This window comes from Chiloscyllium plagiosum, unplaced genomic scaffold (genome assembly GCF_037043375.1).
Source record: "Chiloscyllium plagiosum isolate Xiang-an unplaced genomic scaffold, Cpla_swu_hap1 HiC_scaffold_29, whole genome shotgun sequence".
NCBI lineage: Eukaryota > Metazoa > Chordata > Chondrichthyes > Orectolobiformes > Hemiscylliidae > Chiloscyllium > Chiloscyllium plagiosum.
The window spans coordinates 89,815,736-89,887,824 of NW_028270167.1; the positions used below are offsets into that span (position 1 = coordinate 89,815,736).

Genomic DNA, 72,089 nt, shown 5'->3' on the forward strand with positions numbered 1-72,089 from the left:
ACATGGAGTGTGTGTAGGTGCTGTCGAATGTTGAAAGGAGAGGAAGGGGTATAGAGGCTGGGGAATACCGACAGGGATTGGGAGTCAGTGCTGGAGAATGTTGCAGCGATATGAAGGGGTGTAGGTGCTGGAGAATAACAAAGGGATGAGGAGTGATTGTCAGTGTTGGAGAATGATGCAAGGACAAGGAATGGGTGCAGTTGCTGGAGAATACTATACGAATGCAGAGGGTTATAGGTGCTGGAGAACGTTACAGGGATAGGGAGCGTTGGAGATCCTGTAGAATATCACAGGGAAAGTGAATCTGGTAGATTTTGGGAAATATATGGGAGAGGGGGTGGGTGTTAATGCCGGAAAATGTTACAGGAAGAAGGAGGGTGTCGGTGCTGCAGCCATGTACAGGATAGAGCGTGTATGTCGATGCTGAAGAATTGTTTAGTGATAGAGAGTGTGCGTAGGTGCTGGAGAATGTTACAGCAATAGTGAGTGGGCGTAAGTTCTCGAGAATGTTACAGGGATAGGAAGGCGTGTGGGTGCTAGAGAACACCAACAGGAATGGGAAGTGGGTGTCGGTGTTGGAGAATGTTGCTGGGATAGGGTTTGAGTGTCGCTGCTAGAGAATCTTGCAGGGATAGGGAGTGGGTGACAATACTGGAGGTCACTACAGTAACTCAGAGGGCTTTAGGTGCTGGGGAATGTTAAAGGGATAGGGAGGTTTGGAGCTTCGGGAGAATGTCACAGAGAAAGTGATGAGTGTATGTTTTGTGGAATGTTGCAGGAATAGGGAGTGGGTGTAAATGCTGGAAAATGTTACAGGGGCAGGTTGCTGCAGAAATGTTTAAGGAAAGCGAGGTATGTAGGAACTGGAGACTGTTACAGAATAGTGAGTTGTTCAGGTGGTATAGTAGGTTACAGGTGTAGGGAAGCGTACAGAGGCTGGAGAATATTACAAGTGGATGGAAGGGTAAAGATGCTGCCAAATATTACAGGGATCATTAGCGGGGTAGGTGGTGGAGAATGTAACAGGGAAAGGGTGTGTGTGTGTGGCGATGGAGAATGTGACAGGGACATAGAGGAAGTGTAGGTTTTGGAAAATGTGACAAGGCGAGGGAGAACGATACAGAGATAGAGAGTACAGCCATTGGCACAGATGGGTACAGGCATGGGGAATTCTGTTAGCGCTGTTACTCATATAGGCAGTTTGTATAGGCGCAACAGAATGTTACTTGGAAAGCGTTCAGAATCATGCAACACCAGGTTATAGTCCAACAGGTTTAATTGGAAGCACACGAGCTTTCGGAGCGACACTCCTTCATCATGTGATGAAGGAGGGTCGCTCTGAAAGCTAGTGTGCTTCCAATTAAACCTGTTGGACTATAACCTGGGGTCGTGTGATTTTTCACTTTGTACACCCCAGTCCAACACCGGCATCTCCAAATCATTGCGTGGATAGCGTGTGTGTAGAGTCTGGCGAATGTTACAGGAATCGGAGATGGGTGCAAGTGCTGGGGAATGTAGCAGAGGTAAACAGGTAAGCAGGTGCTCGTGGAAGTTGCAGGGATATTGAGCGTGAGGGTGTTAGAGAGTGTCACTGGTGCAGGGAGGGAATTATGCGCTGGAGAACTTTAGAGGTATGGAGAGGGGTGTAGCCGCTTTAGAATGTCATGGTATCGGGAGTAGGTGCAGGGACTGGAGAATGTTACAGGGATAGGGAGCTGTGTAGATGCTGGAGAAAGTCAAAGCGTTAGGGAGTGCGTGTATGTCCTGGAGCAATACCGGGATAGGCAGTGGGTGTATGTGTTGGAGAAAACTACAGGGATACGGAGGATTGCAGTTGCTGGAAAATGGTTGAGAGAGTTGGTATAAGTAGTAGATAATGTTACAGGGATAAGCAGAGGTACCGTTTCCAGGGAATCATAAAGCGGTATGGAGGTCTGCAGATGCTGGGAAATGTTAAACGAATAGGGAGGTGTGTAGGTACATGGGAATGTTTCATGATTAGCGAATGGGTTTAGGGCTCTGAGATGTTTCATAGCTTGTGAGTGATGAGGGTCCTGGTGAATGTGGCAGGGATCAGGAGTGGTGCAGGTGCTGTAGAATGTTACAGGGCGAGGGTGAGGGTGCAGGGGCCGGAGAAACTTACAGATATGGGGAGTGGGTGTAGGTACTGGAGAATGTTACAGAGATAGGGAATGGTATAAGTGCCAGAGAATGGTAAAGTAGTAAGGAAGGGTGTCGGTGGTTGGCAATGGTAAATGATTGGGAGGTGCGCCGGTCCTGGCGAATGTGGCAGGAATAGTGAGTGTCAGGCTCCGAGATGTTACATATATTGGGGGTGGTGAGGTTCTTGGTGAATGTGACAGCGATCAGGAGGGGAGTACATGCCGGAGAATGTTGCGAAGATAGCGAATGGATGAAGGTGCTGGACAATTTTACAGGATGAGGTTAAAGTCGTACTGGTTGGAGCATTTACAGAGGGAGGAAGGGGGGTTAGTTTCTCGAGGATGTCACATGGTGAGGCAGTGGTTGTCGGTGCTAAGGAATGTGTGTGGAGATGTTACAGTGATATGGAAAAGGGTGGGCCCTGAGGGAATGATGCGGGCATATGGAGTGGTGGAGGTGCTGGACAGTTTTACAGGGCAAGTAAAAATGTCGAGATACTGGTGAATGTTACTTAGGCAGTGAGGTGTGTAGATGCAGCAGTATGTTACTGAGATAGCAACGTGTGAAGGTGCTGGATAGAGTGGTACAGTTGATGAAGAAGTCTACAGGGATCGGGCGGGGGTAGGTGTTGGAGAATGTTTCAGTGACGGGGAGTATTTGAAAGAGTTGGAAAATGTTAAAGCAATAAGGAGTACGTGGACAGTTTGGAGGTCTTACAGGAACATGGAGTGGTGCAGGTGTTGAAGAAGTTTACAGGGATCGGAAGGGGAGGAGGACCTGAAGAACGTGATCAGAATAGGGTGGTGTGTAGATACTGGAAAATGTTACAGCGATTGTGAGGGGTGTTCGTGGTGAATAATGTTACAGGGACAGGGAGCGGTGTCGGTGTAGAACTGCAGTGACAGGGATAGGGATTGAGTCACAGAGTCATAGAGATGTACAGCATGGAAACAGATCCTTCGGACCAATCCGTCCATTCCGACCAGATATCCCAACCCAATCTTGTGCCACGTGCCATAACCCTGCCCATATCTCTCCAAACCCTTCCAATTCATATACCCATCCAAATGCCTTTTAAATGTTGCAATCATACCAGCGTCCAGCACTTCCTCTGGCAGCTCATTCCATACACGTACCATCCTCTGTGTGAAAAAGTTGCCCTCTCTTTTACATGTTTCTCCTCTCACCCTAATGCTGTGCCCTCTAGTTCGGGACTCCACGATCCAGGGGAAAGACTTTGTCTATTTATCCTAACCATGCCACTCATGATTTTGTAAACCTCTATAAGGTCACTCCTCAACCTCCGACGCTCCAGGGAAAACAGCCCTGGATGTTTAACCCCTCCCTTTAGCTGAAATCCTCCAATCCTGGCAACAACCTTCTACATCTTTTCTGAACACTTTTAAGTTTCACAACATATCTTCGATGTGAAGGAGAACAGAATTGCATGCAATATTCCAACAGTGGCCTAACCAATATCCTGTACAACCGCAACATGACCACCCAACTCCTGGAATCAGCACTCGATCCAAAAAAAGAAAACCTACCAAACGCTTTCTTCATTATCCTATCTACCTGCGATTCCACTTTCACGGAGCTAAGAACATACACTCCAAAGTCGCTTTGTTCAGTAACATTCCCTTGGACCTTACTATTAAGTGTATAAGTCCTGCTAAGATTTCCTTTCCCAAAATGTAGCACCTCGCATTTGTCTGAATTAAACTCCATCTGCCACTTCTCAGCCCATTGGCCCATCTGGTCAACATCCTGTTGTAACCTGAGTTAACATTCTTCGCTGTGCATGACACCTCCAATTGCTCCTCTTCTGCTTGCATCCAAATTATTTATGTAAATGACAAAAAGTAGGATCCAGCACCGATCCTTGCGGCAGTCCATTGGTAACATGTCTCCAGTCTGATAAACAACCGTCCACCACCACATTCTCTCTTCTATCTTTGACCCAGTTATGTACCAAGTGGCTGGTTCTCCCTGTATTCTGTGAGATCTAACTTTGTTAACCACTCTCCCAGAGGAACCTTGTCGAACGCCTTGCTGAAGTCCATCTCGATCACATCTACCGCTCTGACGTCATCTATCCTCTATGTTACTTCTTCAAAAAGTTAAATCAAGTTTGTTAGACATGATTCCTCACGCACAAAGCCATGTTGACTATCCCTAATTAGTCCTTGCCTTTCCAAATACATGTACATCCTGTCCCTCAGGATTCTTGCCCACGAACGACGTCAGGTTCACTGGCCGAGAGTTCTCTGGATTGTCCTTACTATACGTCTTAAACAGTGGCACCACGTTAGCCAACCTCCCGTCTTCCGGCACCTCACCTGTGACTATCGATGATACACATATCTCAGCAAGTGGCGCAGCAATGACTTCTCTACATTCCCACAGGGCTCTAGGGTACACCTGATCTGGTCCTGGAGATTTATCCACCGTTTTGCGATTCAAGACATCCAGCACTTCCTCATCTTTAATCTCGACATTTTGCAAGGTGTCGCCATTTATTTTCCTACATTGTACATTTTCCCTATCCTTTCCCAACATAAATGCTGAAGCAATGTACTCGTTTAGTATCTCCCCCATTTTCTGAGGCTACACACAATGGCCGCATTGCTGATCTTTGAGGTGCTCTATTCTCTCCCTAGTTACCCTTTCGTCCTTGATATATTTGTAAAATCCCCTTTAATACTCCTTAATTCTATTTGCCAAAGCTGTGTCATGTCCCCTTTTGCCCTCCGGATTTCCCTCTTAAGGATACTCCTACTGCGTTTATGCTCTTCTAAGAATTCATTTGATCTATTCTGTCTAAATCTTACAAATGCTTCCTTCTTTTTCTGAACTAAACCATCAATTTCTTTAGTTATCCAGCATTCCTTATACCTACCAACCTTTCCTTTCACCGTAACAGGAATATACTTTATCAGTATTCTCGTTATCACGTTCCTGACGGCTTCCCATTTTGCAGCCAGCCCTTGGATGTATTTCCAGGAATATCCTCCCACAGCACAGCTGTAATCCGATCTCTTATCAAAAACGACTCTACGCTTCCTCTCTTGCATCACTTTCTATCCTTCCTGTAGCATTTGTAACCGGGAACGTTAAGCTGCAAGTCCTGCTCATTCCTGAGCTATGTTTCTGTAATTGCTGTGATCTCCCAGTCCCATGTTCTTAACCATACCCTGAGTTCATCTGCCTTCCCCGTTAGGTCCCGTGCATTGATATAAATGCAATTTAATTTATTAGTCCTAACTTATCCCTGCCTGCCCTGACTCTTTGAATCGCTTCTGTGCTTAACAGTCTCAGATTGATCTCTGTTTCCTCACTATCTCCCTGGATCCACCCCGCCCCCCACTATCCTTACTAGTTTAAATCCTCCCGAGCAGGTCTCGCGAATTTCCTTGCCAGTATATTAGACGTCTTCCAATTTAGGTGCAATCCATCCTTCTTGTACAGGTCACTTCTACCCCAAAAGAGATTCCAATGACCCAAAAATGTGAATCCTTCTCGTATACTCCAGCTTCTCAGCCATGCATTCATCTGCTCTATCCTCCTATTCCTGTCCTCACAAGCTCGGAAGTAGGTACTGAATAATATTGTACGGATAGGGAGTGATATCGGTTCTGGAGAATTTAACAGGGAAATCGTGGTGTGTATTTCTGGAACAATGTGACAGGGATTGGGAGTTGCTGTAGTTGATGAAACATTTTACAGAGACAAGATTTACCTGAAAGTGCTGGACACATTTTACAGGGATAAGGATTGCGCGAAGACGCTGGAGATGTTTCAGGGATCGGATCATGTATGACTGTTGGAGGGATGTGGAGTTGTTCTGGAGCTGGAGAGTGTTAATGAGATAGGGAATGCATGTAAGGGATGGATGGAGAAGGTTACACGAATAGGGACTGCGTGGTAGTGCTGGAGAAGGATACCGGAAAAGCCAGGGTTTTAGGGTCTGGAGAAGTTTCCGGGGATAGGGATGGTTGCAAGTGATGGAGAATGTCACAGGATAGGGAGGACGTGTCAGTTTTGCAGAATGTTGCACCAATAATTAATGGAGTCGTTGCTGCAGAATTTTACAGAAATAAATAGGTGTGTTGGAACATGAGACGATTGAAGCTCTAAGGACAAGTGAAGGTGCTGGACAATGTTACAAGGTTAGGGACTGGTATAGGTGCTGGAGAATGTTACAGGAACATGGATTTGGTTTAGTTATTTAGATTGAGTATTGTGCATTTTCTGGCGAATGTTACTGGGATAGGCATGAGAGTAGGTGCTGGCAAATGTTACAGGAATACGGAGTGGATAAACGAGATGACCAATGTGACAGGATAAGCAAGTAGTTGTACTGGTTGGAAATTTAATGGGGTAGGGAGGCAATTAGTTGTTCGATTACGTTACATGGATAAGCAGTGGGTGAAGGCCTGGAGAAGGTTACGCTAACAGAGTGTGATGTAGGTGCTGAAGATTATTACTGTGATAGGGAGGGGTGCAGGTGCTTCAGAGAGTTACAGGAATACGGAGGGACGTAGGTGCTGGAAAAAACTGCAGGGATCGAGAGTGGTGCAGGTGGTGTGTCGACGTGTACAAGGGACCGAGAGGGGTGTTGGTGTTGGAGCATATTACAGTGACAGGGAGTGGGTGAAGGTGCTGGACAATTTACATCAGTAATGAATGATTGCACAGTTTGGCGATCTTACTCTTACAGGGACTGTTAGAGACGTTTACAGGGATCCGTAGGCCTCGAGGAGTTGGATAAAGTAACCGTGGGGAACAATGCAGCGATAGGCAGATGGGTAAGTGCGGGAATTGGTCTTGGTGCTTGACAATTTTACACGTACAGAGAGGTTAGTTGTTGCTGGAGAACTTTCGAGGGATAGGGACGTTTGTTGGTGCTGCAGAATGTTCCACCGACTGCGAGAGGTTCAGAAGCTGGAGAGTCTGACCAAAAGAGAGATGATTGTCATGGCTGGAGGAGGTTACAACGTTAGGGAGTGAGTGGAAGTGCTGGAGAATGTTTTTGGCATAGAGACCGCTCAGGTGTCAGAGAATGATCACGGATAGAGGATGAGATTTGTCGGATTGGACAGGATGACGAGAATAGTCAGCGGATGTAGGTGCTAGTGATTGTTACTGGGATAGAAAGGGGTATAGGTGCTGGAAAAGTTTACAGGAACAGGGGTGGGTGCCGGTGCTGGGGACTGTTACATGACGAGGGAGGGGTGTAGGTGCTGGAGAATGTTAAAAGAATAGGGAGGTGTGTAGATGCTGCAGAGTGTGGCAGGGATATTGAGTGTGTGCGGGGTGCGGCTCGAGATGGTAAAGGGATTGGGAGAGATTTCGGCCCTGGAGAATGTCACAGGGATGGGGACGGGTTTAGGCTTGTAAGAATGTTACAGGGACAGGGAAGATTGCAGGTGCTGGAGGATGTCACAGCGCAAGGGTGGGTTTTGAAGCTCGAGAATGTTACAGGAATACAGAGTGGGGCAGGTGCTGGGAAATATAACCGGGATAGTGAGGGGTGTAGGTGCTGGCGATGTAAACAGGAATAAGGAGGGGTGTTCTTGCTGGAGAATGTTAAAGGGATAGGGATGCGAGCAGGTGCTGGAAAAATTATCAGGGACAGCGAGTTCGTGGCGATGCTGGAGATTGTTATTGTGATTGAGAGTGTGCTTAGAGGCTGGAAAATGTTGCAGGAGTACGAAAACGTGGGCGTGATTGTGAATTCCCAGGTATAGGGATTATGTGCCAGGGCTGAAGAAGTTTATAGGAATACGGAGCGCATGTAGGGGCTAGTAAATTTGGAAATAAGGAGTGGGTGCAGTTGCTTGCCAGAGATAGTGAGGGTTGACAGATCTGGAGAAGCTCACATAGATAGTGAGGGTGTAGGTGCTGGAGAGTTCGCATTATAGGGCGGATGTGAAGGGGCTGGAGAATATCTCGAGCTAGGCATTGGGTGTAGGTGCCCCAGAGTTTTATAGAACTGTCGAGTGAGTATAGACTTTGGAGATGTTAAATGTACACGGAATGGTGTAGGTACTGGTGAATATTCCAGGTAAGGGGAAATGTAGATGCTCGAGAGTGTCACAGTGACAGGGAGGAGGTGAAGGTTATACCAATAGTGAGGGGTACTGTTTGGAAATCGAACATGAATATTGAATGGTTCAGGTGGGGCTGTGCACAGGTTTTGAAGTATGTGACCGGGAAAAGTTGAGATCACGGGGCTGGAGAAGGTTACACGGATATTAAGGGGTGGAGGTGCCAGAGAATGTTACATGGGTCGGAAGTTGCATAGATGCCGAACAATGTAAAAGGGACAAGGGACAAGCGGTGTGTTGGTACAGCGATAGGGAGATTTGTAGGTTGTAGAAAACTTGACAGGGATCTGGCATGAGAGTAGGTGTTTGACATAGTTACACGGGTAGGCCGGAATCAGTTTCCCTGTATTGTAGAAATAGGGAGTGTGTGTACGTTCAGGATAATGTTATCGAGACAGTGATAGAATTGTTGCTGGAGACTGCACGAGTGATAGGGACGTTTGTCGCTGTTGCAGAATGTTTTAGGGAGAAGAAATGGGCGAGAATGATCAAAACGATAAGAGGAATTGTGCGTACTTAAAGGGACTGGAGATGTTACATGGATAGGGCATGGTGCAAGTCCTGGGGAAGTTGAAGGAATGGGGTGTGGTGTAGTTGCTGAAGAAGGTTACAGGGAATTGGAGAGGTGCAGGTACAAGAAAATGTGACCGGAGGAGGGAGGGTCTCGTGGTTGGAGAAGGTTACAAGGATAGGGAGTGGGTGTGGCTGCTGGAGAATGCTTATGTGTAGAATACGGGGTGCGTCGACGCTGGACAGAATAACATGAATAGGCTATGACTATCTGCGCTAGAGAATGTGACATGGATGTGGTGTTAGCACAGGTGCTGGAGAACATTACAGGGATAGGAAGTGGGGAATTGGTACTTTGGAATGTTACAGGAATAGGGAGTGAGTGCAGTGCTAGAGAAGTTTGGAGAGATAGGACATGTGTGAAGGTCCTGGCAATGTGACAGGACGAGGGCGTCTGTTTCGATGCTGGTGATAGCGAGTTCGTGTTTGAGCTTGAGAATTTTACAAGGATAGGGAGTGTGCGCAGTTACTGCGGAATGTTACAGGTTTAGCGAGTTGCTTGAGATGCTGAGGAATCTGGCAGGGATAGGGAGTGGGTGTAGGTTCTGCAAAAAGGTTACAGGGATAGTGAGTGGGCATACGTGCTGAAGAATGTTACATTGATGGGGAGTGGTTGTAGGTGCTCGATATCGTGACGGGGCAATACATGTGTGTGGTATTTAAGATGTTACAGAAATCGGAAGTCGGTGATGGTGCTGGAGAAAGTTATAAGAATAGGGAGTGGGTGCAGGTGCTGGAGATTGTGACTGGAATGGGAGTGGGTGTTGTGCTTGAGAATGTTGCAGGGATAGGGAGTGTCGTGTGGGATGCAGAATAGTACAGGGATGAGGAGTGGTCTAAGTGCTGGAGGATCGTACTGTAACATGGAAGGGTGAAGGTGCTGCAGAATGTGACATGGATAGGGAATGGGTGTCTGTGTTGGAGAATGTTACAGGAATACGGGGGTGCGAAAGGGCTGGAGAATGTTATTGGAAGTGGGAGTGTTTGTCCGTGCTGGACATAACTACAGGGATGCAGAGCGCTGCAGGTGCTAGAGATGTTTACAGGGATAGGAATGATTGTAGATGCAGGAGAATTTTACAGAGAAATGGAGCAGGTTAAGTTCTGGATAATATTACAGTGAAAGGGACGGACGGTAGTGCATAACAATAATATCGGGGTAAGGAGTGGGTGTAACTGCTGGAGAATGTTACATTTACAGCGAGAGGGTGAAGGTTTTGGGCAATAGTATAAGAAGATGGCATGGTTGTAGGGGCTGGAGTTGTTCCAGGGATATCGAGGGTTTTAGGTGCTCGACAATATTGCAGGGATTGGGAGGTGTGTAGATGCATGAGAAGGTTGGAAAGACTGTGAGCCGGTGCAGGTGCTAGAGAATGTTGCAGGAAGAGTGAGTGGGTGTAGGTGATGGACAGTGCGGCCGTGACAGGGATTGGACGTAGGTGCTTGAGAATGTTATAAGAATAGATCGTGTGTACAGATGCTGGAGATGGTTGCAGTTAAAACGAGTGGGTGTGTGTGCTGGAGAATGTTACACGGATTGCGCGGCGTATAGTTTCTGAAACATGTGACAGGGATAGGGATGGTGTGGATGCTGGAGAATGCTACAAAAATAAAGAGTGGGTGTAGTTGCTGGACAATCTTTATCGCGATGGGGAGCGGGTGAAGGCGCTGGACAATGTTACAGGAATAAGGAGTGGGTCTAGAGGCTGGATATGTTATCGGGATAAGGAGGGACGTAGGTGCTGGAAAATGTTACAGAGCTGGGGATGCTGGTGTTTGAGAAGGACACCGGAATAGGGAATGTGTGTATGTGCATGATAGTGTTACGAGGTCGTGATTGGGTGTACGTGCTGGAGAATGTGATACGAATAGGAGTGGGTGTCGGTGCTGGAGAATGTAACAGGGTCGTGGATGGGCATGTTGTTGAATGTGTTTACACGGATAAGCAGTGGATGCTGTTCCTGTATATCGATATGAAGTGGGCCTGTGCTGGAGTAGCTTTCAGGGAAAGAGAGGCTTTCCAGGGCTGGAAAAGGTTACACGGATTGTGAGAGCCTTTAAATGCTAAAGAAAGTGACATACGGAGGTCAGACTGCAGGAGCTCGGGAATGTATCAGAGACAGGGAGTGACGGAGGTGCAGGAGGATTTTAAAGGGGTAGCTGGAGAATGTTCGAGGTATCGGAAATGGATTAGGTATTGCGACATTTTGCATGCTTAAGGAGGGGTGTCGGTGTTGGAGATTGCTACAGGGACAGAGAGTGGTGTTGGTACTGGACAATAATACAAGGATAGGGAGAAGTGTAGATACTGGAGAATGATACAGCGTTGGGAGGGGTGCATGTGCAATAGAATATTCTATGGATTGTAGGATTTAAGTGCTGGAGAATGTTGTATCGATGGGGGTGGGGGTGTGTTTAAGTGTTGGAAAATGTTATAGGGATAAGGATTGTCTGTAGTTGCTGGAGAATGTAACAGGGTTCGGGATTTGGTGTGGGTGCTGGAGAAGGCTACAGAGGCAGGGAGAGGGTGAAGGTGCTGGACAATGTTTGAGGGAGAGGGATGGGTTTAGGTGCTGGCGAATGTTACATGGGTAGGTAATGGTTGGAGGTGCTGAAGTAGATTACAGAGATATAAATGGTTGAACCGACTGGAAGAAATACAACATGGAATTGAACGTGGAGAATTTTACTGACAGAAGTATGGAAAATGGAAGGTGTTAATGACAGAATTTTGGAAGAGTGCAAATTTTGGCCAAAGTTACATAAGTAAGCAGAATTGAAGTCTGGAGGAGATAATCGTGATGTTGCTGGAGGATTTAAATGAAAGAGAAGAGCAAGGCTGGAGATCTGATAGAGATAGGGAGGCCTGTGCATGCGAGAACAGGCGACTGAGATTTTAGCTATTTTCAGGATATAGGGAGCGTTGCCAGAGCTAGAGGTTAAAGAGGTAGGGAGGAATTTTGGGCTGGAGCTAGCTAGATAGAGAAGGGTGTGGGGGCTGAGGTGATGAGATAAATAAATAGTGGTGTGGGACTGGCAAGAGAGATAGCGAGGGGTTAGGGATGTGGAGTTGATTAGAGAGACAGAATTTGGGAGGTTAGTGACAGCTGGAGTTGGTTCTAGTGATAGGGAGGGCTGTAGGTGCTAGAGGTGGTGAGAGAGCTCAGGAGGGGTGTAGCGGCTGGTGTTTACAGAAATGTGAGTGGGTGCGGAGGCTAGAAGAGTTTCGAGAGATAGGGAGGGATTTAGGGAATGCAAGTGTTTAGAGAGACAGACAGAGAGGTTTACGTCTAGAGTGTCATAAGTAGGTGCGTGTTTAGAGAGATAGGGAAAGTTGTTGCGGCTATAGGTTCGGCAGACTGTGATGCAGAGGCTGGAGAAGATTAGAGAAATAATGAGCTGCGACTTGGCTGTACGTGGTTAGAGAGATAGTGATGGCTGAAGGAGATGGAGGATGTTACAGAGTTAGGGAGAGTTTATGTGCTAGAGGATGATGAGCAGATAGGGTAAGCTGGCTGTCTAGAGATATTTACAGAGATAGGAAAAGGTGTAGGCGCTTCAGTAGTTTGAGAGACGCGGATACTTTCGGGGTTGCAGGTGGTTACAGAGGTAGGGTAAGGCGTAGGGGCCAGAAGTGGTGAGAGAGATTGGGTGGGGGAATGGCCAGAATGAGGTCAGTGAGATATGGATGAGTGAAGGGGCTTGAGGTGGTTAGACATATAGGGAGTGTAAAGGAGCTGGAGGAGTTCGGAGAGATAGGTAGTGGTTGCAGGGCTTGGAGGAGTCTGGACAATTATGGAGTACCATAGATTCTGCAGTAATTCACAGCCATAGAGCAGATAATGAGCTGCCGACGGTTATACAGGCAGCGTGGAGTTTCACACTTGGGAGTCGGGTAGAGAGATAGGGAGGGATGCAGGTGCTGGACGAATTTAATCATGATAGATACGTTTGTAGTAACTGATGTAGATTGTGGACATTCAACGATTTTGAGATAAAAATGGATGTAGCAGCTCGAGAAGATGATAGGTAGAGACACAGAGATGCAGGTGGACAGTTTTCAAAAACTGAGTTAGGTAATGACTTAATTCAGAATACAGTGTAGAAGACTGTGGAATATACACTGGAGGAACGGAATGAACGAGGCCTTCTCGGGTGCAATCAAAAGACCAAAGAGTCAGTAACACACAACACAGGGAATGCCCTCGGCTGACTGGATCCAAAGTAAAAAGCCTTGTGGACCCTGCAAAGTCATCCTTCTATACGCCTTGGGGCTGGTCCAGAATTGGGAGACGTGTCCTATAGGTCTAGTTCACTCAGTTCATTTTCGTGCCTCTGCACTGGATGACGATATGACGGGTAGAAAGAAAACGATTGGGGTTGGTTCAGAGCAGCCATCTTAGCTCCAGAACAGATCTGCGGCAGTTTTCCCGGGGAAGAGTTTATGGGTGAGCCTGTGGATCCGAAATGGAAAGGTTAGGTATCTTACTCCTCAGGAATGACAGTGTTGTTCTCTCAATCGACATAGACGACTGGTGGTAGTTTAACTGGACAGTCATCAAGCCTCAAATAAGGGAGAGGTTGAGTGGGACAGTTGTTTACAGTCACCTCAGCCAGTACGGAAATTTAAATAACACTGTCGGCATTAATCTGCATTGCAAACTAGCTATCCAACTGATTGAGCTAACCGAGTTACGCACTTCGCTGCTTAGTGTAGAACTTTGATTATTAATCTGTTATGATATGTTGCAACATGGTTTTGAAGCAGGTGGAACTTGAAGCAAGCTTCCTCGCTCAGATAGAGGGACACTTTCAAAAATTCCTTGCACGTAATAATAAATAGTTCTTGTGTTTGGTAATCCATCATCTCAAAACCACTTGCTGTGATTTGTGCATTGTTTTCATCATGTTGAGTCATGAAAATAAACTGAATAGCTGGGTGAACGTTTTAGTTATTGAACAATCGAAAAGTAGGGACTATTCGAGGATGACTGTCCTTCAGTAAAGATACTTTGCTGTTAAGATTAGATTAGATTCCCTAAAGTGCGGAAACAGGCCCTTCGGCCCTACTAGTCCACACTGACCCTCTGAAGAGTAACCGACCTAGACTCATTTCCCTCTGACGAATGAAAACTGGGTTTTATTTAGAAAAGATTTGTTTATGGTCAGAACAATTCTGAAACAAACTACATCGATATTTACAGCTCAAGCCGCACACAAAGGCATTGAGCTAACATTATGCTGACATCAACGGAGCTGCACAATTCCACGTGGATTCTAATGTTGTTTATCTGACATACACTGGATATGGTTTATGAAGGATTCAACGCAAAATACCACGTGCTGCTGATATCCATCGTACCCATTACACATTCATTCAGTAATCGGTCTAATGTGCAGAATTATTGACTTTAGGTGGCATATCAGAAGAAATAATCTTGCAGGACATGCTTGCTGTCAGATGATTCTTACGAATTTTGAACTGCGTTTGGACTAGCACCAACTCTATGCTAATCCATTAGCCAGTCTGCGCCAAACATATCCCTGCTGTTCAGGTATGTCTCCAACTGATCTGTTGTGACAGAATGCGTGAATAACTGTCTGGTTAAGTACGGAAGCAGGCCGGGCAGATTTTGGAGATGGTCAGGGTTTTGCTGACAGTGGTGAGACCGAGGAGCACTGTATCTGATTTCAAGCATTTTTCAAAAATACTGTTTAACAGCTTTGCTGACTGCAAGATGGTGTGCTCACTGACCTCAACATGAATAAGGTATTTTGAACTGTCACTGCATTGTATAATATTTCACTTTGTACTCTGGTAATTTAATTAGTGTTCACTTCAACAATTATTAACTGAAAATTAATGCTGTTTAGTTTACTTTAAATTTGTAACAAAAAAGTGATATTAACTCTTCATTGAACAATACGTTAAAGTGAAATGCCAAATATTTCCCACAGAACTAATCAAGCAAAAGTCAGACAGTGTCCGTAAAAGAGGATTCTGTTAAAAGAGTTATGTCCCAGGCAACATGATCATCCTCCCTGGTGGGTTCTGTCCCACTGACAAATCAGAGCCAGGCAGAGAGGGTCTGCTCCTTGATATAGCGTCTATATAGGACTCAGCAGTGATGCTGGATCCTGTGGCTGCGAGACTGCTCTGTGGTAGTTTATGAGGAAATCAACAAAAGGGAAATATATAATTGGGCTCATCATCATCAATCTACCTACTGTAACTACACTTCTTCATTTAATATACCAGTAGGAATGGCCACAGGACGGATTTTGTGGGGAGGATTTGCCATCTGAACATTGTTAGAACCTCCCAACTTGTCAATGAGCAACCTACGTTCTGAATGGGAGAGACTTCAAACAGAACGAGCAATTAATGACGATGCGCACATGAGGTCCAGCGGGCCATGGGCAGCAATAAAATCATACTCTGCACGACTCATTCAGACGGCAACCTCATGGCGCGATATACCTCCTACTGTAGAGTAACTATCAAGCCAGAGATGCTCCAAGGTTCAATGAAAAGTGCAGAACGACTTCTCAGTAGCAAAACCGAGCAGGCCCAGAGATAAGGGGCCAAGCTGGATAAGCTGTTGTCTTCAACTTCAAAACAGGACGACTTGCATGCTTCACAACATAAGCAGCAAGTCATGGACAGCGCTCAGTGATCCCACCATCAATCGTTCAGATCGATCATTGCGGTCCTGCCATATTTATTAATAAAAGATGGGATACAATGAAAGACAACATTGGAAGTGGAGGCTGTTCTCCAATAACGAAATCCGCAGTTTTCGGGGAGTGCAGCACACCAGAAGCGCTGGACAGATGATCCATTTCAGACTTCATCAATGGGCCCCAGATCAGAAACACCAATACTCAGTCAATTTGATTCACTCGACACACCATAGGAAACGTCTCAAAACACTGGAAACAGTGACTCAAGTCAAGAGCTCGCCATATTTCCAACCACGCTGTTCTAATCCAGCAAGAGCACCGACATGTACCAAACATGTGATAACTTGCCCACGTATTTCCTGTACAGAAAAAAAAAAACACGGCACTTGCATTGCAGCGAATCACTGAGACATCGGTGTAAATGTGAAGGAACCTGGAAATAATCATGTGATCGATCAACAATAACGTATTCATTAACGCTCAGTCCCCCCCGCCCCCCCCCCCCCTCCCCACCAAGCTCAGTCAACTCCTGACACCATTTTAACCATAGTTGAAAATAGGGAAATTCCAAAGCGGCAATGAGACTAATTACTCTGAACATCATGACACCAAATAACAATGGTTAAATGGTGCCTGGGTAAAATTGTAGGAGCCTGATTCAAATTGTAGTTCATCAGAATCTAGGGGGATCATTCTCCGGGTTGGAATACTCAGCAGCAAGAAAGCTGATCGTTTTCAATGTGGGTAAACCGAACCCCAGAAGAATTCTGCAGCTCTTTCGCAGGAAAGAGAGTGTCTGACGCTCAAATATCTTCAGCTATGACACTCTCTCCATCTTAAAGATCGACTTAGGAATGTTCTCTGATTATACCATTCCTGAAATAGGCCATATTCATGCAATAAGACTACGAAAATATCCAGATTATTTTTATTCTGACAAATATCGAGTAATTCTCAAGACAACACTTTCAATAGGAGTAGGGATAACCCTAGTAACTATAGGCCGGTGAGTCTCACTTCTGTTGTGGGCAAAATCTTAGAGAGAATTGTAAGGGATAGGATTTATGCACATCTGGATAGGAATAATGTGATCAAGGATAGTCAGCATGGTTTTGTGAAGGGCAGGTCGTGCCTCAGAAACCTTATTGAATTCTTCGAGAAGGTGACGAAGGAGGTGGACGAGGGGAAAGCAGTCGATGTGGTGTACATGGATTTTAGTAAGGCGTTTGATAAGGTTCCCCATGGTAGATTACTGCAAAAAATACGAAGGTATGGCATTGAGGGTGAGTTGGATGTTTGGATTAGGAGTTGGCTGGCCAGAAGAAGACAGAGGGTAGTAGTTGATGGCAAAGGTTCATCTTGGAGTGCCGTCACTAGCGGTGTTCCGCAAGGATCTGTTTAAGGACCATTGCTGTTTGTCATTTTTATAAATGACCTGGAGGAGGGGTTAGAAGGTTGGGTGAGCAAGTTTGCGGATGATACAAAAGTCGGCGGAGTTGTAGACAGTGAGGAAGGACGACGCAGGTTACAGCGGGATATAGATAAGCTGCAGAACTGGGCAAAAAGGTGGCAAATGGAGTTCAATGTAGCTTAGTGTGCGGTGATTCACTATGGTAAGAATAACAAAAAGATGGGGTACTGGGCTATTGGACGGATACTTGGTAGTGTGGATGAGCAGAGGGATTTTGGTGTCCATATACACAGATCTTTGAAAGTTGCCAACCAGGTAAATAGTGTGGTGAAGAAGGCATATGGCGTACTGGCTTTTATTGGTAGAGGAATTGAGTTCCTGAGTACTGAGGTCATGTGTGCAGTTGTATAAGACTCTGGTGCGGCCGCATCTGGAGTATTGTGTGCAGTTTTGGTCGCCATACTATAGGAAGGATGTGGAGGCACGGGAACGGGTGCAGAGGAGGTTTACAAGGATGTTGCCTGGTATGGTAGAAAGATCGTATGAGGAAAGGCTGAGGCACTTGGGGTTGTTTTCATTGGAGAAAAGAAGGTTTAGGGGTGACTTGATAGAGGTGTACAAGATCATTAAGGGTTTAGATAGGGTCGACAGTGAGAATCTTTTTCCACGTATGGAGTCAGCTATTACAAGGAGGCATAGCTTTAAATTAAGGTGGGGGGGGTGTAGGTATAGGACAGATGTTATGGGTAGGTTCTTTACTCAGCGAGTCGTGAGTTCATGGAATGCCCTGCCAGTAGCAGTGGTGGACTCTCCCTCATTATGGGCATTTAAGCGGGCATTGGATAGGCATATGGAGGATAGTGGGCTAGTGTAGGTTAGGTGGGCTTGGATCGGCGCAACATCGAGGGCCGAAGGGCCTGTACTGCGCTGTATTCTTCTATGTTCTATGTTCTAATAAAGAATACTATAAAGAATCAAATCATTTCTCATTGGTTTTCAAAAATATTACCATCACTGACGTCTGAATGTAGTATTAATCAACATCCGGTATCCTACCAAGATCACAAATTGCCCTGGCATCGCCATATAAATAACACTGTGTTCAAGAGTAGATCAGTAGCCACGAGTTCGGCAGTGAGTTATTCAGCTGCTGACTCCCCAAAGCCTTTGATAAATTGCATTCCAGGAATAACCCAGGACAAAAGCAGCAGATGTAATTGTTGTTCCTTTCACGAACATCAATTCCCTCAGTGATAGCAGTCCACACCATCTACAAGATTCACTGCGCCCGCACCTTCTAAACCCACTGACATCCAGAAGAAAAAAAGGCAGCAGGCTCTTTGCAGAAAACAGTAAACTCATTCTTCATTCATTCAGATAAACATATGTTTGCTCATGAGTTTATATTTTTCAATTCCTCTGATCACAAAATCAGTCAAATGCAGCAAGACCTGGACAACAGTCAGGCCTGGCCTAACAAGTGACAAGTAAAGTTTGTGCCACCACAATAGTAGACAATGACTACCATAAAGCATCTCATCTTTCCCATTCACCATCCAAAGATTTTACCATTTCTGAGTCCATTGACACTAGCATTCGCAGGTTAATTCAAGATGGAACAACTAAGATGGTAAGAAAATCAGATCAGAAGATATGAATCCTGCACCAAGTAACTTTTCTTCTGTCGTGCTCAACTCGAAACATTATCTCCGACGTTTGAAGTCAGGAATGTGATGGAATAATCTCCACTTGTGTGAATGAGTTCGGCTCCAACAGTACTCAAACAATTTGAACGATAAATGACGATGCAGCCGACTTGATTGGTACCCATCCACAATCACTCCCTCCCTCCATTACCGTCACTCAGCAACAGGTGTGAATGCCATGGCATTCCTTAGGCAGCACGTTCCACTCTCATTACTACTACCATCTGGAAGTTAAAGGATAGTATTTAGGGAACAGTGATCAATTTAATTTGATTCGAACTTAAAGATTGTAAGGGACAAATGTAGAACAAGAAATGGAGTCTTAGTATGGACCTGCCTAATTTCATCAAGCTGAAATTAGATTTCATTCAAGGGAAAAGGAAACAAGAACCAGAAGATCAATCAGAATAAGAGTAGTGGCAGGCATTCTGAGAAGGGATTAAATTTGTTCCCAGAAAATCTGTTCTCACAAAGTAAAAATTGTCGTGCGGCTGAACCCAGAGCTCACCGGATGTCCATAAACACAGAGCGAGAACAGAAAAGCTTATATCAGACAGTGGGAACTCAATGCAACAGAAAGCTGAGCGGTGTGAGAAATGTGGAGGGGTGAAATCCAAAAAGAAATGAGAAAACAAACAGGATGAGTTAAATGATGATTGCAAGAAACAAAAAGCAACCTTCAGCAGATTTATTTTTTAATACTGAGAACACTTAACACTAATTAGTTCTTGGGTGTGGTAACTTGACTCATTTCAAAACCCCTTACTCTCATTTGTTCACTGTTTGCATCATATTGAGTCATAAACGTAAACCGAATAAATGTGTGATATTGGTGTCTATTGAACAATTCAAAATTAGGGATCTTGTGTAAAGAAACTTTGCTGTTAATTATCAGAACAATTCTACAAATAATACTACTCAGACATTTCCAGCTCAGTCACACACAACGAGTTTGGGTTAGGACCATGCTGACAACAATACGGTTCCACAATTCTGCTTCAATTCTGATGTTGTGAAACTGACAAACACTAGATATTTTTTTCGAAGGAGACAACGTAATTACCAAATGCTGCAGATATCCGTCACATTCATAACACATTCATTCAGGATCGGGTTCAATGTGCAGAATTAAAGTTCAAGTGGCATACCAGAAGAGATAAACTTGCAGGACATGTTTGCTGTCAGATGAGATTTTACAAATTTTGTACTGCGTTTAGACCAACATGCAGCCCTATGCTAGTCCTTTGGCGAGTCCACCCTACACATATCTTTGATGTTCAGGTATGTCTCGAACTTGTTTGTTGTGACAAATACGTGAATAACAGTCCAGTTCTCGTTCGGAAGCTCTCCGAGTAGATTTTGAAGATGATCAGTGTTTTAGAGACAGTGGTGAGGCCGATGAGCACTGTGTCTCAATTCAACCATTTTACAAAGTCATTTTCAACAGTTTTGCTGACGACAAGATGGTGCGTTCACTGACCTGAACATGAATCAGCTGTTTACTACAGTCACTGAATTGTGCAATGTTTCCTTTTGTACTCTGGTAGTTTAAGTAATGTTTATTTCAATAATTTTTAACTGAAGGATAATGTTGTTTGGTTTGTCTTATAATTTTTAAGAAATAAAGTGATATTAACTCTTCATTGAACAGTATTCAAAAGTAAACTGCCACATATTTCACAGACACTAATCAAGCAAAATGCAGACAGTAACAGTAAAACAGGATTCGGTGAGCAGGGCTATGTATCAAGCAGCATCAACATCCTCTCTGGCAAGTTCTGTCCGACTGACAAGACACAACCAGGCAGAGGGGGGCAGATCCTTGAGAACAGTCAATATAGTACTCAGCATTGATGCTTGATCCTGTGGCTGCTCGACTGCTCTCTGACAGGTTATGAGGAAATCAATAAATGGAAGCATATAATTGAGCTCATCGTCATCAATCTGCCTGCTGCAAATACACTTCTCCATTTAATGTATCGGTAAGAATCGGATTCAAAATTGGCTGGATGGTAGGAAGCAGAGGGTTTTGGTTGCAGTTGCTTCATGGGCTGAAGTCCTGTGACTAGTTTGCCACAGTTGTCAGTGCTGGGAACTTTCCCTTTTGTTATTTAAAGAAGTGATCTGGGTGAGAATATACAAGGCATGATAAGTATATTTTCAAATAATTCAAAATTAGGAGGCATCATTGATATCGAGGAGGCTTATCAAAAAAATCGGAGGGTTCTTGATCAGATGCGGAAGCTCGGAGTGCAGATGCTGGCGTGTCAGCATTGTAAAGCGTGGGGTTGAAGAAAGCACAACAGGTCAAGCAACATCCGAGGAGCAAGAGAGTCGATGTTTTGAGGGCAAATCCAGGACTTATATGTAAATCGTCAACTCTCCTGCTCCTTGGATGCTTCCTGACATGCTGTGTATTTTACGGACCACGCTTCCCGACATTTTATCAGGTGGAGAAGTGGGCTGATGATTCGTGAATGCAATTCAAAAATACAAGTAAGCGTGAAGTTTTACACATTGGAGAATCAAACCAATGTGAGACTTATGGAGGGAATTGTCAATTTTTACAGGGTTTTTGGGATCAGACAGTCCGAGTACAGGTGCATCGTTCTTTGAAAATGGCGTCACAGGTAGATAAGGTCGTGAAGAAGCTGTTTAGCATGCTGGTCTTTAACGTTGAAGGCAGTGAATATAGGAGTTTGGAAGTTATGTTACAACTGCATATGTCGTTGGTGAGGCCGCAATTGCAGTATTGTGTTCTGAATTGGTTACCCTGTTTTAAGAAATACACTGTTCAACCGGAAAGAGTGTGATAAACATTTACATGGATGCTGCCATGATTAGTAGGCCTGAGTTAGAGGGAGTGTTCACCAGGATAGCACTTTATTCCTGGAACCAAATGAGAATGAAGGGTTACCTTATTGAGGTGTATTAAATAATGAGAGGTATGGACAATTTGAACTCATATCGACGTTTTACCCAGGATGGCGAGTTTAAAACTAGAGGGCTCAGGTTTAAGATGAGTGGGGAAAATTTTAAGAAGGTCTTGTGGGGCAAATTTATCAAGCAGAGAGTGGAACGTAAGTCGAATGGAATGACGGAAAATAAGTAGTTGATCCAGGTATAACAACATCACTTCAAAAATACAAGGGTTTCTAGCTTTTGAACACTGGGTGTTGTAATTTAAATAGGGACCACATTATAAATAGCTGAGTGGGCACCATTGTCAGTCTGGAGCAGTTTGCGCCAAAGCGACTATTTCCATGCTGTATTATTCTGTAAGTCTATGACTCGAAATCAATCAAAGGTAAAAGCGACAACTAATCAGAACAAAACACTCTTTGACTTCAAAGCCAAGGTAGTGAACAAGATATAGCACTGGCATGTAGTTCAGGACTAAACACAGCAATAGTTTGGAAGGTTTCAGTTGAATATGACATAAATGACTCACACCAGAATCATTCTCACCAGGTAATGTGTGATACGTTTTGAGAGGCAACGATGTCCACTGTTCAGAATGACAATCTCCACTTACTTAACTGAATCTGAAAGAAAATGCCTGGTGAAAATAGCTTCAAATCTAAGGGAAAATAACTTTTTAGATTTAATGCAGGTCCATTGTCTTACAAGAGTTGATTTGATACGAATTGGGATCAGTTGTCGGAGGATCATTTTAAGTCCAGGGTAAAGGGTTAGCATTTAAAATATGAGCGAGACAGAGTACGATTGAGCATTTAACAGCCTCCTTTACAAAATGTTTAATTTTCAATAAATTGTTATGTGTGGCATCACAAAAGGTTCAAGGATTGCTCACGTGTGTACTTCCTCAGTATTTGTCCTTCCCTTTGTTACTGAAGTGAGGTGTGATGAAAATGAACTTCCAAGTGATATCAAAAGATAGACCAGAGATTATTAGTTGTCTAATCATATCGGTTCGTTCAGGTGATAAAGTGAAGTGCAGCATCAAGTTCACAAAGGCATGGGGTGTATCTAAACATCTCGTGCGCGATTGCTCAGTGTATTTTGCCCTGTGAAATGCTATGCTCAACGGTTGTACTGTGGCAGATCCATTATTATGATTTCCCATCGTCTTTCTTTTTCATTGCACCTGTTTCTACTGTTATTCAGCAACGAATATTTTGTCTCATCCACTGTTAATTTAAATGTTGAGAGATTTCTGGTTACATGTTGTCAATGTCTAAGTCAAAATGTTAAAGCACGTCAACGGCAACGTTATTGCTCACAACAACTGCTGCTCACCTCTCACCTCTGCTTAAAAAATGCCTCACGACTGAACAGAGGAACTTTTATATGTAAGAGAGAATGTTGATTTTGGAAAGATGAACTATTGTACTGATCCTGGCTGGTGTTATGTGATAATTTTGGTATGGTTTTAACTCCATTGCATCCATTTGTTTCATTTTCTTTTTGCTGAACCCTGATTTATCGGCATTTATTATTTAGTAGTCACATCTGTAAGTCCCAGTGAGGTGGGCAACTCAAAGTCTACTGTAATTCCATAGAAATGGAGTACCAGAGAAGATCTGTGACTTTGATCTTCAACATATCCGGCAGTTACATTCTTCTGTGGTTAGTATATTTCATAGGTTTCTTGTATTAATACACAACAGTAGTAAATATTAGGGATTGTAGCCACTCTGTATTCAGAGTACACATAGTTACGTTCATGTTGCGCAATCTAAGTTGCTGCACGAACACACTTACTCATGATATGAGTCCGCCCAGATTCAGAAAGCAGCTCAAAAGTGCAATTTAATATACGTTAAAATCAGTGTTTTGCCTAATTAAGAATTAGGACAACAGACAGCAGCAGAGAAAATGCCCTCGTGCTTTTATTCCAATCCCATTAACTGCATGACAGATTCTGAATTAAATACATGGTAAAGAAATTTGCCCAGCTATCAAGTATGTTGGATGACATTTGAATGCTCATCCCGCCTTTCAAATAAAAGCTCCAGTAACGTTGCTGTACATGAATTCCATTTCGAAAACCCACACTACGTCTTTGTAACAAAGCTGCATGTTTTAATAGAGTCATAGAGATGTACAGCACGGAAACAGAACCTTCGGTCCAAACACTTCATGCTGACCAGATATCCAAACTCAATTTAATTCCACCTGCTAGTACCCGGCCCATATTCCTTCAAGCCTTTCATTTTCATATTCCTATCCAGTGCCTTGGAAATGTTGCAATTGTACTAACCTCAACCATTTCCTCTGGCAGCTCATTCCAGATTCGTGGCACACTTTGCATGATAAAGTTGCACCTTAAGTATCTTTTACATCTTTCCCCTCTCACATTAAGACTTTTCCCTCTAGTTCTGGACGCCCGAACTCCAGCAAAAACACTTTGTCTTTTTAAACTATCCATGTCCTTCATGATCGGGTAAACCTCTTAAACCTCAGCCTTCGACACTCGAAGGAGGCATGATTACACAGTGGTTAACACTGCTGCCTCACAGCAACTGTCTGTGTGGAGTTTGCACAAGGCGTGGGTTTCCTCCCACAGTCCAAAAATGCACAGGTTAGTTGAATTGGCCACGCTAAATTGACCGTAGTGTTAGGTGACGGGTTAAATGTAGCGGAGTGGGTCTGGGTGGGTTGCTCATCAGAGGGTCGATGTGGAATTGTTGTGCTGAAGGTCTTGTTTCCACACTATAAGTCATCTAATCTAAAAAACAGCCCCAGCCTGTTCAGCATCTCCCTATAGCTCAAATCCTCCAACCCTGGCAACATCCTTTTAAATCTTTTCTGAACCCTTTGAGGTTTTTTAAGATCCTTCCGATAGAAAGGAGACAAGAATTGCACGCACTATTCCAACAGTTGCCGAACCAATGTCCTGTGCAACTGCAACATGACCTCCGAACCCCTGTAGTCAATACTCAGATTGATACAGGAAAGCATACCAAATGCCTTCATCACTGTCCTGTCTACCTGCGAATCCAAATTCAATGAGCTACAAACCCACACTCCAAGGTCTCTAAATTTAGTAACATTCCCTATTACCTTACCATTAAGTGTTTAGGTCCGACTAAGATTTGCTTTCCCAAAATGGGTGACACGAAGGCTCAGTGGATAAACACTGCTGCCTCACACACCACGGTCCCTCAGGTGACTGTGTGGAGTTTGCACATTCTCCCTGTGTCTGCGTGGGTTTCCTCCGGGTACTCCAGATTCTTCCCACAGTGCAGGTCAGGAGAAGTGGCCATGCTAAATTGCCTATCGTTTTCGGGGCATTAGTCAAAGGGAAATTGGTCTGAGAGGGTCCCTGTTCGGAGGGTCAGTGTGGACAGCTTGTGTTGAAGGACCATTTTCCACACTAGAATCTCAAAAAAATGCAGAACTTCGCATTTATCTGAATTAAATTCCATCTGCCACTTCTCAGCCCACTGGCCCAGCTGAGCAAGGTCCCGTTGAAATCTGAGATAACCTTCATCGCTGTCCACTATAACTCTAATTTTCGTGTCTTCTGCAAGTTTACAAACTCTTACACTCACATCCAATTACTTATATAAATGACGAAATGTAGTGGACCCAGCACCGACCCTTGGTGAACTCTACATGTGACAGGTATCAGTACTGATATGTCTTGTTTTTAGAGTTTGTTAAACTATCTGATTTGTAATTTCCGGTCTTAACGTTATAACCTTCTTCTACTTGCAACTCCAATATTCAAAATCTTCTGGCAAAAACTCAGCGTCTGGATAAAACAAGTTTGTGCCCAGGACATTTTACACTCATCTTCTTTTTTCAAAGTTCTTCAATGAGTCTCATGTTAAATAGGTTTCTTGTCAATATTTCACGCACCATTCTACTCAATATGACTTCTCATTAAAGTATCAACATTCATGATACATAATTTTCCTTAAGTCACCATGGCCGCAGTAGCATCTCTCTCTTTCATGAATTGTCGTCTTACAATTCATGCAACACGAAAAATATCGATGACCTTCCTCAGAATCAAATGTTATATCTCAAATGAGACAAAGACGAAGTCACAAAAAGAATAATTCCAGTTCCATTCTCAGCACTAAACCTCACCTTAAGAATAGCTGCATGCTCTTGATAAAATGTAAATGCATTCTGAACAGAAACCCACCAGTAAATTAAAACAAGGTTCTCATTATAACTGAAAATCGAAGTTGATCCTAAAGCCAGCCGTAACACTAATTAAAACCCACCCCCTAAATCTAATGTTGAATTTGATTGCAAAACACGATATAAAGCAGTTATATTTGCGATTTTATCTAATGCCACAACTATAAAAAAAATCAAGGCCTCACTCTCTCCTATTCCTCAAGCTATTGATTAATCTTTATTCAGCTGACACTGTGAATGCTAAATTGGACCAGTAACTATACTGGACTACTAAACATAGTCATAAGCCCATCTCACTCTACAGGTTAATCCATCCCTCTGTCGACCTTGCAGCAAAATTAGTTTTTTTTTTCACAATGCACTATATGGCGAGGTACTGGACCAAGACCATTTAGATTAAACCTGACAATTTCTTCAGTAAGACGATGCCTTGTTTGGTGAAGAGGAGTGGTGTTAACGGTGGAGTGGGGAAAGACTTTCGTGACTGTGCAGCTAAGCTGCAGAAAGTACACCCTGTCAGTGTTTCACTTCCGAAGGAGAAACCAGATTTCACACACAACACCGCCTGCTCCCCTCAACTCCACCGCACATCTCGGATTATTTCACTGTCTCGGGAAACTACGGTGAGTTTTCTGTATTACGACATGAATCATTTGACAGGTTAAACAATTTAGGAGAAGTCCATATGCGTTGAATAATAGAGGGAATAAGGAATGATGCTTGTTATGCAAAGCATTTTATTTTGAAATCTGAAAGGTTTTGGACGAAGGTATAGCCAGAGATATTGGCCGTGATTAAGAAGCTCTTTCGTTTAGCGGCCAAATTATTTCCAGTTTTAACTAGAAAAACTGAGACTCGGTTATTGAAGCAAGAATTCTGCTTACTATTTTTAAAATAACTCCAATAGAGAGAGATGATTCAAAACCTAACGGTCATGTAAGTGGGATCCCGTCACAAGAGTGTGCCTGAAGGACTTAGTCTCAAGGCATATAGAGTCATAGAGATGTTCAGCATGGAAAAAGACCCTTCGGTCCAACCCGTCCATGCCGACCAGATATCCCAACCCAATCTAGTCCCACCTGCCAGAACCCAGCCCATATCCCTCCAAACCCTTGCTATTCATATACCCATCCACATGCCTCTTAAATGTTGCAATCATACCAACCTCCACGACATCCTCTGGGAGCTCATTCCATATACGTACCACCCTCTGCGTGAAAGAGTTGCCCGTTCGGTCTCTTTTATATCTTTCCCCTCTCACCCTAAACCTATGCCCTCTAGTTCTGGACTTCCAGACCCCAGGAAAAGACTTTGTCTATTTACCCTATCCATGCCACTCATGATTTTGTAAACCTCAATAAGATCACCCCTCAGCCTCCGACGCTCCAGGTAAAACAACCACAGTCTCTTCAGCCTCTCCCTATCCATTATTTTGGACGACAGCAGACCAGATCCCAGCCAACCCCGAACCAACTCTTATCCCAAAGTATGTTATGTGGATGGCATAGATCAAAAGCAAGTATAAGACACTGAGTTTCAGATATGATTTAATTCGTCTATAGTGATGCTTTCTGGAAAACATAATTCATCCTTACAACAGAGTATGCAAGAAAAAGAATATCTTATTATATTGACGGCATTAACAAGTCAATGCATTATTTAAACCCTAATTATCAATATTGTCAATCCAGGTATCATCACATAAACACGAATCTTGCAATGGAAATTCGGTAGCACAATTATAGTTCAGCACAGTAGCTGTAGTGCTACGCTGGCTCAGTGGTTAACTCTGCTACTTCGGTAAGTGCTCGGGTCACAAATTCAATTCCACCCCCGGGAAGCTGCAGGTGAGGAGTTTGCACGTTCTCTCTGAGTGCCTTTTGTCCATGTGCCCTGGGTTCCTCCCACAACACAAACATGCACAGGGTAAGTGAATTGGCCATCCTAAATTTACTATATGTTTCGAATACGTTTAAGTACTGGACAATGAGCAAATATAGGACATGAATCCGCATAGGTTATACTTTGGTCTGTCGCTGTGGACTTGTTGGGCTGAAGGGCCTGTTTCCACACTGTGAGGATTCTGATTATAATTCTGTCTTGTCCAGCAGAAAGAAATAACGAAAGAAACATTCTCTGCCTTGTGATCTATAAGAGGACGTCTCAGTGCCTGAGCCGTCACTCTCGCAACAGAGGACGCAGCCATTCAGTTCCAGGAGCCAGCAAACAACATCAACAATGTGAAATCAAGTATATTGATTCTGTGTCAGCGTAATGGTGCTTACTCATGATTATTTTACCTTCCTCGGAAAAAAGCCAACCATGGAAAAGTCCCAGCTGTTTATTAAGTGCCTGCCAGAGGAGACCATTCATCGCGAATGTGACAAGATTCTTTTGCCAGAGAGACAAGTCAGAGCGCCTCCTAAGGGCACCGTGTCCTCACACTATTGCAAGTAGCGTCGTCACAATATTGAGAATATTGATCAATGAAGAATGACGAAAAAAAGGACTGAGAGATTCGTTGATTTTAGGAAAAACAATTGTTTTTCAAATATGTAACTTTCTTGGAAACATTTGCAACATTATTAAAAACAAGACTGTTTTCACTTGAATCTTAAAGTCGGGCTTAGCGATGTAAGTTGGAGATTCAAAAAAATGGCCAGATGTTACACAACACCAAGTTTCACTCCAACAGCTTTATTTGAAACCACAGGTTTTCGATCCGCTATTCCTTTGCCAAGTTCAGGAGAATTCACCATGAGGAAGGGGAAGCTTTTCAAAAGCTATAATTTCAAATAAACCTGCTGAACTGTAGTACGGTGACATGTAACTTCTGACCCTATTCACCCCAATCCAACACCAGCATTTGCCATCTTCACTGTTAGCAAACATGGGCTGCGGGTACGATATTTTTTTTTTCACTTGAGGTGCCGTTAATGCTTTTGAATGGTTGACAATGAGATTTGTAGCTAATATTTGTGCATCTCTTTGGGAATAGGCATATTGTGTTTATAACGTGGACATGAAGTAAAACTCTGCTTAGAATTTAACTGCACTGCTAAGTAGCTCTCATTCAGGATGTCATCATTTTTTGTAGCAGAGAAGCCGTCAGTGTAAATATGGAAATAGGTGAATCCCAACTCAGTACAATAGGGTAAACTACGATGCTTTTCAACTGTTTTAACTCGGGGTAACCTTATGTGACAATTCCAGCAAGAAATTCCCTCTTATCTTTCAGAAAGTGAGACCAAGAAATGTTTTAGTACGGTTGTATGATGTCAATTGTGACGGTTCTATTCCTTTAATAAAGTTATGTTATCCTTGGGTTTCTTTCAAAAGTTGTCATCAAAGCAGAAATGTGGATATGTCGGGAAGCTACTTACAATTATGACATGGGAATGGCCTGTTCGCCCAGCTCAGATATTATTTTTGCAGAATGTTTTAATTTTAGCTGTTAGACAGAAAAACTGTTTGCAGCAGATAACCTGCTACAGTGAAAACAGGTTGAATGTTTCCAAAGATGTTTCTGGCCGGATTCTTCCCTATGAAATCTGTCCTGCCTTTAAAAACATGCTTTGGCATTTACTACTTACCATTTGTCAACTTGGCTGCAAAAAATAGTCCGCTTGTGCAAAGTGAACTACTTGAATGGGCAATGGGCCATGTGTTGCAGCAAACATATCTGTGACTAGGAAATGTCATAGTCTGCAATTACTGAGGCTCAAGTTTCCAGTCCTGGAATAACTGTATGCCATCCATGAGGCTGAGGATGACCGCAACTCACATTTTGTGAATTACAACACCATAGTCATGAGGTTGCCAGTAAATATTGAATGTCCAAGTTGTTCAGAAGTCCCTTTTGATAATCTAGGTCACGAATTCGTTTCTTTGTTTGGAAACTTGAGATCTTGATGACTTATCAGAGGAGTGAAGACTGAACCATACGTTTCACCGCTGAATAGGAAGATAGGAATAAGGAAAAAAAACAGATATTTCCGGAAAGCTAAGCAGGTCTGGCAGCATCTGCAGAAGAAAGTTGGAGTTAATGATGCATGTCAAGTTACACTTCTTCGGAACTAAGACCTGTGTCATTGGATCAATCATTTTGGCTTTTCTTCTGTTTTTGATTACTGACATCCGCAGGTCATTCAGCTTTATTTACAAGTTCGGAAAAATGGTGAACACGGTGAACTGATGGAGGATGCTTCAGATGGGTAACATGGTTGCCATTTCCAATAAATAAACATATCTTTAGAATGCCATGCCAATATCGCTGCTGCCTGGTGGTTTGGACCAGGCTAGATAGCCATAAGAAGGCAGAGAATACAATAGGTGAGTGTCGGATGCTGCCTGAACTTCTGTCCTCTTCCAGCACCACTAATCCTGAATCTGGTCTCCAGCATCTGCACTCATTATTTTTACCCATAAGAAGGCAGCCCAGACCCGAACATTTCCGTTTGACTCAGGTACATGTATGGTGGATATCGCAGGAGTGATGCATCTGGTTAAACCACTCGTCTTCCGATAAATCAGAACTTATTTACACACCACCGAAGGAAACACAAGCAAAGTAGAACAGAATATAGAATAACAACTATTCGATAACCCAATCGACATTAGATTCCCCGCTATTTAAAGCTGTTCCAGTTTCCTACAACATCCCCAAAAATGCATCTCTTGGTGTAAAATGAAAGGTGTATTCAACTACAGGTTCTTACTGGAGAGATGTGAGTGAGAGGGAGGATCACCCCGTTTTCATTTACTGAAGCGTGGGAACTCTTTTCCACATCAGCAGTTTCTCTCGATCTCAAGCTAAAACCAAAAAAACAAACTAGAAAATACCCGACCGGGAGAACTAGCCATTCTCCTTTCATTATACAAAGATTATTTAAAAATAAAACTAAAAATGTCTTCTGCCTGATTGTTTCCTTAGGCAATATCAGTTAAATCCTAAATCCATACATTTTCAGACCCTTTTTCCTTTACAACACCTCCTGGAAAAGAATCAAGGACAATGAAACTTTGCTGAACGACCAACATTGTCATACATAATCAAGGATGTCAGAGAATAGCTGCAGAAAATTATCCACGAGGAAGAACAAAAGACAGAGATAGTTCTTCTTTCCTGCACCAAAGAGCTGCGCAGGAAGTGTGTTGTGGTTCAGACATCGGATTTCCAGCAGCGAGAATGAATGACTGATTCACCACTATGAGCTGAGTCAAAAGCGAATTTAGGAGCGAATGGGCGACTCAGACAACAAGTCTAGTGATTGTGTGAATGTCTTTTTGGAATTCATCCTGAGTAAGTTCCCGCTCAGCTCAATGAATCACAAAATAATGTAGTTGAGATGTTCATGCTCGATTATCTTTTACAGTCAGCCTCAGTCCGAATGTTTGGACTCGATTAGCCAACACACCATCAGATTGGGCTTGAACTCCCCCCAACAACCCATCGCCCGATTCGTGGAAAGAAATAAAGAAAGACAAGTAATATCAGATTAGTGGCAATGAAATGGAAACAAACAAACTAATTATTTCTGAAAATGCATTCATAACCTATAGGATGTTTGCCAAAGTATGAAATAAATTATTTACCTTTTAAAAAACACATATGCCGACTTTGCTCTAATTACCTTAACCTTTTTGCATCAGACAATTAAGCGAGGATGAGTCTAACTTTGCCTTTGCCTGATCAACGTTCGTCCCAAATGAACGACGATACCATGTTGTGGGTCACTTTTCATTGTTTATTTGTCCGGTTCATTCTCTGAATATCGATTGAATGGGATGAATTATTTTCATTTTTCGAATATCTGATTGCGCATGCCATTATATTTGTTGCTGATGTTTACCTTTCACTTGACTATTATTCATTGGGAGCAGCACTTCAACATACTTTATCCTCCAATGTCATTCTCCTCAGTTTTATTCCTCACCCAACTTAAAAGGAATGCTAACACATCGCTCGTCCTCCTTCTCCGTTCCTGCAGTTCCTCATCTGGACAACTTGTTACATTGTAAGCATTTAATGTTGATGCTCCATCACTTAGATTTAAATATCAACATAATTACTTTTATAATTGGATATTTCGCAGCATACTTAAGCTGGTCTCTGAAATTCTTTTGTGTTACCACATAAATAAATGCATTTGTGCAACAACTTGAGTTTCGAAGCATATATGCGACTTGTTCAAAGAGATCAAAAGCGTAGTCATCCAAATGATAAGCGACATAAAAGAAATATAAAATATACATCAGCCAGAGAAGTAGGAAGCAGCCTGATATGGAAAACAGTAAAATGACAGAGTTCTTTCTGCTCTCTATTTCTGGATCATTCTCTGTGTTCCTCTGATCCCTGAGTCCCTTCCTCACGTTAATGGTATGGAAGATGTGTCGCACTGTAAGAATGTTGAGCAAGAGAAGAAAAGCGAATGGTAAAATTGGTGTTAAGAATTTTTCAGAATATCGGAAACTAATCCATTGAGGTTCATCAAAATAACTGTCCCTCGTAGTACAGTACCATGGAACATTGTTGTAATACCTTCCAGGTTCAAATCGAAAATAAATAGGAATGTTCTTTAAAAAAAAGAAAATGCATATTGTTGCTGTAACTCTCATCGCTGTTTTCGCAGTGCAATAATTAGTTTTCATGTGATGAATACAAATGTCCACAAAACGATCAAAAGAAAAAGCGACAGTGAACCAGACAGAACAATCAATGGATAAGCGGTTCAGGGCATAAATAATACTACAAACAGGAGTGATGTCCAGGAAACACCGTGGATAATAGTAGTAACTGAACCGATCAAGGATAACGTCAAATAAAATGAACAGGAAATCTGATGCTGCCATGGCCACCAGATAGCGAATGGTGCAGGTAGAAAGTCCACACTTGCCCCCAGATAAGAATACAATCGCCACGAGGTTAACTGTAAGAGACAGAAAAGGAAAGTGTACTTGAAGTTACCGTTAACATATTTTCTGTGCCTGACCCAGACTCTAAGTGATTGACATCAGCATAAACATTTTTGTTGTTCAGTGTCATATCAGGTTTTAAGAATCTGAAGCACAGGATCAAATTCTGAAATATTCAATTGCACACTTCAAAAAGGAACAGGGTAGAACATGATTAGCATAATCAATGAAATATTTTACTGGGGTAAGCAGCAGTTGATTTTCTCTGCTTTGTGGGTTGCTCTGTAAGGTTTGAATTCTCCTTCAAACCACAACATCCGCACAAATGCACACATAATTGGTAAAGCAACGAATTGAATGCTTCATAACGACACTGCGTATTCTCTGAATCTTCCTAAGGCTATTTGCTGCCAAATGAATTTCCTTTGATATCTTGCGACCCAACACTCCATCAAAACATATTCGATCGTTTTGGCATTGAAGAAATAGGGCATTATTTTGTCAATGATTGTGATTCACTGCGTAAATCCTGCCACATAAAAGACAGCTAAGACAGATATGACCACACGGTTCTATCAATGCAACTTAGAATGGCAATGTATTTTGACAATGTTCACCTGAGACTTATCGTCACGGCAAACATTTAAAAACTTGCACATGCGAGCGGACAACAACAAATGTTTTCAACAGTTCCTCACTCTCGTCTCTTAAAGTATGTTTGATCCCTCGCTTCTCACCTAAATACAATCGTCAATAAACAACCTCAAATTGATAAAGCAGTCTGAAAATCATAAAGTTAAATCATCCAACCTGAAAAAGTCAGACACACTCAACTTACCTGTGCGGTTAGGTTCCCTGAACGGTCATCCTCAACCAGCAGAAGTTCTAGTCATTACTGACTTCATATACAAATAATACGGTCGAGCTGTCCTTCCCACACACATCCACTTTCCAAACGTCAAAATTGGAAGGAAGATTCAGCGAAATTTCTAAGAAACAGTTTCATTAACATTGACCAGTGACACATTGAGCACCATGCAACAGTTGTGGCAACCGTCGAAGTGACATCTCTCAGCCAAAATGCAAAGAACATCCTGCCATCTGAAGATCGATGGATTAATCATTTTCTTTATTAGAAGATCTCGGCTGAAGGATTATGAATCAGTTGCAGACCACTGAAAATCTCTAAGTCACTGAGTCCCTCCAAGCCACAAAGCAGGTCATATCAGCACGGGTGACTTTCTCTCATTATGACCGAATCTGCATTATGCTAGCTCGTCAGCTTGGAGGAGAACTAACCCAATCAATGTCTGAAACTGTGTAGCATTCCTGCCAAACCAAGCCTCCTTTGGTCGGTGAAAAACGCTATTCTATAGCAGATTCTCTAGCTTTTTGATCGCGGTGGCCCAGGTGGGATAACAGAGATATCGCAACGTTGACGAGTACTGCAAACCGTGCTATGAACGGCATGTCTCACTGTAAATCTGTTTAAAAATATATCCAGAGCCTTCATCTCCAAAATGTCATCAGCAGTACCATCGTCATAAAAATGGTAACAATAATATATTTAAATTGATAGAATGATAGAATCCTGACAGAGCAAATCGAGGCCATTTCAGCCATCGAGCCCATACCGACGTTCCAAAGAGAAACACACCGACACACACTCGCACACACTATCTACTTTAGCACGCATTTACCATGGTCAATTCATCGAATCTGCACGTCTTTCATGGCCAATTCCATGCAATGTTCCATGGCAGTAATCGCACCTGTGACTCTGGCACTGTGTGAAAGCCGTACTAACCAAAGACACATGCTAATCAAGGACAAAGTGATGCTCCCAGACTTACACTATGTAAAGAACGTTCCATTAAACCATTAATGTTCGGCGGACAATAAAGGGCATGATGAGAAACGTTCTTTTCATCAAAGTTGTTTGAATCAATCTGGGGCACTGCCACCACGCCACTCTCAACACTTCTCCTATTAAAATTCACAACAGTGCAGCATGTAGCAGTATTGTAATGTGACAGTTCACATGAAAACTTTAGATCACATAATTTCAGCAAAGCATATTATAATCGGAACACAATGCTCAACACTACTCCCAGCTATCTACCCTTACAAATATCGTGCCCCCAAGCATCCATTGTCTCAGCCACCATGTAATCAAAGCCATCCATGTTGAAATTCGCTTTTCACTTCACAATGACCTGCTCAACTCATGTTTTGGAATCTCTGGCCATGTGTAAGGCACCTTGAAACCTATTGTACAGGGGATCTCCAGCGTCTGTCGCGACACTACGGATTTCTTTCAGAAACTCAGCACCCACGGACCAGTCGAACCGGGAACATTCCTCGTCACAATGGACGTTTCTGCACTCTACACCAGCATCCCCCACAAGGATGTCATCGCGGCAACAGCCTCAGTACTCAACATCAACAACTGCCAGTCTCCAAACACCATCCTACAACACATCCGCTTTATCCTCGATCATAACGTCTTCACCTTTGACAACCAATTCTTCAACCAGACACACGAAACATCCATGGGGACCAAATGTGCACCACAATATGCCAACATTTTTACGCACAGGTTCGAACAAGATTTCTTCTCTATGCAGGATCTCCAACCAACATTGTACACCAGGTACATTGATGACATTTTCTTCCTCTGGCCCATGTCGAGGAGTCACTGATAAAACTAAACAGTGACATCAATAAGTTTCATCCCACCATCAAACTCACCATGGACTACTCTCGACTGTCTGTCTCATTCTTGGACACGTGCGTCTCCATCAAGGACAGACACCTCAGCACCACACTGTACTGGAAACCCACAGACAACCTCACAATGCTAGACTTCTCCAGCTTCCACCCAAAACATATTAAAACAGCCATTCCCTATGGACAAGCCCTATGCATACACCGGATCTGCTCAGATGAGGAGGAACGTGACGGACACCTGGAGGTAATCAAGGATGCCCTCACAGGAACGGGGTACGATGGTCAACTCATCGACCGCCAGTTTCGACGTGCCACAGCAAGGAACCGTAATGACCTCCTCAGGACACAGACACGGGCTGCAACTGACAGGGTACCTTCGTTGTTCAGTCCTTCCCAGGGGCTGAAAAATTATGGCATGTTCTTTGTGACCTGCAAAACATTATCAAAGAGGATGAGCACCTCACCAAGTCCTTCCCCACACCTCCACTACTTGCCTTTAAACAACCGCCAAACCTCAAAAAGATCATTGTTCGTAGCAACCTGCCCGGCTCTCAGACAACTCCACACAACCCTGTCATGTAGAACGCTGCAAGACGTATCAGATTGTGGACATAGATACCACTTTTACGCGTGGGAAAACATCCCAACTTGTACATGGCAGGTACTCATGTGACTCAGCCAAGGTTGTCTATCTTATACGGTGCAGGCAAGGATGCCAGGAGGCATGGTATATTGGGGAAACTGAGCAAAGGCTATGACAACGAATGAATGGGCACCGCACAAAAATCAACAGACAGGAGGGTTCCCTCACAGTTGAGCAACACTTCAGTGGTCTAGGACATTCAACCTCGGACCTTTGGGTGACCATCCTCAAAGGTGGACTTCAGGACAGGCAGCAGACGAAAGTGGCCGAGCAGAGGCTGATAGCTAAGTTCGGTACCCAAAGGGAGGGCCTCAACCGGGACCTTGGGTTCATGTCACGTTACAGGTGTGTGATCTACACACACACACACGGATATTCCTACACACACACGCACTCACATACACACGGACACAGGTACACACAGACGCGCAAACAGATACCCACACACACCCTTATAGATACACACACTCCCACACATGCACCCCCTCACAGAGTTACGACAGTCTGCACTCACTACACACACACACGCTTTCTCACACTCACAACCCCCACCCCAGGCAGACACACACAGACAGACAGACAAAGACACGCGTATATTTTGTGTGGTGAATTTGTACTTGCAGAGTTACATTGCACTTTGCTCAAAAACTGCATACATTCATGTCGAACTCTGAGCTCAAAAACAACATGACTTTATGTAAAACTCTGTTATTTTTAGATTAGAATCAATCTAAACATCAGGTCATAGAGAGAGAACACAGGGGGCTAACACCTTCAACATATTGAAGCATTCAGAACAAGCGCAGTCTCAGCCAGACAAGACAATGTGGCCCTACCTATTTTACCTATCTGTAATGGATAGGTACTTTTATACTTTGTATAAAATAGTTTCTTTTTCTTTCTCCGCTTCTCTCCCTCTCTGAATTAAATTAGGTATGGTAGAATTATCCATTATAGATAGGTAAAATAGGTCGGGCCAGATTGTCTTGTCTGACCGAGACTGCGCTTGTTCTGAATGCTTCATAATGCAGGTTATGTGATAATTATTCAGGACCTTCAACATATTGTCCAGCTATCACCATTGTTAACAGCTAACCCGAGAATGCAATCTTTTAAAAAAACGTTTTGTGATTTACACATGAAAGAAGTGGAACAATCACTGTATTCTAACAGATAAAAGGCTTAACAGACAATCAATTTTCAATGTATAATTTCAGTTACATCACACTGCAAATTTTATCTATAAATTCTGTGTTACCATCGAGCCCTCCACAATCACCTGATGAAGGAGCTTCGCTCCAAAAGCTAGTGTGCTTCCAATTAAACCAGTTGGACTATAACCTGGTGTTGTGTGATTTTTAAATTTGCTCAACTCAGTTATTGCTCATGTTGTACCTGGTCTCCATGTGGATCTAGTTGCCTGAGCGCCAGCAACGTCTTTTAGATCAAGAAATTGGAAATATTAAATGTCAACAAGAAGTGGTTGTCATAAAACCCATTTACCGATAGTAAGCTTGGCAAAACCAGTGAGAGCCCATACTTACTCAACAGTTTCTTGAAAAACCAGAATTGTTGCTCAGTGAAACGCAATCACTGTGGCCTCCGGCAAACGCATTCTATACAGTATAAAGAAAGAGGCAAAGCTGCTCATTACTGAGGAGTCTTCTGAAAGACAATCATTTCACTTAAATCTGAGTAAGGGAGGACACTATCGTTTACCATTGCAATTTAATTTACGAAAAGAACAAATAAACTCAATTACAGTCCAAGCGTGGAAGTGAGTACGATTCAATGCCCTGACTTATAAAACAGAGATTGTTACAAGACCTACCAGGAACACCAACAGTAGCAAGAATAGTGTAGAATACTTTTGCCACCATTTGCCTTGGAAGATGCATTGTGTTGCTTGTAAAAAAATCTCTCCCCTCCTTCTGTAGGTAATGTCTCAGTATTTTCTCGGAATTGGTGATGTGACAATTCAGACATATTATTTTATATTGTGTGCTATGTCTACTGGGAAGCTGTAATTAGGTCTACAATTTTTTCGAATCATTTTGAATAAACACATTACGACAGATTTATCCGAATGATGCAGTGTGATAAATTTAGATTTATGTTCGTCTTTAAAACCCCAAGGAACGGATTAACGTGGTCATGATCCTAAAATGTTCATTGAAATTGTCTTCAAGTAGCAATATTGCACTATTTTCATGCGCTTTAATTCCCAGCAATATCCAAATACTTTGAATAATCGTTTCAGAGATGAGTTTAAATTTGCTGAGACTATTCAGTGACTAATTTTAATATATGTCGAGCACATTGAGAGTGCTTTTTTTTGTTGCACACTGTGAGACAATAATTCCCTTGGTAATTCAGTATGTGATGGCGCTGGCCCTTTGACAAAGCTATTTTGCCCTTGTTATTTTTCGGAAGGATTAATAATGGCAGAGGAGCCAGATTGTTTGAACTCGCTCCTTCAATAATGGTTAGCACGTACAGCTTAAGTCAACAACCAGAGTTTAGTGTTTTTGTTTAAGCAGTTGTCCTACGAAATAGTAGTGGCCAGATCTCCCAGCTTTCTTTGTTATTCTAGTTTGGTTTCTTTTGAAAGTGCTGGTCAATGAAAATCTGCTGGGGTGACAGGGGAGAAAGGTGCGGGATTCAATCGTGCTTTTTTTTTGTCCGACACTAACTCTCTGACATCTTTTCTCTCGGAATCTGTTTCATTTTACGTTTTATTTCCATGACGACTGCTTGAAATTGGAATAGCATCATTAAATTGTAATAGAGTCTGTTAGATTTTAAAATATGTTAATTTTTATTGTACATGATACAGTCTTCAGTTTGTGATCCATTCGGTGGTCTGTAAAGAGATTCTGATTTGTTTCAAACTGAGCGATTTGATCAACTGCTTCTACCTTAGAAAATCCATATTCCGTCCGGTTAAAAAAACATAGAAAATAAGGATCTGGTCTCCCACCTTGAAATGTTTTGAGGGGCCTGGTCTATACAAAGTCTATAAATTAATTGGGGAAAGGCTATCTATTGCAGCACTGACGAAAGAACTCGAGAAGCTTCGGCTCATCCGAGAGAACGAGACTTTCTGGACAAGACTTTCAGCGATGTTATTACACCAATCATGCCAGAAGAGAGCAGAAGAGAGTAGATGATGAGGAAGGCGGAGAGGAGACAGATGCGAGAGACCCCGGGAGAAGTACCTGTCAGTAACAAGTTGAAGCTTTTGGAAACAGACACTGATGACACTGCCAGTTCGCAAGGCGGCCAAGTTTGTCAATCAAAAGTTGCCGCAGAGGCAGAGCGGAAGAGTCTGACATCGCACAGAGCCGTGGTAATAGGGGACTCCATCGTGAGAGGAACTGACTGGGGTTTTTGCGGCAGCAGACGGGATTTAAGGATGGTGTGTTGCCTTCCTGGTGCTAGAGTGAAAGAGATCGCGGACAGAGTGCAGGAAATCCTCAAGGATGAGGGTGAAGAGCCAGAGGTGGTGGTACATGTCGGCACAACTGATGTCGGGAAGAAGAGGAGGAACATACTAAAGCGAGACTTCGTAGAACTAGGAAGAAGGCTCAAAAGCAGGACGTCCAACGTGGTTATCTCCGGTTTGCTTCCAGTTCCTCGGGCTAGTGTGGCCAGAAACAGGGGGATAATGGACTTGAATGTGTGGTTGTGGAACTGGTGCAGGAAGCAAGGATTTAAGTGCTTGGATGACTGGGGTATATTTTGTGCTAAGCATAAATTCTACAAGAGAGACGGTTTGCACCTTAATAGGTTAGGGACCAGCATTCTGGCAGACAGGTTTTCTACTGCAACGCCGCTACATTTAAACTAAGTAGCGGGGGGGAGGGGACAAGCTGGATGTATAAAAAGGAAATTGAAGGGAAAGTTAGAACAAGAGAAGTCAAGAGAGACAACTGTATCAATGAGGCAGAAAACTCGGAAAGGCATCATGCTGTAAGGTTGAGTGAAGTAAGGGTTGATGGGAATGGTGAGAGCAGTAACAAATTAAAAATACTACACATGAATGCACGAAGCATTAGATATAAGATGGATGAGCTTGAGGCTCTTTTGGAAATTGGCAGATACGATATTGTGGGGATAACTGAGACGTGGTTTCAAGTGTACAGGGCTTGGGAAATGAATATTCAAGGCTACACGTGCTATCGAAAGGACAGACTGACGGGCAGAGGGGGTGGGGTGGTGTTTTAAAAAATTCTCAAGGTCAGGTTCGTAGGAGAGTAGTCTGACACAGAACAAACGACCAAGAGGCGAGACTGCTAGAATATGGGCATTTTATTCCCCGCAGCGTCGCACAACGGGTCTGGCTTATACTCACTCTACATGTTACAAAAACTGGGAGCCGTCAGTTCTCGTAGAGCGGTTGCCAACAACCCACGCTCGGCGGTTAAACGTAACCCCGGAGCAGACTCACCGAGCTGGAGACTTTTTCAGCTGATATACTCTTTTCCAGATATAAACATTCATGTGAACAGCAGAGCAAGGCTAAAAAACACATTCCATTCTGGTTACATACAGATAAGAAGATTCACACGGGACTAAGCAACACCTCCATTCCGGTTAGATTCACACATGTATTGGGACATAATTTTTAACCGTTTCACCACATTCCACTGCTTGGAATTTTACACCACATTCCACTGCTTGGCCCAATACATGTGTTACATTATGATTCACACATGTATTGGGACATAATTTTACACCACATTCCACTGCTTGGCCCAATACATGTGTTACATTATGCTTAATTCAGTTCAATTCGTTTCAGTTAATTTCAGTTCAGTCAATTCAGTGTAATTCAATTCAGCTCAGTTCAGGTCTGTTCAGTTCAATTCAATTGTGTTCAATTCAGTTCCGTCCATTTCAATTCAATTTAGCTCAGTTCCATTTTGTTCCGTTCAATTTGATTCACTTCAGTTCCACTCAGTTCAGTTCAGTTCAATCCCATTCAATTCTGTTAACTCCGCTTCAGCTTTTTGGACATGCCCACATCCTCCGCTGTACCCCAGGCAAGGGGTTCTTCGGCAGGACTGGGATCCTTTCTCAAACAAACTGCCACGTACATGCCCACATCCATGCCATCCCGGGACGGTCGGGACCTCCACAGTTTGTTCTTCTGGTTTCTTAGTCTTTTTCCAAAACATTGTTCTGTATCAAAATCTCTCCTCAATTGCGATTGACCCTGCTCGACTACGCCAAATGTTTTAAAAAATTCTCAAGGTCAGGTTCGTAGGAGAGTAGTCTGACACAGAACAAACGACCAAGAGGCGAGACTGCTAGAATATGGGCATTTTATTCCCCGCAGCGTCGCACAACGGGTCTGGCTTATACTCACTCTACATGTTACAAAAACTGGGAGCCGTCAGTTCTCGTAGAGCGGTTGCCAACAACCCACGCTCGGCGGTTAAACGTAACCCCGGAGCAGACTCACCGAGCTGGAGACTTTTTCAGCTGATATACTCTTTTCCAGATATAAACATTCATGTGAACAGCAGAGCAAGGCTAAAAAACACATTCCATTCTGGTTACATACAGATAAGAAGATTCACACGGGACTAAGCAACACCTCCATTCCGGTTAGATTCACACATGTATTGGGACATAATTTTTAACCGTTTCACCACATTCCACTGCTTGGAATTTTACACCACATTCCACTGCTTGGCCCAATACATGTGTTACATTATGATTCACACATGTATTGGGACATAATTTTACACCACAGGTGGCCTTGTTGGTAAGGGACGATATTCAGTCCCTTGCGCGGGGGAACCTAGGGTCAGTGGATGTAGAGTCAGTGTGGATAGAGCTGAGAAATACTAAGGGTAAAAAGACTATCTTGGGAGACATCCACAGGCCCCCAAACAGTAGTCTGGATGTCGGATGTAAGTTAAATCAGGAGCTGAAATTGGCCTGTCGCAAAGATGTCACTACAGTTGTTATGGGGGATTTTAACATGCAGGTAGACTGGGAGAATCAGGATGGTATTGGGCCTCAAGAAAGAGACTTTGTGGAGTGCCTCAGAGATGGATTCTAAGAGCAGCTGGTGCTGGAGCCGACCAGGTAGAGGGCAATTCTGGATCTGGTATTGTGTAACGAACCAGAATTGGTCAGAGACCTCGAAGTGAAGGAGCCATTGAGAAGTAGTGACCATAATACAATAAGCTTCAATCTGCAATTTAAGAGGGAGAGGGTACTGTCGGAAGTGACAGTACTTCTGTTGAATAAAGGGAACTATGGAGCTATGAGGGAGGAGCTGGCCAAAGTTCAATGGTGCAATACCTTAGCAGGGATGACCGTGGAGGAACAATGGCGGATATTTCTGTGTATAATACAGAAGTTGCAGGATCAGTTCATTCCTAAAAGGAAGAAAGATCCCAGGAGGAGGCATGGATGGCCGTGGCTGACGAGGGAAGTTAAGAAACATATAAAGTTAAAAGAGAAAAAGTATAACATAGCTAAGATAAGTGGGAAAATTGAGGACTGGGAAGCTTTTAATGAGCAACAGAGGATTACTAAGAAGGAAATACGCAGAGGAAAACTGAGGTACGAAGGTAAACTGGCCAATAATATAAAGGAGTATAGTAAAAGCTTTTTTAGGTATGTGCAAGGCAAAAAAAAATGGTTCGGACAAAAATTGGGCCATTGAAGACAGAAACAGGGGAATATATTACTCGGAACAAAGAAATGGCAGAATAATTGAATGGGTACTTCAGATCTGTGTTCACTAGGGAAGACACAAGCAATCTCCCTGAGGTAACAGTGGCTGAAGGACTGAACTTAAGGGAATTTATATTTGCCAGGATTTGGTGTTGGAGAGACTGTTAGGTCTGAAGATTGATAAGTCTCCAGGGCCTGATGGTCTGCATCTCAGGGTACTGAAGGAGGTGGCTCGGCAAATCGTGGATGCGTTGATGATTATTTGCCAGAGTTCAATAGATTCGGGGTCGGTTCCTGAGGATTGGAGGTTGGCTAATGTTATACCACTTTTTAAGAAAGGTGGGCGAGAGAAAGCAGGAAATTATAAACCAGTTAGTCTGATCTCAGTGGTGGGAAGGATGCTGGAGTCTATTATAAAGGATGAAATTACTGCACATCTGGATAGTAGTAACAGGATAGGAGAGAGTCAGCATGGATTTATGAAGGGGAAATCATGCTTGACTAATCTTCTTAAATTTATTGACGAAGTAACTCTGAAGTTGGACGAGGGAGATCCAGCAGATGTAGTGTACCTGGACTTTAAGAAAGCTTTTGATAAAGTCCCACACAGGAGGTTAGTGAGTAAAATTAGGGCGCATGGTATTGGGGGCAAAGTACTAGATTGGATTGAAAATTGGTTGGCTAATAGGAAACAAAGTGTAGTGATAAACGGCTCCATTTCGGAATGGCAGGCAGTGACCAGTGGGGTACCGCTGGGATCCGTGCTGGGACCGCAGCTTTTTACAATATATATTAATGATATAGAAGATGGTATCAGCAATAACATTAGCAAATTTGCTGATGCTACAAAGCTGGGTGGCAGGGTGAAATATGATGAGGATGTTAGGAGATTACAGGGTGACCTGGCCAAGTTAAGTGAGTGGGCAGATGCATGGCAGATGCAGTTTAATGTGGATAAATGTATGGTTATCCACTTTGGTGGCAAGAACAGGAAGGCAGACTTTTACCTCAATGGAATCAATTTATGTAAAGGGGCAGTACAGAGTGATCTGGGTGTTCTTGTACACCAGTCAATGAAGGCAAGCATGCAGGTACAGCAGGTAGTGAAGAAGGCAAATAGCATGCTGGCCTTCATAACAAGAGGAATTGAGTATAGAAGCAAAGAGGCGCTTCTGCAGCTGGACAGGGCCCTGGTGAGACCACAAATGGAGTACTGTGTGCAGTTCTGGTCTCCAAATTTGAGAAAAGACATTCTGGCTATTGAGGGAGTGCAGCGTAGATTCACGAGGTCAATTCCTGGAATGGCAGGATTACCTTACACTGAAAGACTGAAGCGACTGGGCTTGTATACCATTGAGTTTCGAAGACTGAGAGGGGATCTGATTGAGACATATAGGATTATGAAAGGATTGGACACGCTGGCAGTAGGAAACATATTTCCACTAATGGGTGAGTGCCGAACCAGAGGACACAGCTTAAAAATACGGGGTAGACCATTTAGGACACAGCTCAGGAGAAACTCCTTCACCCAGAGAGTGGTGGCTGTGTGGAATGCTCTGCCCCAGAGGGCAGTGGAGGCCAACTCTCTGGATTCATTTAAGAAAGAGTTGGATAGAGCTCTCAAAGATAGTGGAATCAAGGGTTATGGAGATAAGGCAGGAACAGGGTACTAATTAGGAATGATCAGCCATGATTATATTGAATGGCGGTGCAGGCTCGAAGGGCTGAATGGCCTACTCCTGCACCTATTGTCTATTGTCTCTATTGTCTATTGTGAACGATTACTCTACGAGAGAACCCGAAGCTGAGACTGACCTCAGCAACAACTGGAACTTACACTAATTAATACTTACCCAAAGGAAAAACAAACGGAAAATCACGTCAGCGTCGTAAATTTACAATAATTAAACGATGCAGTGAAACAATACAGAGGAATGTCTTCAACCCATCTGGTTTCTGGCTCGAAAAGTACACTAAATCTGTATTAATCACATCTTATAGCACTTGGCCTACAGCCTTGAACTTTATGATATATCTCATCCAGGTATTTTCTTAAAAATCTTTTGAGGTTTTCTGCCTCTACCACACTTCTTTGGAGGGCACTGCAGATTCCTACGATCCTCCAGGTGACCAAAAGTTCTCCGAATTTTCGGCTTAAAATTGTACTAACTGCTTTTGAGGTTCTATCCTTCATTGCACCCATGATCTTATCTATCCAAATCTCTGCTCGAAAGAAAACAACCCAAACGTATTCAGCCTCTGTATGTCTCGTTAAACTGCTCCAACTGAAGCAGTAATTATGTGAATTTACTTTGCAGCCCCGAAAGTGCATCAAATGCCCTGCTCAGTGCTGTGACCAGATCGAAACAAAGTATTCCAACTGTGAACAAAACACTGTCCTGTGCAGGTCCAACAGTAACCTCCCTGTTCATTTCGTCTTTGTCTCTACTGGTTAAGGAACATTTCCCGACTGCCACCCTGCACAGGGAATCGAGTATTGGATGCGACAGCACCAATTTAATAATCAACGAACTGTTCTTGTGGAGATTGAAGTGATATTTCCTTGAAATCAAAAACTGCCTGACACTCCATGGTGGAATTGCGAAATTGATACAGGGGTCAAGAAGAAACATGCACACCTCAGAGTAAAAACTCCAGCCACATTGATGCGGATAGCTAACGAGAAAATCATTCTGCTGCGAAAAAAGGTCAGTCTGATAAAATTGCGAAGATCCAGAAGATACATGTTCAAATGCTTGATCATCTCATTTTGGAATGTCGTGGTAGCTCAGTGATTAGCACTGCTGCGTCACAGCGCCGCCGATCCGCGTTCACTTCCAACCTCTGGCAAATATCTGTGTGGAGTTTTCACATTCTTCCCGTATCTGTGTGGGTTTCCTCTGGGTGCTCCGATTGTCCCCTCCAGTCCAACATTGTGTAGGCTAGGTGAATTGGCCATGCCACATTGCTTAAAGTGTTTAGGAAAGTGTTGGTTACATGCATTTGTCAGGGGTCAGAAATCTGTAGCGGTCTGTGTGTGTTACTCTATGGAGGGTCGGTGTGGAGTTAATGGATCCAAAGGATTGGTTGCCCACAGTAGAGTCATAGCGTCATACAGATATGTACAGCATGGAAACAGATCCTTCAATCCTACCTGTCCATGCCACCCATATATCCCAACCCAGTCTACTTCTACCTGCCTGCACTCAGCCCATATCCCTCCAAAGCCCTCCTATTCATATACCGGTCCAAATGCCTCTTAAATGTTGCAAATGTACCAGCCTCCACCACTCCACTGGCGGCTCATTCCATGCAAATACCACCCTCCGCGTGAGAACGTTTCCCCCCTTAGATCTCTTTTAAATCTTTCCCTCTCACCAAAAATCCATGCCCTCTGTTTCTGGACTCCCCGACCCCAGTGAAAAAACTTTGCCGATTTACCCTATCCATGCCCCTCATAATTTTGTAAACCTCTATAAGGTCACCACTCAACCCAACCCAGCCTGTTTAGCCTAACCCTGGAGCTCAAATCGTCCAATCCTGGAAACATCCTTGTACATCTTTCCTTAATCCTTTCAAGTTTCATAGCATCTTTCCGATAGGAAGGAGACCAGAATTGCACGCCATGTTCCGACAGTGTCCTAACCAATGACCTGTACAGCCATAACATGACCTCTCAAATCCTGTATTCCATAATCCGACCAATAAAAGAAAGGATACCAAACATCTTCTTCACTATCCTAACTACCTGCGACTCCAATTTCAAGGAGCCATGAACCTGCACTCCAAGGTCTGTTTGTTCCGCAACACTCCCTAGGACCATACCATTAAGTGTATACATCCTGCTAAGAGTTGGTTTCCCAAAATGCAGCACCTTGCATTTATCTGAATTAAACCCCATCTGCCACTTCTCAACCCATTGTCCCATCTGGTCAAGATCCTGTTGTAATCTGTGGTATTCCTCTTGGCTGTCCACTACACCTCCAATTTTGGTGTCATCTGCAAACTTACTAACTCGATGTCTTCTGCTCGCATCAAAATCATTCATGTAAATGACAAAATGTAGAGGACCCAGCACCGATCCTTGTGGCACTCCACTGGTCATAGGCCTCCAGTCTGAAAAAGAACCCTCCGCTACCACCGTCTGTCTTCTACCTTTGAGACAGTTCTGTATCCAGATTTTTAGTTCTCGCTCTATTCCATGAGATCTAACCTTGCTAATCAGTGTCCCCTGATGAACCTTGTCGAACGCCTTACTAAAGTCCATATAGGTAACATCTACCGCTCTGCCCTCATCAATCCTCTTTGTTAAATCTTCAAAAAGCTCAATCAAGTTTGTGAAACATGATTCCCACGCACAAAGCCATGTTGACTATTCTAAATACATGTACAGCCTGTCCCTCCGTATTCCCTCCAATACTTTGCCAACCACCGAGGTCAGGCGCACTGGTCTATGGCTCCCTGGCTTTTCTTTACTGCCCATCTTAAACAGTGGTTCCACGTTTGCCAACCTCCAGTCTTATGGTACCTCACTTGTGACTAAACCTCAGTAAAAGGGCAAGTGGACAAGTAAGTGATACGTGTTTTGCTGACATATACATCTGAAAATTATCTGCTTCAACAAATGAAGATTTTTTTTTCTTTTGCTAGAGATCAGGTTCGTCTTCGGAGGAAGTGATCGTCGCTATAGAGCACATCTGTTGGGAGACGATGAGCCTAATCATATGTTAGCAGTCGGCATCTGCATATTCAGTTCATTGTCAGCTGATGTCCGGATCGATGAGACTTCACACTACGAAGATAGTTGTTTGAGATCTTCGAAACTCAAGAAGTGTGGAGAAAAAGAAGAAACGGTTCGAAATGAATTTGTCTCATCTGTTGAATGAGTTGGCGGGAGATAACACAATTGATGAAGTGGTAAATTGTTCGGACTTTAGCCTTCGATTACAAGAGCATATGGAAACCGTGGTCAGAGGCAAATAGAATTGTACCCGATAAATGAGAGATAATGAATTGGTATTGTTTGAATAGCACAAACATGGAAAGCGAGTACATAATGAATGGTACGATTTTGGGAAGCACTGAGGATCAGAGAGACTTTGGTTTGCATCTATGTCGGTCCCTTAAGATATTAGCAAAGCTGAATAAAATGATTATAGAGTCATAGAGATGTACAGCATGGAAACAGACACTTTGGTCCAACCCGTCAATGCCGATCAGATATCCCAACCCAATCTAGTCCCACCTGCCAACACTCAGCCCATATCCCTCCAAATCCTTACTGTTCATATACCCATTCAAATAACTCTTAAATATTGCAATTGTACCAGCCTCCAACACATCCTCTGGAAGCTCATTCCATACATGTACCACCCTCTGCGTGAAAACGTTGCCCCTTAGGTTTCTTTTATATCTTTCCCCTCTCACCCTAAACCTATGCCCTCTATTTCTGGACTCTCCGACCCCAGGGAAAAGACTTTGTCTATTTATCCTGTCTATGCTCCTTATAATTTAGTAAACATCTATAAGGTCACCCCTCAGCCTTCGACGCTCCAGGGAAAACAGACCCTGCCTGTTCAGCCTCTCCCTGCAGCTCAGATCCTCCAAACCTGGCAACATCCTTGTAAATCTTTTCTGAACCCTTTCAATTTTCACAACATCCTCTTGTGATATTTTGTGTTATTAAGCTTTGAGTAAGGTTGAGGAGTCGTATGGTTTGGCTTCAAACTTGATAAAACATTGGTTTGACTGCATAGTGATCATATTGTGTGCAGTTCTGGAATCCAAATCATCGAAGGTGATCACACTGGAAAGGGTGACAAGGAGGTTCAACGCGATGTTGCCTGGGACTGAAAAGCTTCCATTACCGAAGAAAGATTGGACAGATGGCGAGTTGTTTTACATTGGGCACACGAGATCGAGAGGAAACATGATTCGGACATGCCGTTGTTGGACTGGGGTGTACAAAGTTAAAAATCACACAACACCAGGTTATAGTCCAACAGCATTAATTGGAAGCACACTAGCTTTTGGAGCGTCGCTCCGAAAGCTAGTGTGCTTCCAATTAAAGCTGTTGGACTATAGCCTGGTGTTGTGTGATTTTTAAGAGAGGAAACATGGTTGACATGTGATAAATGGTGAAGAGTGCGGTGTAATGATGCTGCTCCCTTAACGACATTACGTTTCCTTGATTGTTTTCTTCCAAATGGGTTTATGAAGACACGGTTTCTGACATATTTGGGTTTATCTACATGAAGAAGCTTCTATATTTTTTTAATGAAATACTTAGACAATGAAAATGGTGTGGCACTTTCTCTCAGCTCAGCTGCACTCTGGTTTGGTTTGGTTTGTTTTCATTTTAGCAAGCAGTCTTTTTTCAGGTTACCAGGAAAGGTAAGAGCTCCATGCTGAATCTGTGTCTCTAATGTCATGTCTGTGAGAAACTGTGTTTGAATTTAACTTATTTTTGTGAACGGGTGTTTTTCGTGGTTGTTTCAGGAATTTGGGTCAACATCATCAAGTTGTGGTAATCTGTTAGGTTTTTGGATAGTTTAAGTTATTTAATATGCTGTACTTTTTCGTGGTTGTTTCATTCGGTGATATTGGAAATGAATTATGTTTTGTTTAAAACTGATTAGCTGAGCCAGCACCATCACTTGCAGAACTAAACACCAACTAAAAACAACTGGAACAGTGACGTTCCAGGCTTTTTTCTTGAAACATTTTGGGTGGGTCTGGCCTGGTCCATCTCGTTTTTGTGGCTGTTAGCGTGATTTGTTCAATATTTACACATTACGCTCAACTTTACTGGAATCAAAGGCAGAGAATGGTAGGTGTTTATGTCTTTTTAACCGGTATTTCAAATCAGTAATTTGAAAATGTGCTCGAAGCAGTAATGGCTGTTTCAGTCACTAACACTTTTCTGGGGGTGAAAGAAGTGACTCTACAGGCTTTACAAAAGGTGAACAAGGAAAAGCTGCTGGTATTGACAGTCCAGCAGGAGTTGAAGCTGCCATCTTGCGGGAGGTAAGGAGTGATAATTTTCGCAATCATTTAGTATTTAAGTTTGCGGGAAACGCCCTCGGGATCTTTGGATATGGCTAAAATTCAATTGAAAATGCAGGAGATTGAATTAGATGAAAAAGGAAAGGAAAGGGCAAAAGGTTATGAAGCTGTTTCCAATACAGTGAAACAGAGGAAGGAGGATAAGAACGAATTGCTTTCGCAGAACGAAAACACAAAAAAGAAATGAAGAGGAAAGAACGAATCGAGGGAGAGGAAAGGAAGAAAGTAAAGGAGATTGAACTTCGCAAATTGGCGGTTCGAAAGTAATATCTGCTTAAAACAATGGAGAGAAAGCCCGAAGACAAGTCTTGGCATGGAAGAAAGTGAGGATGAGCAAACCAATAGTTGCGAAATGCCTGGTGGCGATCTGTTTTAACTTATTCAGCCAACGTTTGATAAGAAAGACTTGAAAGCCTTTTCCATCTCATTTGAGAAGGTGGCAAATTAGGTCAAATGGCCAGTGAGCATGTTGGTTTTGCTATTCAAAATAAAAGTTGTACTTCGTGATGTGTTGGTAGCACTATCATTGGAGTAATCTAGGACTTATGAGGAGGTAAAGAAATCTATTTTAGGTATATATGAGCTTTTGCCAGAAGCCAGCTGACAACGTTTTAGCAATCTGAATCCTGGTCAAACATATATTATGTTTGGAATGATAAAGAAAATGAGTAATTTTCATAGAAGAATAAGGGAATTAAAGTAGAGCAAAGGTACGACTCTCTTAGGGAGTCAACATTTTTGGAGGAGATCAAAGATCTCATGTGGAATAGCAGAGAGTGAAAACGGCAAGTTTAGAGGCTGTAACGGCTGATGATTACGTCTTGAAGGGATAAGAGGAGTTAAAACAAGGTCTGATGCTTTCACTGCGACAAAGAAGGCCACGTGGCATCACAGTGTTGCATTGTTAGAAAAATCATTTGGAAGCCAGCTGTAGGAAAACAGAATAAGCCATTGACTTTTGTTAAAGTGGTAATAGAAATGAAAATGGAAATCAAAATCTGGACAACAATGTGCAACCAAGTCGGAGGTTGGTTCGCCAAGAAATGCCAGATATTCTTAATCCACATATTTGCGAAGATAAAGTTTATTGACATCGGCAGGAGAAGTACGGCATGAGATTAAAACGTTAAGAGATACAGAATCCTCTCAATCTTTGAAGTTTATCTGCACCTCAGAAATGCAATTGTCAGAAAAACGTTCTTGCAACGGGAATTCACAGTGAGACAAGGAGCGGACAACGATGTCGACTGAAATGAGTGTCCAATGAATAACTCCTAAATTATGGTGGGAGTACTGGACAAACTCTTAGCTCCAGGAATATGTGTTTTGCTTGCTAACGTTATGGTTGGTTCACAGTGGGAGTCCTCTCCATAGTGGTAAAAAGCAAGTGCAACATCACGCAACTGACATATGTGAGGATGCATATGATGGTAATTTCTCTGATTGTATGTTAAGAAGGTCACAAAGTCACCAGTTAAAACAGAAGAGATCAAAGAGTCCAGATAAGACAGGTGAAGTGAAATTATCAGATACATTGTCCAATCAAATTTGATATCGCTAGTTCGGAAAGACTAACTCAGTTACAACAAAAAGATTAGGAACTAAACCAATTGTATCAAAGGAGATGGTAGATGCATCCCGGTGTGTTACTACCATGAATATCATGACTCAAAAGGGAAATGGCGACATATTCAGGCCGATGAGAAATGAGTAGAAGTTGATCAAATCGAATTTCCAGTGGATTAAAGGAAGTAGTATTGCGGGAAGCAGATGAACTACCAGTATGTCCTTTCGGGATAAGAAGAACTCAGGATAGATTATATATTTTTTTTCTGGCCTGTACTACATAAGGATGTATATGACTTTTTTCCAGGCATGTCATACATGTCAGGTAATTCGATAACGACGGGGCAGCATAAACTCTTCCTGGTTTTGAGGAGCATTTTACAAGTGTCTTAAATGATGGCTTCCGAGTCCTACATGAAATATAAAGACGTATTTGCTACAAAATAATGGATATATCCAGTAGATTTACAGTGCCATTTCGTTCTGAAATACCACAGCTAAACCGTTTGTGGTGGTGTTACTCAATTTCTTTCCCAAGATATGAAATAACCACAGAACTAAAATGAGAACAAATATCAAATTTACTCCAAAATTATTCAAGGAAATTATGGACAGATTAGGAATAAATCAATTCAAATTTGCTGTACACAATCCAGAGGGCAGGGAGCGTTAGAAATGTGGCATCAGACATTAAACGTTCACGGCTTATAGTCAACACGATCTAGATGATTGGAATACAAAAATTCTGCTTTTACTCTTTCCCATTAGAGATTCACCAAATCAACCGATCAAGTTTAGTCCATTTCAATTAGTTTTGAATGATGAGGATCGATAAAACTAAATAAGCAGAAATGGAGTTAGAATTCAGAAGCTAAATATCTGGACGATGTGCCAAACTTTAACAGATGGTCAAATACCGTACGGGGGTTGGCTAGACGGCATGTGAATTTATCACACTGTAGAATGAAACGGTAAGCAGACAATACGTCAAAAACTCGTACTTTTCTATCAGAGGCAAGGTGTCATTGTTACTACCAGTGATAAGTGAGCCATTGCAAATAATGTTTAGTGGAGTTATCAAGTCGAAAGGAGATTGAGTGATATGATCAATTTGCTAAGGATTCCAGACAGAAAGACATTTCACACAATGAATCGCAAGGATATGCCCAAACGTTATGTTCATAATGAAGGATAACAAAAGAAGTCTGTGTCATTTGTTAGAAAACAGAGGAAAGAATCAAATTCAAAGCATTCTGAATTGGATATTCCACGAATTAAGCACGGGATCGAAGAAGTTGTCACTTTTTGAGATGACTTATTGAGTTACCTTCCAGTGAAATATCGAAATGTCCTGAAATAGATTTGGCAATCACATGCAGAAACATACCATACGAAACTGGGAAGTAATAACCTAATTAGGCACGATGTAGATATAGGAAATACTGCTCTGATTAAACAACATCCTGACGGGCCAATCTGTCTAAATGTCAGCGCAGATTCAAAATAAGATTAAACGCATGCTCTAATCAGTCTAAAACAATGTGAGTTACAGCGACTGGTGCTCACCCAGACTACCCAACAGTCATGGGTAGACTATAGCAAAGTCAATGCAGTTACAAAGACTGCTGCCTATTCTATTTTTTTGTTCGCAATACTGTGTCGAAAAGGTGGGACACACCTTTTCCCACCCTACCTCTTGCAAAAATGCCATCCCGTATTCCCAATTCCTCCGCCTCCGCCGTATCTGCTCCCAGGAGGAGCAGTTCCACCATAGAACACACCAGATGGCCTCCTTCTTTAGAGACCGCAATTTCCCTTCCCACGTGGTTAAAGATGCCCTCCGACGCATCTCGTCCACATCCCGCAACTCCGCCCTCAGACCCAACCCCTCCAACCGCAACAAGGACAGAACGCCCCTGGTGCTCACCTTCCACCCTACCAACCTTCGCATAAACCAAATCATCCGCCTGTTCATGGAATGCCCTGCCAGTAGCAGTGGTGGACTCTCCCTCTTTATGGGCATTTAAGCGGGCATTGGATAGGTATATGGAGGATAGTGGGTTAGTATAGGTTAGGTGGGCTTGGATCGGCGCAACATCGAGGGCCGAAGGGCCTGTACTGCGCTGTATTCTTCTATGTTCTATGACATTTCCGCCACCTCCAAACAGACCCCACCACCAGGGATATATTTCCCTCCCCACCCCTCTCCGCCTTCCGCAAAGACCGTTCCCTCCGTGACTACCTGGTCAGGTGCACGTACCCCTACGACCCACCCTCCCATCCTGGCACTTTCCGCTGCCACCGCAGGAACTGTAAAACCTGTGCCCACACCTCCTCCCTCACCTCCATCCAAGGCCCTAAAGGAACCTTCCACATCCATCAAAGTTTTACCTGCACATCCACTAATATCATTTATTGTATCCGTTGCTCCCGATGCGGTCTCCTCTACATTGGGGAGACTGGGCGCCTCCTAGCAGAGCGCTTTAGGGAACATCTCCGGGACACCCGCACCAATCACCCACACCGCCCCGTGGCTCAACATTTCAACTCCCCCTCCCACTCTGCCGAGGATATGGAGGTCCTGGGCCTCCTCCACCGCCGCTCCCTCACCACCAGACGCATGGAAGAAGAATGCCTCATCTTCCGCCTCGGAACACTTCAACCCCAGGGCATCAACGTGGATTTCAACAGCTTCCTCAGTTCCCCTTCCCCCACCTCATCCTAGTTTCTAACCTCCAGCAACATGATCCCCTTGACTTGTCCGGACTTGTCCGACCTGCCCAGCTCCTTTTCCACCTATCCACACACCCTCTCCTCCCTGACCTATCACCTTCATCTCCTCCCCCACTGACCTATTGTACTCGATGCTCCTCTATCCCTACCCCCACCCTCCTCTAGCTTATCTCTCCACGCTTCAGGCTCTCTGCCTTTATTCCTGATGAAGGGCTTTTGCCCGAAACGTCGATTTTGCATGTCCTCGGATGCTGTCTGAATTGCTGTGCTCCTCCAGCACCACTGATCCAGAACTTATCATTCTGAGTTGAGTTGTTCAGAGGTTCATCACCGGTGACTTTGTCCAAAAGAGCGAAGTAAATCTCAACATTCTTCTCAACGAATGAAATATATCAGTTTTAAGTCATGCCGTTTGGTACGAAAAATGCGTCAAACACATTTAAAAGTTTAAAAAATACGGTCATTTCGGATGGCGCAGTTGTGTTGTATATATAGGTGACCTGGTGACTTTTATTCACACAGGCAAGGAGAACATTTGTAATATTTAATTAAAGTGATCGAGCGACTTTGGGGGATGATTTCGTGATACACTCAGCCAAAGGTGAATTTGCCAAAGCCCAAGTCAAATTCTTGGCTATATTATTGGACATAGACAAATTGCTCCATGAAATGCAAAAACAAAGGTGCGCTTCCCGTATCATTGGCAAAAGAAAAGAGCAGTGCGACAATTTTTGGGATTGAGTGGATTGCATCGGAAGTTCTTGCCAAATTTTAACAGTGTGGCTGCTCCACTCACTGAAGTGCTGAAGAAAGGCAAATCATTTGAGTCGATAGCGGATTGTCAGAAGGTTTCTTTTCCACCTTGAAAGCTGTGTTAACCACTGCCACAATATTAGCCACACCTAATTATGTGAAGCCATTCAAGCTGGCTGTCGATGCAGATGTGCATGCCAGTGTTGTGCACTTACACGGAGACGACGAGAAGACAGAAAGAACTATCTGCCGCTTCTCTGCGAATTTGAACATTTATCAGCATAAATATACGACTGTTGTGAAGAGACTTTGAGATTGGTATGGGCTTTGCAACATTTCAACGTTTTTTGTTACCAGTAATGCATCTGGGACAATCATATAAACGGATGATCAGTTATTGATGTTTATGGAGAAATATAATGACGAAAGGTCCAAAGTGTTGTAATGGATCTTGTTGTTACAGCCATTTAATTTGAAAATTGTGCACGTGGCAGTCTGATAAATCGTAATTTCCAACACAATGTCTAATCCTGGATGAGAAATGGAGGCATTCGGTGACAGGAAGAAACAGAATGAAATAGAATGTAGTAGTCCGTGTTTGCATGGCTGTTGTCTGTGTAATGTATGTGTTGCAATGTCCGAATAATGTAAAATTACGAGATATTAAAAATAAGTCATCTTTGGGTATTGATGGTCCTTCGTTTTCTATTTTACGGGGAAAGTGAGACGATCCTGCTCCTTTAAAAAGGGTATTTTGCCCTTGGCCTTTTTCGACAGCGATCCGAAAGTTGAAGCTTGCTCTGTGTCTGGAAATATGGACTTGAAAATGCTTTGAATCGTTGTTTTAATCACTTGTATAATGGAAGGGGAGCGGGCAGTTCTCCCAGTTCAGTTATTTTTTTCCGTTTCGTTTAGTTTGGTTTTGGCAAGCAGACTGTTTGAATCGGCCATTCAAGGTTTTGGTTTGTTCCCAAAGAGACAGCTCTGCGCTGATTCCTGTCCCCTCCTCTGCAATCTCTCTCCTGCAAGCACCTGCGTTTCAAATTGCCTTTCTGCCTGTGTGGCGTTATGGGATGTTTCAGAAAGTGACGCAGCTCTTTGGTAAGTTCTGTACTGGTGTCGGTTGGGTTTTCAACCAAATATGTTACTCTTAATTCGCTTTTTATTTGTTCGTGCTTAACAAATTATATTTTGTTTATAGTCGAGTGATTTGACCAGCTGTGTCACGCCTAGAATAGTTAGCTTACATTTGCTTAAAACAACAAGAAAACTTATGTTCTGGACTAAATTCTTAAAATGTTTTGAGTATGTTTGGCCTGATCCATGACACATTTGTAAATGCCTCCTGACGGAATTGTGTCCATGTTCTTCTTTAGCAAATCCATCAGCGCTTGCACCACGCTGTTGAGATTTCGTACAAACTTCTGGTAATATCCACTAAGTTCCAAAAATCGAAGATCCTCTTTCTTCGAGGACGGTCGTGGAAATTCCGCGATGTCCTTCGTCTTCACGTTCCTTGGGGTCATCGTTCCATGCCCGGTGTTTTTCCAAAGAGCATCACCTCTCCTTCACGAATTCGATTTTGTTTTCAGTAATCCTTCAAACAGCTCTGCAAAGTGCAACATGTGATCTTTCCCCAAATAACGAGATACCACCAAGCTACCAATATGTATGACACCTTCAAATCCGTCACAACTCTGTTCACAGTCTTTAGAATGTGGCTGGTGCGCTCTTCCTTCCAAAGGACAGCACTTTGAATTGATAATGCTCATTTGGAGGTTCCAAATTGAGAAGCATCTTTCACTTTCTCCAGTAAAGGTACCGGCCAATCACCATGCAGTAAGTCCAAATTTGTGAGGCAGGTGGTTTGTCCAACTTCCGCTGGTGTTGGGTATGAGTTGGATTTAGTTATGGCGTCCATCTTCTGCCAGACATCAAAAGACCGTTCAGTCCCATCAGGCATTAGAACTAAGATGATCAGCTAACTCCATTCAGTCTGACTTGACTCTATTACATCTTGTTAAAGCATCTCATTTACTTTCTTCTGCATTTGTGCGGCTTTGAGAGAATTGAAATTCCAGAGCTGCTGTTTTATCTGGGCAGCATTCCTTGCTTCCACCTCATGCACATTAGTTCAGCCTTCACTATTCTATTTCTGCATATGTCCTTAAACTGCTGTTACAAACTTTTCCGTGCATTCCTTTGCTCCTGAGGCAAGTAGTTCACTATCCTATTTCAATCCTCAATTATTTCCTTATTACTTAACCTATTTTGAGGCACATCAAAATTGGCACAATCTGGATATGATTCCTAACACTGCGGGACAGTAATTAGCATCTCTGGTGGGTTTCCTATCCTATGGCGCATTTTACAATTATGGCAAAGCTCAACCACGCCCCTATGCAGACTAGGCCAGTAGAAGTGTTTTTGAGCCATGGCCTGAGTTGGCCTCACCCTTAGGATACATCCTACTGGCAATTCATCAGCTACCCGTAATGCTTCGTGTCTGTATGCTACTTGCAACGCAATCAGGTTCACGTCTGCCTATTTCTCCTCAGCACTATCCAGCTGTGGTCTCCACTTTTGTCTTAGATTCTAGCCTGAAGATGATTACGGTCGCGAATACATTCTGATCCCTGCTCTGGGTATTCATCTGCAAAATATCGTTTTTCTGTTGTAAGTCTATGAACCTTCCAGGATGAAACACCTCCGCCTGACCGTCTGTCTGTTCAAGTTTTTTCCTGAACCATGACATAGAACAGTGTGCCAGCTAACTGAACATCAACTCGTTCGCCATTTTTCATTTTAGTTTTGATTGCCTGCTGTGATTTATGACAGTGGGATCTCGTTACAACACAACCTGAGAAAATTCATGGAATTTGTCTTTTAACTCCTCAGTTCACTGGTTTTCCTTTGGCTTTCCTTTGGCTTCTCCACAATGAGGGTACCACTCCCGCCTTGGATTCTACCACGTCGTTCCCATGAAAAAACTATGTTCCTGGAACTGATACTTGAACATTCACTGTTAGTTCGCAAACTTCATTTTGATCTCCAACCTGAGCTTACACAGGTGAACGCTACGTTTCTCTCCATGTATTCCACAAGTTACCACTGCCTCCCAAAACATGTCAGAAAGAGTGCAAAGAGTCTAGGTAGGAGAGACTGATTAGCACCCATACCTAACAAACTTAAAACATCTTTCATTTCTTCACCTGTTTTTCGTGATTAAGCTTTACTACGGTGGTGAAGTCTTATTCGAGGCCGTGCAGTAACTAAATATCCAGCCCTTGAGCATGTAGAAAATAGAACATTACAGCGCAGTACAGGCCCTTCGACCCTCGGTGTTGCACAGACCTGTCATACCAATCTGAAGCCCATCTGACCTACACATTTCCATATGCTTGTCCAATGTCGACTTAAATGTACATAGAGTTGGCGAATCTACTCCCATTGCGGGCAAAACATTCCATACCCTTACTACTCTCTGAGTAAACAAACTACCTCTGACATCTGTCCTATATCTATCACCCCTCTATTTACAGCTATGCCCCCTCGTAATAGGAGCCAACATAGTTGGAAAAAGGTTCTCCATGTCCACCCTATCTAAACCTCCGATTATCTTATATGTCTCTATTAAGTCACCTCTCAACCTTCTTCTCTCCAACGAAAACAGCCTCAAGTCCCTCAGCCTTTCCTCGTAAGACTTTCCCTCCATAACAGGCAACATCCTAGTAAATCTCCTCTGCACCCTTTAAAGCTTCCACATCCTTCTTATAATGCGGTGACCAGAACTGTACACAATACTGCAAGTGCAGACGCACCAGAGTTTTGTACAGCCGCAGCATAGCCTCATAGTTCAAGAAATCATGCCTCTATAAATGAAAGCTAAAACGCTGTATGCCTTCTTAACAAACCTGTCAAACTGGATAGCAACTTTCAAGGATCTGTGTACATGGATACCGAAATCTCTCTGCTCATCTACCCTACCCAGAATCCTAGCATTAGCCCAGTACTTTGCATTCCAGTTACTCCGACCAAAGTGACTCACCTCACACTTGTCCGCATTAAACTCAATTTGCCACCTCTCAGCACAGTTCTGCAGCTTATCTATGCCTCTTTGTAACCTAAAACATCCTTCGTCACTATCCACAACTCCATCGACCTCCGTATCGTCTGCAAATTTATTAATCCACCCTTCTACGCTCTCGAACCAGGTCGTTTATAAAAATGACGAACAGAAGTGGACCCAACACCGAACCTTGCGGTACACCATAAATAACTGGATTCCAGGATGAACATTTCCCATCAATCACCACCCTCTGCCTTCTTTCAGCAAGCCAATTACTGATCCAAATTGCTATATCTCTAACAATCCGATTTCTATGCTTTATGTACAATAACCTACTGTGGGGAACCTTACCGAACGCCTTGCTGAAATCCATATACACCACATCAACCGGTTTACTCTCATCTACCTGTTTGGTCACCATCTCAAAGAACTCAATCAGGTTTGTGAGGCACGACCTACCCTTCACAAAACCGTGCTGACAACCCCAATCAAATTATTCTTTTCTAGATGATTATAAATCCTATCTCTTATAACAGTTTCCAACACTTTGCCAACACTGAAGTAAGGCTCACTGGTCTTCAATTACATGGATTGTCTCTACTCCCCTTCTTGAACAGGAGAACCACATTTGCTATCCTTCAGTCTTCTCGCACTATTCCTGTAGACAATGACGATTTAAAGATCAATGCCAAAGGCTCAGCAATCTCCTCCCTGTATTCCCAGAGGATCCTGGGATAAATCCCATCTGGCCCAGGGGACTCATCTATTTTCACAATCTGCAGGATTTCTAATGCTTCTACCTTGCTTAGGCTGAGGACTCTCCTGCAACTATTGAGGTTTCCTTTTGCTACTTTCACTAATCTCTTTGGCTTATTCTATTTTACCACATCTTTTCCATCAGTGCCTTTCTGCACTAACTGGTACGCTGACTTTACATGTCACATCATCCGGCAGTGAAGACCTATTTACCTAGTGCTTTCTTAAACCACTGGCAGTATAAGTTTATGTGTCCCACTCCATGACAGAGAGAGAAAAAAAAAAACACTTGAAGCAATTGAACTACTTTCCAGTCTCCTGGGTTTTCTTTTTCACCTGTGGTAAACTAACCACAATGTCATCTACTCTTCATGTTGCATTAAAACTTCTCCCTTGTTTCCAATTTTGCGCCGATATGAAATGAAATTTCTGTCAGAAACTAACTTTTGTCTTATGCAACAACGCATATGCTTCTGCCATCTCTGTCGCTCCTCTCACCACTTGAACTTTGTGCTCATTTACTTAAGCGTTCCTCATCTCTGGAAGTGAGTTTTTACACCACTCCAGCTGAATAATCTCTCTTAGAGGTGGTATAAGAAGGAATGCTTCAGATAAGTGCATCACTGGGATTGTTTCTCCGGATGGTGGGAAATGTAGAGGGAGGACGAGTTGCACATGAACTGAGGGGATACCAATATCCTGGGCGTGAGGTTTGCAACAGATTTCGGGAGAGGGGTTTCAGCTAATTTGGTGATAGGATAGGAAACGGGGCCACGGATGGAAGGATGAAACACCTCGAGAAAAGGCAGATACAGCGAACAGAGAATCGCTGAGCAATGATAGACAGTTGCAAGGGCAAATAGCAGTCATTGTGATGGTTTTACTTTTGTCTACTTTAGTGCAACAAGTATCAGGAGTATGGATGATGAACTTGGACCACGGATCAACTGTTGGAGCTACGATTTTTTGACCATTAAGTAGAGGGTCAGTAGAGGACCATATCACAGGGTCAGAAATGGTTGTTGAATGTTTTGGGCTGCAGATGTTTACAAAGTAATAGGAAGGTGGTGAAATAGATGGGAGAGTGGCATTGCTAATCATGGGTAGTATCACAGATGCAGAAGGGGAGGTCGTGGAGGAGGGAATGGTACACTGTGTATATGTGCTAGTCAGAAACAGGAATGGAGCAGTAACTTTTTTGGAGTATTCAATCGACCCACAAATACAAAGCAAGGAACGAAGGAGTAGATTAGAAGGCAGATTTTGGAAAGGAAGTTGTTGTTTTAGTATGGATGAAAGCTTGTTGATATGGATGGTTTACTTTCAGACGTTTTGTCACCATGACTCGTTAACAACATCAGTAAGCACTTCACCGAAGACTCTCACTGATGATGTTACCTCCCAATGGTGGTGAAAGAGCTAAAAAGAAACTTTGCAGCTCACTGAACTTACATCAATATCGTAGATGATCAGCGGATTAGATAGGGTAGACAGTGAAAGCCTTTTTTTCCCGGAATGATGATGTCAACACGAGGGGGCAAATCTGCAAATTGAGGGGTGATAGATTTAAGACAGATGTCAGAGACAGGTTCTTTACTCAGAGAGTGGTAAGGGGGTAGAATCTCCTTCCTGCCAATGTAGTTAACTTAGCCACATTATGGAGATTTAAACAATCCTTGGAGAAGCACATGGATGATGAAGGGATAGTGTAGGGGGCGAGCTGAGAATAGTTTACAGGTCGGTGCAACATTGAGGGCCGAAGGGCCTGTTCTGCGCTGTACTGTTCTTTGTTCTATGTTCGAAAATCATCAATCTGAGCTGCAAATCTTCACAATAATCGTGTTGCTTTAATGTTTTACTTCAACTTCCTTAGTATTGATTGGAAACCCGTTAGTGCAAATCGGTTGGATGAAGCAGATTTTTTCTTAGTTGTGTCCAGGAAGGACCGCTAACTCAACATGCAGAGGCGGACTGGAGGGGAGGCCATATTGAGTTTGGTTATTCGAAACCGACAAGATCACGTATCAGATCTCTTGGTGGGAGAGCATTACGGCGATAGTGATCACAACAACCTGTCGTTTACTGTAATCATGGGGAGGCATAGGAGCATACAGTATAGGAAGTGTTTGATTGGCGGATGGGGAATTACAATGCTATTTGGCAGGTATTGTCGAGCATAAATTGGATACAGAGAAATGCATGACAGAAATGCAGAGGACGTTTGGTGAGCACCTCGTTTGGTGAGCACCTGCTATGAGTGCTCGATCGATTTGTACCATTGAAGCAAGGTTTGGTAGAGTGACGGAATCTTGGGTGACAAGGGATGTGGAAAGTCCAATCAACTGGAAGAAGGAAAATTTCTTAAGTTTGGCGAACCAAGGATGAGACAGGGCTCTCATGGGTTACAAGGTAGCCACACGTAACTGAAGAATGGACTTAGGAGAGCTGGAAATGGAAATGGAAACAAAACCTTGATGGGTAGGTTCAAGGAAAATACATAACAGTTCTACACTTCTGTAAGGGACAAGAGGATGACCACAGAGAGAGTCGTGCCGATCAGCGATCGTGCAGGGAAGGGCATCCAAATGAAGCAATCCGTTTGATTGCCTCTACATTGGCAACTATCACTGCTTATACCATCGAGCTCAGTAGCAACTGAGTACTATCTACAAGATGCATTGCAGAAATTCAGAAAATCTCCTCAGATAGTACCTTTCGAAATCACAAGCATTTGCCTCCAGAAGGATAAGGGCCACTGACACATGTGAGCACCACTCTCTGCATGATTCCCACCAGCCAGCCTCCACCCTAACTTGGAGATGCATCGACTGTCCTTCAGCACGTATGTGTCTAAGTGTTGGACTTACCACCTTAATAATTTTCTGGGCGAATCTTGAACCCTTCGATTGCAGCAATTCAAGAATTCAGTTCACCACTTTAAGATTTCAAATGCGAATATGGGCGGCCAAAAAGGCTGGCCCAGTCAGAGACACCTCCGTGCAATGAATTGATAAATAATAACTGGAATGGGAGAAGTTGAGAGAAGACAGAGTTTTATGTACTTGAAGGTCACTCCGTTAGATAGAATGTTGTCTGCAACTAGAGAAATGATGGACAGGATGGCTGGCTAAAGAGATAGGAGTAATAATCTGGAGGTGGACATGGTAATGATGTGAGGGATGAAGGACTGTGAAGCAGACAGATACAGTACATTGTGATGAGCCAGTAGGATGGTTGTGATGGGGATGTTGGGAGGAGTGCTGAAGCACATCCGGAGTGTCTCATGATATGTGGGTAACGTACTAGCGGGAGTACAGAGAGACGATGGTAATGTGATTGCCACATGCAGCATGAGAGATGGTGAAGCAAGAGGAGAAAGTCATAATGGATTATTGACCAACGCAATGGTGTCTGAAGGATGGTGCGGTGGGAGGGAGAGTGATGATGGAGATGGAGACTTGTCCACGATATGTGAGAGATGGTGATAGTGGTGATGGACATGATGATGGGCTCAGGCTGCATGAGAGATGGTAGAGCAGGAGGCAAGAGTAGTGATGTTCATGGTGACTGGCCCAGGCTGTCAGAAATATGGTGGAATGAGAGGTGATAGTGACAGAACATAGAACACAGACATGAGCAACACAAGAACTAGACCGTCAGTCCACCTTATTGTGCCGTACGTGACGCCAAATTAAATAATTGCATTCCTGTACCCTTGATCTATATCCCTACATTCCTTGCACCTTCGTGCGCATATATAAAAATCCATTAAATTCTCTTTTCGCACTACCTCCATCACCATTCACTGTTAAGACTATGAAAAAAATGTGCCCCACATCACTTTTGAAATTTCTCGCCCTGTCCAAAAATGTGTGCACACCCGTATTAGACATTTAACTGTCCAAAATAGATGCTGACCGTCAATGCGACAGATGAATATTGCTATTTTATAGAATTATGTCAAATGTATCCTCAGCCTCCAAACGGAGCTTTTCTAGCCTCTCCTGAAAGGTTATGCTCTCTAATCCACGTAGCAAACCCATAACTGTCTTCTGTGCTCTTTCCAAGCTATTCACATTCTTCCTGTAATGCAACAGACTGAATTAAACGCAGTACTCCAAGTGTGGCCTAAGCAAAATCTGATAAATCTGCAAGACATTACCCTGACTCTTGCACTCAGTTCCCTGACCAATAAAGGTAAGCATGCCATAAGCCTTCTTTACTGGGCTATCGACTTTTGCGACCAAGTTTAGGAAACAGTGGAAATGAAGCATATGTTTCCTGTGCATTTCAGTGCTGTTCAGGGTTCTGTCATTAACTATATACTTCTCCTCAGGATTTAATCTGCATAAGTGCAACCCCTCGCATGTACCTCCATTTGCCATTTTAACACCATTTGCCATTTCTCTGCCCATATCCACAACTGAATTATATCCCACTGTATCCTTTGGTTTTTTTCTAAAATATACACAACTCCACCGATATTTTTATTCTCTACAAACTTATTAACGCACTCATCTTGACTTAGCAACTTGCTTGGAGTTATGCGATCGCCAGTGCAGAGTGATGCTCGATAAGATGGCTGGACATTAGAAAGGCTGTAATGATCGGGTTTCGTTGACATTAAATTTCGATCAGAATAGCACACGATTCAGAGTGAAGTCTTAATCGAGGATAATTCCCATACTTTGCCCATTTCAATGAAATCTAACTTCAGTTTAAATTCACAACCTCACTCCAAATAGGATGTTTCTTTCCCTGGAAACCGAGCCAATTTTGTGTGTGTTCTTTTTTGAAAGTTATTCACCAAAGTATTACAAACTATGTTTTCATCTCCATGCATTTTGGAGAAACTGAAAACATTGAATAGGATATTGCCAGTGGGCCGATTGTTCCTTCTCTGCCATTAACTCTGAGCACTCATGATCGTCCAACTCAGATCATTGTTGCAACACGTTATCTCTGCTTTGTTGATCCCTTTAGTCCAAAGAACAATATTTATCTCCATCTCGAAAAAAGTCCATATTTTGACATAAACCGTTTCTTGTGCCTATGCATTCCTCAGGCACGTCATTTTCTAGGTAAAGGCATTTCTTCTCAACTCAGTCCTATATGCGCCATATCCCAGACTGTGTACCTCTGTTTGATTTCCTGGCTATCAAAATATTCCTTCTGCTCTTAACTTGGTTAGTTGGAATGGTGGGACAGTTGGGAAGGACCTGATGCCATATTTAACAATGGAGAAGGAAGTCACAATTTTTCTGATATTGATTCGGGTGCCAGGCATGGAAAATGAAATTACAACAGTGCTCGGGTAGTGCAGATGTACAACGGAGTTGGATGCCCGCAGAGTATGGAGTGTCAAGAGAGGAGATCATTGAGTGATAGAAAAGTTCAGGTAGTTAAGAAGATTTTACATTGACACACAGTTCAGGACCAAATGTTTGGAATGGATGTGAGATTGTTCGCTGAGCTGTCGTGTTTAGTTTAATACGTTCACACAGGAGGTATCTTCATCAGTGAGCCTCCAGGGAAGGGCTCGTTTCATGTCCCGCTTTCGATTTATTTGTTTAGGTTTCTTTGGCTGTTTGGTGATGTCATTTCACTTTCCTGTTCTCAGAGCATGACAGATGGGGTCCACATCGATGAGTTTTTTGACGCAGTTCCAGGTGGAATGTGACGGTTCTGGCAATTATAGCGCATGTCACTCTTTGGCTTGTGTGACGATGGATGCGTTGTCCCAGTCAAAGTGGTGCCCTTCCTCATCTGTATGTAAGTATATTAGTGATCGTGGATCATGTCTTTTTGTGGTTAGTTGACATTTCTATATCATTGTAGCTAGTTTTCTGCCTCGTTGTACAATGTAGTGTTTGTTATTGAGCTTGCAAATTATTTTGTAAATGACATTCGTTGTGCTTGCAGTCTCATTGGGTATTTCAAGTTCATTAATTGCTGTTTAAGTGTGCTGTTGGGTTTGTGTGCTAAAATGATGCCATGATGTAAGAGTAGGCTGGAAGTCATTTTCGAGGTATCTTTGATGATGGGAAAAGTGCTAAGGGTGCTGGTGTTTGGGTGTTTTGCTTAGAAATCGGCGAACTGCGTTTATTGAGTAGCCGTTCTTCTTGAAAGTACAGTATGGGTGGTTTTCTTCAATTCTTCATAGCTCATCGGTGCTGCAGTATATGGTGGCTCATTGAAGAAATGTCCTAATTCACCTTCATTTGTGGGCTCTTGGCTGATTGCTTCTATAGTTCAGTATTTGGTTTATGTCTTTTTCTTTCTTTCTTTGAAATTCCCCTACTGTGACACCTAGGAATGGCAGTTTGTTGTTTTTTTTGCGAATGTTATGCCAATAGGAATTTGTTTTTAGATTTGATTACTTACAGTGTGGAAACAAGCTCTTCGGCCCAACAAGTGCACACCGTCCCACAGCCCATCCAAACCCATTCCCCCACATTTACACCTAACACTACGGCAAATTAGCATGGCCAATTCACCTAACCTGCATATTTTTCGACTGTGGGAGGAGACTGGAGCACCCGGAGAAAACCCACGCAGACATGGGGAGAATGTGCAAAGTCCACACAGACAGTCGCCTGAGGCGGGAATTAAATGCGGGTCTCTGGTGCTGTGAGGCAGCAGTGATAACCGCTGTGCCACCGTACCATCCTAGTATTGATGGTCTTGAAGTTTTCCACTACTATATTTCATTTAGTGATGACAAAGGTATAATCTACGTAGCAGAGCCAAAGTTTGGGTTGCATGGTCGAGAGAGCTGTTTGTCTGACACTCTGCATTACTGCTTCTGCGAGGAACCCTGATATCAGTGATCCCATTGATATTCCGTTGATTTGCATGAGGGACTTGTTATTGAAAGTGATGTGAGAGATGAGGCATAGGTCTATTATTTTGATGATGTGCCTTTTCTGGTGAAGTTGGAGGCGTCTGGTATTTGTAACTTTATTTCATATAATAGGTTAGTCAGTGTTTCTTTGGCCAGGTTGATGTCGATGGATGTGAACATGACTGTTACATCAAAGGAGATCATTAATTCATCTTCTTATTCTTGGTGTCTTTGACGGTGTTCATGAATTATTGGGTGGTGATAATGGAGTGGTGTGTGCCCTCTACGAAATAGTTTAGTCCGTTCTGAAGTTTCTCAGCTAGTCTGTACGTTATTGATTCCTGTAGTGAGACCATGGCTCGGAGGGGGGCTCCTGGTGTCAGAATTTTTTGTAGTCTGTAAAAGTCTGGCGTGTTGAAGCCATCTGGTTCCTTTTTTTTGGAAGTCGGTCTTATTTAATCCTCCTGACTCCTTTAAGTTTGTGCTTCGGTAATCTCGGTGTGGGCATGGGTCTATTGCCACATATTGGTAAGTGATCATATCTGCAAGCAGTACGTTCGCTTTTTCATCGTCGTCTCATTTGTTTAAAACGACTGTCCAGCGTGCTTTCTCTGTGGATAGGATTACAATGTTTATTTCTTATTTGAGTAATTTTATTGCTTTCCTTTCTTGTGTATTGGGTGTGCTTCATTCCTTTGTCCTGCTTCATGTTGTTGCAACTGTCTGTCCGATGGTGTGCTGAATTTCTTGCGTGAGTTCCTGGTCTTACAGTGTTGCTTCTAATGGTTCTTCTAATCCTTCTTTTTCGATTATGTGAAGTCGTAATTTTACCCTCCAACTAGGGCGGCCTTTTCAGTGTCTGGCACTATTTCTAATGCTGCTAAGAACGAATTCTCCTCACTTCACTTTCAATAACAAAACGTAAACGCAAACGAAAGAAACACCAACGGTATCACCAATATCAGAGGTCCTAGCAGAAGCGGTCATATGGAGACTTGAACAAACAGCTCTCCCAACCATCCAACCCAAACTTTGATTTCATTACAAAGATGACATCTTTGTCATTGAAAAACAAAACAAATTAGAGGGAACCTTCAAGACGATCAATACCATCATTACTGGCATAAAATTCACTAAAGAGGAAGAAAACAACAACAAACTGCTATTCTCAGATGTTACTGTACAGCGATCAGTCATTGGAGAACTTCAAGCCAGCGTCTACAAGAAAACGGACATACGGGCCAAATACTCAACTACAGAAGCAATCATTCCTACACCCACAAACGAAGCTGCATTTGAACATTAGGTCAACGTGCCACACACTCTGAAGCACCGAGAAAGTACCAAAAGCAGAAGAAAACCGCCATTTGAGCATTTTCAAGAAGAACGGGTATGCAATAAACACAGTCGACCAATTTATCAGCAACAAAACCAAACAAGCCGATAAAAGGAGTCCAGAAACCATGTCCATTGGACACTACATCACAGTCATCGCTGAAGTGACTGCAAATTACTCAGACCTCTTGTCATCATGATAGCCCACAAGCACAACTCACTTAAATGTCAGGTAATTAACTTAAAAGACACTGGCCAGACAACAAGCTAAACGAACCTCATTTACAAAATACCTTGCAAGGACTGTTGCAAACACTACATTGGACAAACAGGGAGAAAGCTCGGCAACGTGACACATGAAAATCATCCAGCCACAAATAGGCGTGACCATTATCGCTAGTATCTTTACAGAAATACAAGGAAGGACCTTGTCCAGGACAACACATCCATCCTGGGCACGCTAATCAGAGGCACGTACGAAACTTCCTGGAAGCATGGCATGCTGACACTAGCCCTATCAACAAACACATCGATATGGATCCCATCCACAATCTCCTGAGAAAAAGGATACGGAAATGACATCACCAACGGCCCAAAAAACCTAAACGCATAAATAGTAAGCAGGACATAATATCAACACTTCCTCGGAGGCTCACTGATGATGTCACCTTTGAGCCTTGCAGCTCAGCGAGCAAACTTGCATCCACGACTTCAACTTGAGCTACAAATCATTTCAAAACTGGCGAAAAGTTTGGAATGTTTCAACTTGAAGGGACTAACATGGCACAAACCAACATCATTCTCATTGGATAATATGCTTTCCGAATTGAGAGGCCGCGATACCCGCTCTTCAGGATGACGATCATCACCAATTTAACTGAATCTGAAAGAAAACGCTGTGGAAATTAGTCATAATATATCCGTGCCAATCAACATTTTAGATACAAATGCAGACCTATTGCATGCAATTAGCATCTGAAGGAATTGGGATCAGTTTATGGTGGATCATTAATTGAACAGGCTCACACGTTAAGACAAGTAGGAAATGAAGCCTGCAGATGCTGGAGATCTGAGTCGAAAGTCAGGTGCTGGAAAAGAACAGTGAGTCAAGCCACATCCGAAGAGAAGGAGAATTGACGTTTCGGACAAGAGCCCGTCATAAGGAGTCCACATGAAGGACTTGTGATCGAAACTTGGATTCTCCTCCTCCTTGGATGCTGCCTGACCTGCTATGCTCTTCCAGCACCCCGCTCTCGACTGTCGGGTTAACACTAACAGTGCGAGAGAGACAAAGAGAGTGAGCAATGGACATAGATTAAAACACAGTTAATGTCAAAATGAGTTTAACTTTAAAAAACTTAAAGTGAGTCATGTATTACTCACTTGGGGACTTCCTCTGAATTTGTCCTTCTCTAGATCTGAGGTGGGGTTTGCAGCAAAAGAACTTCCACGCATTAACAAAAGGTAGAACTGAGATTAATCGTTATCTAAAACTATCCGCATTACACATAAGAAAGGGAAGGGCAGCATGAGGATTCCAACGGTATGGAATGCTCTTCTGAAGACATGTGAAACCTTGGTAATAATTCTTAAATCTTGGCCAACCACTGTTTGAGGAGATGAAGCTCTATTAACAAAGAACATAGAAATGTTCAGTGCAGTATCGGCCCTTCAGACCTTGATGCTATGCCGACGTTTTATCCTACTCTAAAATCAAACTAACCGATGTACCTTTCATTTTATCCATGTGTATATCCAAGAGTCAGTTATATGTCCCTAATGTGTTAGACTCTCCTACCACTGCCGGCAGTGCATTCCACGCATCCACCATTCTCTGTATAAAGAACCAACCTCTGACATTTCCCTTAAACCTTCCTCCAATCTTTTAAAATTATGTTCGTTCCTGATAGCCGTTTATTCTCTGCAAAAAATGTCTCTGACTATTCAACCTTTCTCTGACTTTCATCATCTTGTACACCTCTGTCAAGTCGCCTCTCACCATTCTTCTGTCCAACGAGAAAAGCCTTAATCCTTCAAACTTTCCTCGTAAGTTATGCCGTCCATTCCAGGCAGCATACTGGGAAATTTCCTCTGTATTCTCTGTATAACATAAAACATTGTAGCACACTACAGACCCTTTGGCATGTGGAAACAATCTGAAGCCTATCTACTCTGCACTATTCCGTTTACATCCATATGTGTATCCAATGTCCATTTAAATGCCTTTAAATTTGGCGAGTCTACTACTGTTGCAGGCTGTGCGTTTCACGCCACTACTACGCTCTGAGTAAGGAAACTACTTCTGACAGTTGTCCTATGTCTATCGCCCCTCAATTTAAAGCTATGACCCCTCATGACAGCCATACGAGGAATGTCCACCCTATAGAACCCTCTGATTATCTTATATGTCGCGATTCAGTCACCTCTCAACATTCATCACTCGAATGAAAACAGCCTCATGCCCCTCAGCTTTTCCACATAAGACATCTCCCCCATACCAGGCAACATCCGAGTAAATCTCCTCTGAACCCTTTCAAAATCTACTACATACTTCCTATCGTGCAGTGACTGGAACTGTACACAATACTACAAGTATGATCGCACCAGAGTTTTATAAGCTGCAGCATGACCTCGTGGCTCCGAAACTCAATCCCTTTTCCAATAAAAGCTAACGGATCATATGCCTTCATAACAAACTGATCAATCTGGGTAGTAAGTTGCAGGGATCTATATGCATTTACACCACAATTTCTCTGTTCATCTATGCTGCCAGGAACCTTACCATTCGCTCGGTACTCTTTATTACTGTTGCTTTTTCCAAAGGGAATCAACTTTTATATTTCCACATTAATTTCATTTGCCAACTGTCAGTCCAGCTGTGTAGCTTATCTATATCCCTATGTAACCTATAACATCCTAAAGCATTATTCACAACTCCACTAAACTTAGTATCACCTGCAAATTTAGTAATGCCTCTTCCTACGCCCTCATAAATCATAACAATAGCAGTGGCTCAAAAAAAAGATATTTGCAGTGCACCACTAACAACTGAACTCCACGATGAACATTTCCCATCAACCTTTACCCTCTGTGTTTTTTTCTGTTAGCCTGTGTCTTATCCAAACATCTAAATCATCCTCAATCCCTTGTCTCCATTCTGTGCAATAACCTATCGTGAGGACACTTTTCAAAAGTCATACTGAAATGTATGTACACCACGTCACCCGCTTGAGCCTCATCCATCTGTCTGGTAATCATCTCAGAGATCTCAATAAGTTTTGTGAATCATGACCTAACCTTCACAAAAACGCATTGACTATCCCTAATCAACTTATTCCGCTCTTCATGATTATACAGACCATGCCTGACAATATTTTCCAGCGCTTTTACCACAACCGAAGTAAGGCTCACTCGTCGATAATTATCAGAATTTTCTCCACTCGCCTTCTTGAACAAGAGGACATCATTTGCCATTCTCCAGTTTTCTGACACTTTTCCGGTAGGCAATTACGACATAAAGATCAAAGCCAAATGATCGGCAATATCCTGTCTGGTTTCCTAGAGAATCTGAAGATAAAGCCTATCCGGCCCAGACAATTGATCTATTTTCACACTTCCCAGAATTGCTAACATCTCCTCCTGGTGAACCTCAGCACATTCTACTCTATTCGCCTGTATCTCATCATTCTTCTCGACAACATTGTCTTTTCCCATTGTAAATACTGACGAAAAATATTCATTTAGCGCTTTCCATATCTCCTCGAACTCAAGGCAGAACTTGTCCCTGCTTTCATTGATTGGCCCTAATCCTTCTCAAGTAATTTTTAAAAGCAATTTTGATATACCTAGAGGAAGCTTTAAGGTTTTCATTGATCGTATCTGCTAATGACTTCTCATGTCCCCTCCTGGCTCTTCATAGCACTGTCTTTGTCTTTTCCCTGGCTAGTTTACAACTCGCAAGCTCTCTAACTGAGCCTTCACCTCTCATGCGAACATAAGCCTTCTTCTTCCTCTTGACAAGTTGATTAAACTTCTTTAGAAATGCACGGCTCCTTAGCTCGTCCACATCCTCCCTGCCTGACACGTACATAAATACCAAGAACACTTAGTAGTTGTTCCTTGAATAAGCTCCACATTTCAATTGTGGCCATCCCTGGAGTTTGCTTCCCCATCCAGTGTATCCTAAAACTTGGCTAATTGCATCAGAACAATTATATGTCT

General features: G+C 43.0%; 1 long non-coding RNA gene across 2 annotated transcripts; it reads left to right on the top strand.

The window, feature by feature from the left end:
- Positions 1 to 25,922: 25,922 nt before the first annotated feature.
- On the top strand, positions 25,923 to 31,373 carry LOC122552128 (uncharacterized). 2 transcript variants are annotated; one of them, XR_015752028.1, is made up of 3 exons: positions 25,923 to 26,386; positions 27,455 to 27,563; positions 27,872 to 31,373. It is a non-coding gene; the product is annotated as an uncharacterized LOC122552128 (long non-coding RNA). The 2 variants fall into 2 exon arrangements; XR_015752027.1 differs by having other exon boundaries at positions 27,875 to 31,373.
- The last annotated feature ends 40,716 nt before the right edge of the window (positions 31,374 to 72,089 follow it).